The sequence below is a fragment of the Nycticebus coucang genome, chromosome 8, assembly GCF_027406575.1.
Source record: "Nycticebus coucang isolate mNycCou1 chromosome 8, mNycCou1.pri, whole genome shotgun sequence".
NCBI classification, from domain to species: Eukaryota; Metazoa; Chordata; class Mammalia; order Primates; family Lorisidae; genus Nycticebus; species Nycticebus coucang.
The window spans coordinates 45,805,814-45,877,902 of record NC_069787.1 but is presented as its reverse complement, the minus strand read 5'-3'; the positions used below and the strand labels follow the sequence as shown (position 1 = coordinate 45,877,902).

The window sequence follows — 72,089 nt, the reverse complement described above, 5'->3', positions numbered from 1 at the left end:
ACATGTATGTCCTGATAGGTGAGGGTGGTGGGGGAAGGAGACATATTGAGATTCAGCTTCGGTGTAGATGAAGAGCTGCAGCTGTTTTCTTGGTTTTACCAAAAGAATGAAAAATGTCATTAGTTCTTTCAAGACAAATGTAAGCAACTGGCTTTGTTGCTGTGTCTCCCTCCCTCCTTCCTCCCTTCCTCCACGGCTTTAGAGAAACGCTGCCTTAAGATTGTAGCAGGGATGGAATCACAGGGTCTGGCTACATTAGCAGAATCACAGACAGCACCAGGCTGATGTCTTCCCTCTCCAGCCCTAATTATTTATCCAGATCAAGCCTGACTGCTGGAAATTCAGCTCTCTCCAGGTGGTAACCGAGCTGAAAGGTTCTTTTCACTGAGAAATGATGGACTGGTGGCTGGCATAGAGCCTACAGACCAGTGAGGCCTTGTGGGCAGTGTCATGAAATAAATACCCAGGACCATACCATTTTCCTCAATTCTCCCCAGGAAGGTATTGGTCAGTTTTTAAAAATTAGGCAAGTAGAACATATCTGCCGTGCACAGAACATACAAAGATTGAACCCCTGGAAGACATTGATCTTAAAATTAATTTTGTGAAATGAGGAAAGGAGGCCTGCTGAGATTGTTGGTATTTTATAGCTGGAGCATCCGTTTAAAGTCCCTATAAGCAGACAAAGCAGGTTGCTTCATTGTTCCTACTTATGGGTGCTGTTTTCTCATGCGAGTCTCCTGAAAACAGAAAATATTCAGGAAGCATTTACGTTCTCATTTGCTCCAGTTCAAATAAAAACAGAAAGCCACCAGCACTCAGGCAGCTCCTTAGCTCCCCTAAAGCTCTAAGTCACTCCTCAAACTCCACAGAATAAAACATTTTAAAAATCAATTTAAATTGATCAATCCTGTTTATATTTGCCTATTTTTAAAAGCTTTGTTTGCGGCAATGCGTCATTTGAATGCTTTCCCCTTCCTTACTGCTTTCCTAGGACTGCAAAACTACTATCACAAACCTGCAAATTTTAAATTTATCAGGCCTGTGATAAGACAAATCACCTTCAGATTCCTTTATTTTTCTCCACTCACAAAAGAACATGGCAGTGAGCGAGGACATGTCGTGAATGTGTGGGCAAGGCACACCATAATGACAAGGTTCATCCAACAAAGAATACAGGATAGGTTTGGGGAGACAGTGTATGTACTTTTAGTTAGAATTTCAAATTATGCTGTGTTTAGTCTAATGTTAAAATCTATTTGTATTCTCCACATATACAGCCACCTCTTAACAGTACATTTGAGGATTCTTTTTCTATTTCCTGATCAGGACGGGAATTCAAAATCTGCCAAGGTGGATTAGCTTGCTCAGTTTTAAAAAACAAATTTCCCTTTTTAAAAATCCCTCTCTTGTGGCAACTGACATTCTAATTTAGAGTTTGAGAAGCTGTGGGATTTTATTTCAGTATTCACATCTGACCAAACCATTTCCTCAAGTGCAACTGGGATTTGTAACATATTTATCAAATTTCTCTAATAAAATGTTCATCCATATTACAGTGTCTACATTTAAGGGAAGGGGCTCAAATTATTTAGAGAGTAATTAATATGAGTTTACTCTATAGCTAGCTTCTTATTACATAGTAAATGCCACAGAAGCACATCAAGTATTCTATAGAACAAAGTAGTAATAGAAGAATTAATAGAATTTGGAGGTGGGTATAAATTTAATCAGGTGGGACTATGAGGTCATTCTTATACCCAGTATAAAAACCACTGCCTGGTGGGGTCTGGGTGTGTGCCACACCTCTTGGGGGCAAGACACAATTGTAAGAGGGACTTTACCTAACAAATGCAATCAGTGTAACCTGGTTTCTTGGACCCTCAATGAATCCCCAACAATTAAACAAAAAAACCCACTGCCCATCCATTTTGTGATGCCATTTCAAATATAGAAAAATTTCAACTTGGTGGGAGAAAAAAAGAAAAGAAGAAAACACACACTACATCTCATGTTAATAGGTTGTTTTTTAAAAAAATAGAAAATATTAAATTAGTATTCATCAGTAGACAATATATTAATTATAAAATATTAATGTTTTAAAAAAATTAAATAGAACGTAGAGGAATTTCCCATTTCCAAGGGAAAACAAAAATTTCACCATTCTTATAGCCATTATACAGATTATAGACAACACTGTTCAGATTTAGAAACTTTTTTATCCTCTTTAAGAAAATGTTTATTGTAGTGATTAAAATAAAACCCTCTTAGGATGTTAGGGACATTTCTACTGCCCACAGCACTTGCAGTTATTTAAACATTCTGAGCTTCTTTGTCTCAAATGCATCCAGTTCTACTCAGACCAAAATCACTGTTTTCTTCACTTGATTGCCCGACAAGATCCACTGTTCTTCTAGGGCAGCAGTTCTCAACCTGTGGGTCGCGACCCCTTTGTAACAATGAAAACACACTGCAGCATTAGGAAAGTTGAGAATCACTGTTCTAGGGGCTTGTTAAGGGTCCTCAAGCTGAAGTTCCCCTCTTTATTTATTTATTTTTTTTGTAGAGACAGAGTCTCACCTTACTGCCTTCAGTAGAGTGCCATGATGTACACAGGACTCACAGCAACCTCTAGCTCTTGGGCTTCCGCGATTCTCCTGCCTCAGCCTCCCAAGCAGCTGGGATTACAGGCGCCTGCCACAACGCCCGGCTATTTTTTGGTTGCAGTTCAGCCGGGACTGGGTTTGAACCCGCCACCCTCGGTACATGGGGCCGGCGCCTTACTCACTGAGCCACAGGCACCACCCCCCTCTTTATTTTTTTACCCAACAGTGTACTATATAAATTTATTGGAGCACTGGTCCATAATCCTAAAGTAAATAGCCTAGGACTGAAACACTCTACCCTGGGGAAGAGTTGGTTGATTAGCTCTATGCTAACTTGGCCAGAGACTTCAGGATGGAGAGCCAGGGCAATCCACTGCCTGGGGGTTCTCCTGGGGTAGAGTGGGCCACATGGGACCACCCAGCTCCTAGCCCAAGGTCCTGTGCTTTCTCCCCCTGCTCTAGATTTCCCTGCATGCTCACTGTGCGGCCTCGGTGCTGATCATTACTGGCTGTGTGATCCTCACGTTAGGGAGGCAGTCCAGGTGGACCATGAATGCTTTGTCTCCTACGAGGAGTCACAAGATAGACATTATAAAAATCAACACTATGCTGTAGAGTTACAGGGTCAGAGTGGTTTAAGTGATTAAAGTACCAGTATTTGAAAGGAAAACACAATAGACTTGAATGTGATTTGCATTTATACAAACTTGACATTTGTACCACTATCGCGAGCTATGGTAGATGGCAGTCTTATTTTGCTGAAGAGGCAAGGTGACAGGAACTACCCAGCATGTTAATTGCTCAGTCCGGGATCATGTCTACTGATTTCAGTGTGTTCTCCCTCAGAAGTCTGAAGCTCTGAACATCCGTCCAGCTAATACTGGGATGGGGCTGCCCTGTGCTTAGGTGGTGACTCTGCAGGTGGGGTGAATGGATGTGGACATGAGGAAGGAGCCAGGGATGACAGCGGGGTTGAAGCTTATGCAAATGGCTGGGGTTCTCAGTGGCTGGCAACTACAAAGGGGACTGTCACATCCTGGTTACCATGAGGCTAAGAATGTCCCACGAGAGAGCTGCTGAGGCAGGGTCCTTGAACCATACCCCTCATTGTATCTAATGGCCTGAACCCCTAGGCTACCACCTGAAGCCTGCCGCATGGAATTCAGATGTGGCAGAGGCGCCTGTGATAAACCTGACTCAGCCCCAACTACCCAGCCAGCCTGCAGAAGGGCTTAGTTTGCGAGTACAATAGGAACTTTCTTAAAAGGGACAAGAGTTGTGTTAGCAAGTGCCTTTCAAAAAGACAGGGATGTACACCAGGGCACAAGTAGACAAACCCAGCCCCACCGCACCCCTGCCACTCGGAGGGAATCAAAGGCAAACACGAAGGAGGAAAGTGCTCCGACAGGAGATAGGGCCGTCCCGCTCACAGAACAGGGGCCAACTCCTGTCCTAATCTCATTCACCAAGAAGCAACAGCACACGAGAGAAAGCAGACGGAAGACAGCTCAGACCCTGCGCGGAGCGCAGCATGGCATAAATAAAGTAAATAAACAATAAATCACATAGTCTCCCTGAATCCTATGACGTGGCTGGCAGGGCCCTTTTCGGATTTTAGACGTGCACCTCACTAGAGCTGTCAGCCATCTCTGCCTGCAGAAAAGAGGGATTGCAGCTATTATTGGCTGGGTGAAAAATATCCCCAGCCATTTGTTCTGAATGGTCCTTTCCAGAAAGTGGTTTTCTCTTGTCCATAACAACACTGAGCACCTACTATGCGCCAGGCACGTGTCTCAGGCTGCTGTATGCATGCATCATTCAGCCCTCAACACTACCCTATGAGGTAGTATCCTACTTTACAGACTCCCAAACTGATGCACAGAGAGGCCAAGTAACTTGCCCGAAGGTACACAGCAGCAAGGAAGTGACATACCAGCGTCTGAAGCCAGGACATCCCAATCCAAGCATTTGCTCCACTGCTCCCATAAACAGACTCAGGAGCTCAACTTAGTGTTGAGGGTGTCAGCCACTCATCCTGCTCCCTTGGCTCCCTTCCCGTGAAGCCTGTGCCTGTCTGCCATGGTTCCTCTTCTTTCTGACGTGGGTACACAGAGGTATCTGAGATGACAGGTATTGTGTACCTGTGAGCATGAACCTGTTCCCTATTCTCTCGGCATTTCTCCAGCTACAGTTTGGGTCTTCCTGAGACAGAACACTGATTATTATGTAGGGTAAAAAAATGCAGGGTAGCTATTCCACCAAAGCCAGTATCCAGGGTTGACAGCATATGGTTATATATTTTTCAGAGACAGAAGTCTAATAGTCAAACAAAAATAATTCTGAAAGTCTTTAAAAAATGATCTGCAGAGGCAGACACAAATCATTATGAAAGAAATTTTTTCTCCTAATAGGAAAAAAACCCCAAGGAAAAAAAAGAGTTAAGGAAATGACTTAGTGACATGTGCAGAGGCAAGTGAAAGTGGGCTCTGGGGAGGCACATTACGGATATGGATGTGTGGAGGCCCAGCTGGGAGGGGGCAGCTAGGAAATGGGGCCCCTGGAGCACCCGAGCCTCTGACTTCTTCCTTCCTTTTCTTCTTCCATGGCTTGTGACTCAGAAACACCAGGAACCAGGGACAAGGGCCCAGAAGCCTGGATTAAGGCAGCTGGGAGTCCAGACCTCTGAAACAACATGGCCTGGCGTGGCCTCTTTCTAGCTGTGTGACCTTGTGCCACTGGCCTGCTCTCTCTGAATCAAGTTTCTTCATTTACAAAATGGTAATACTAGTATGCACTGCATAGGTGTTTATAAAAATAAAATGAAAACATCCACATGGAGAGGCAGGAAATGCTACAAAGTGATATTTAGCACCAGCAGAAATAGTAAGTAGTAGGCTTGGAAGAGGCCAACGATTCTCTTTGTGTCTTGTTCGGGTCCAGTATGAGGGATGGAGAGTACCCACACCTGTACAGCCAATTCAAATGATATCCCTAGAGCCTGAGCCAGCGGCAGGACGTGAACTGAACTGAGAGGATCCTAGCCCCTGCCCAGCCCCTGCCGGCCCACCTGGCCCTTCCGGCAGAACAAGGATTGCGGACAGGGGAGGCTAAGAAGTGATCCGACCCGGGGAAAGGGGCTTGAGGGGTAGATGAGAGCGGGTGAATGAAGGTGCCTCCTGTAGGTGGGACTGTCTTTAAATCACACCAGGCCTCTGTGCAGACAGCTCTTTCCCCAGGGGGTTCAGAGGGTGTGGACGAACCTCCTGAGTTGATGCGGTGTTCATGTCAACATCACAGTTACAGATCACTATGGTCCCTTTCACATGGGGCTCTGGTATTCAATATCGTAATCTTAAATCATTAATGAACTCAAGCCTCTCTCAGATTGCATGGGTTAGTGAGAACAGCTCCCCATTGCCCAAACAGGCCACCGTGCCCTTCTGCAAAGGGTTCTCAGGCCTACCTGGACCCTCAGGCTTACCTGGCCCTCAGGCCTACCTGGGCCTGTCACAGGCCTGAGGCAATGCGGCAGCTTCCCCACCTCCCCCAACCCATACTCGACACAAAGGCTCTGCCAGCCACAGTGACCCTGCAGCCCATGTCAGCGTGCTGCCACCCCCTCCTCAAACACAGATCGAAGACTGGCTGTTGGCCTGGGCCCCCATGCTGCCTGGGGACAATGCACCCTCTCAGTGCACTTTATATCCAGTGACCAAAAGCTCTTCTCAAGGCAATGCTGCTCCACCGCTCTCAAGTATACACCTCGTAGAAATAAAGATACAAACGGTGCTGATGCGGACTACTGGGCCATTCTTGTGCACAGAAGGACCGCTCTGTGTGGGCCTGTGTGAACTGGCCTTTCTCAGTGGTTCGGTTGTCAGCTCAGAGACTGACAGCACAGCAGAGAAAAGCAGCTCCTCTACCGGCCGGTGCTGGCCACATTCACGGTGACGGGTCACAGAGGGGCCAGCCCGAGGCACCCGCCTCCTTCAGACTTCTGGGCCCTTGGGCTGCTGAGGGACGGGCTGGGGAAGGCGGTATGCCCCAGTCCAGGGGGAAGGGGGTGCTGCTGGTGCAGGGAGGGGCTGCAGCAAGGAGGAAGCCTGGGGGCTGATGGGGTGGGGCACTGGCCATGTTCTTCCTACCCAAAGTTGCCAAAAGGTCTCTTGGCCGCCAGACAGACAAGGCTAGACAAACTGCTGCTCCTCTTCACGGCCACAGCACGTAGGGGCTGACCTGCCGCTTCCCCTCTGGGGTTAGTTCCCCCTTCCTGCTGAGGCTGCAGGGGGATGGAGGCCTAGCAGTGTGTCAACTGCTGGCCCCAGTCCAGAGGATGAGGGTCTGTGCAGGGAGAATACTATTCTTGTTACTCATATTAACATTATTTCTTCTATTCATGAATAGATTGGTCCAGTAGATTTAATAGGAGGTGGTTAAGAAGGCTGGTATTAGAGACAGTAAACAGTGTTGAGCTTTAACGCTTTCTTTTTTTTTTTTTGTAGAGACAGAGTCTCACTGTACTGCCCTCAGTAGAGTGCTGTGGCATCACACTGCTCACAGCAACCTCTAACTCTTGGGCTTACGTGATTCTCTTGCCTCAGCCTCCCGAGCAGCTGGGACTACAGGCGCCCACCACAATGCCTGGCTATTTTTCTGTTGCGGTTTGGCCGGGGCTGGGTCTGAACCCGCCACCCTCGGCATATGGGGCCGGCACCCTACTCACTGAGCCACGGGCACCGCCAACTTTAACGCTTTCTTTTTTTTTTTAATTAAATCATAACTGTATACATTGATATGATCATGGGGTATCATACACTCGCTTCATAAACCATTTGACACATTTTTATCACAGTGGTTAACATAGCCTTTCCGGCGTTATCTCAGTTACTGTGCCAAAACATTTACGTTCTACCTTTACCAAGTTTCACAAATACCCCTGTAATATGCACCACAGGTGTGATCCCACCGATCCCCCTCCCTCTACCCACCCCCCCTCCCCACTTCCCCCTATTGTTAAGTGGTAGCTGGGTTATAGCTTTCATGTGAGAGTCCCAAATTAGTTTCATAGTAGGGCTGAGTACATTGGGTACTTTTCTTCCATTCTTGAGATACTTTACTAAGAAGAATATGTTCCAGCTCCATCCATGTAAACATGAAAGAGGTAAAGTCTCCATCTTTCTTTCTTAACGCTTTCTTAATTGATGGCTGCTTTTTGGCCAACTATGGGTGTGATGCTTTTAGGCCAACTATGGGTGTGATGCTCAGCAGTCCCCTCATCCAACTCTGACAGCCACAGAGGTGCCATGCCTTGGCCTAGCCAGCCCATGCGTCAGCATGGTGGCACCCAGAAGAGGAAGTTCCCAGACAGAGGGAGAATGAGGACAGAGGCTAAAGGCAGCCCACGGGGGATCGCAGCGTGCTGAGGAGAGACCGAGAGTCTGTGCAGGGCAAGGCAGGCCCGAGAACTGGCGCTCTGGTGTCTGCCTGCCCCACCTGCACTTCCATCGCACAAGAGATACTTGACACACTTGCAGCCCCTCTCGCCCTCCCTCAGGCTTTTGCAGCCACCACACAGGAATCTCCTCTGATGTAGTCTTCTCCCTGCCTCCTCCTTCCCTCCATCCAGACTGATCTCTGGAAGTAGCTCTGTCAAGGCCCACCAGATAAAGCCCTCAGCATTCTGGATCCACTCTTGCTAGACAATCCCCTCTCTTGACCAGCTGCTACTCTTTCTCCCCAGGGGACAGCAGTGCAGAGCTAGTGGCTTTCATCACCATGCACTTGTCCAGAGCAAGGGCTTGGTCCTCCAGGTTCCCCAAAACACCTTCTAGGGAGGAAGAGTGTGGCTCAGAGGGTGTGGCCCAGATGTTCAAGGCTATCCTCAAAGCAGCAGCCCCAGAAGATGGCTTCCAGGTTACAGCCAGGATGACTCAAAATGGAGATGCTGGACTGGCTGGCCTGTGCTTCATAAGCTATGCTGGAGACTAGGGCGATGGGGAGAGGACAGCACGGGGAAGGTCACTGGTATCCTTTCTCTCCCACTACTGGTATTCACCAGCTGTATCTCAAAGTTCTTGTTCTTTCACAGTAGAAGTGGGTGGGGGAAAGTGTTTTCCAAAAGTACCATCAAAGTGCTAGGAGGCCGTTGAGAACACACACGTGGATACTAGCGGGAGGCTGGGGCAGCAGGAAGGACAGTGCTCACCAGGGAGGGGTGTTTATGGACCGTGCTCACCATGCTGGGCGGGGGCAGTAAGAAGAGCAGAGGCAGCAGGGTGGGGGCCCTAGACGAAAGCCCAGCACATCCACACTCAGCGAAATTCAAAGGTCTCAATCACCAGCCAGAGCATCTGGTTAAGAATGCCCCAGACACAACAACACTGCAGGCAGCCTCCTGTGGCGGCATATGGTGCCAGCAGAGCCTATGCAAAGGCTCTTCCCCAGGGAGGGGAGGATCAACTGTGAGTCCTGCCTGCAGGGGCACTGTGCGGGGAGTGGCCCCTGAGGAAAGAGAGCCAAGGCCCAGAGGTACAGGAGGAAGCAGGGGCCTTGGGAATCCAGCTTTGGCCAAAGCCATCAGAGGAAGCCCACAAGGTATCATACAAACCAGACCTGAGGGAGGTACAGATCAGCAAATCAGAGAAGACAGGCAGATGAGCAGCTGGACCACACAGTGAGGCCCGGCCTGCAGGGCACAAAGGGCCTGCTTGAGGCCCTGTGCGGCAGGAGGGCAGGGCGCTGGAAAAACGTAGGTGTTTGCAGGAATATAAAAAGAGCATATACACAAAACAAAGAGGGTGTAGCCACCATGATGAAGAATAACACTGGCTATGACACTGGATATTCAAATCACTGGGGACAGAATTCATAGACTGCATACCTCCTCTGCTTGGGGGAAACAAAATCAAGCCCATTGGATACTGGGTTTGCATGTCCAATTGCTAAAAGCCAGTGTGATCAAAGCACAGACTGAATGGGGCCAAGGCCACGGCAAGGAGGAAGAAACTGAACCTGAAGATAGGATCAAATGTTTTCATCAGATTTATTTTTATTTATTTTTTGAGACAGAGTCTCACGTTGTCACCCTTGATAGAGTGCTGTGGCGTCACAGCTCACAGCAACCTCAAACTCTTGGGCTCAAGTGATTCTCTTTCCCCAGTCTCACAAGTAGCTGGGACTACAGGCACCTTCAACAACACCTAGCTATTTTTAGAGACGAGGTCTCACTCTGGCTCAGGCTGGTCTCAAACCTATGAGCTCAGGCAATCCACTCACCTTGTCCTCCCAGAGTGCTAGAATTATAGGAGTGAGCCACCGTGCCCGGCCCCAAATTGTTTGATTTTTAAAACAGGACTCTCACTCCTGAACCACCCCCACATGTACCCCAAAACCAAAACAAACCAAAAACCTTTCCAACAAATTCCTACATTATCATGGAGCATCTGCCTATCAATAAGAAAATAACTTTGCCACAACTTACATCTCAAACAAAAACTAAGCAGGGTAAATAGTCAAGCCTACTTTCTTTAATGTCGCAAGGAATTTGGACATGTCTAAGTATTAGGTTTCCACCTAAACAGGAATGATTTAGGCTCACTTGAAATGGCATATACATTTAAGTATAATAAGGACAACATTATAATACACTAGTAACAAGCATGTTATATACTTATATAATATTCATATATTTATATATCAATATGCAAAATAAAAAATAATATAATAATAGGTCCCCTGGCTGATTGTTACCCCAAGTTATTCCCTTCTTATACACAGGATACACACTCTTTTAACAGGCACTGGGAGGTGCACTAAAGGTTTTTTTCTGTTACAATATTTCCTTCAATGAAATTAACTTACATTAAGCTCAACAGTTACAGGGTATAAGCAAATTGACTTGTTGATTTTCTCTTAACAAGCCATTAAACCTGAAAATCAACTTTTTATTAAATGTAAAGTTAAAATGATTAAAAGTAATACATACCAAACTACTATTTCACTGGTAATTGAATTAGTATATCTGTTTTTCTTTACCTGGACATGTTTTTTATTAAAGTGAAAAAAACCCACAATTTTTTTTTTTTTTTTTTTTGTAGAGACAGAGTCTCACTGTACCGCCCTCGGGTAGAGTGCCGTGGCGTCACACGGCTCACAACAACCTCTAACTCTTGGGCTTACGCGATTCTCTTGCCTCAGCCTCCCAAGCAGCTGGGACTACAGGCGCCCACCACAACACTCGGCTATTTTTTTGTTGCAGTTTGGCCGGGGCTGAGTTTGAACCTGCCACCCTCGGCATATGGGGCCGGCACCCTACTCACTGAGCCACAGTTACCGCCCCCACAATTTTTTTTTTATGCTTAATCTATGACATCAACCTCGTTCTTATTTAAATCATTGTTGGAAGATAAAACAGTCCCACTGCTTTGCTTATTTTAAATATGCCACAGGTGCCGCCCCCACAATTTTTTTTTTATGCTTAATCTATGACATCAACCTAGTTCTTATTTAAATCATTGTTGGAAGATAAAACAGTCCCACTGCTTTGCTTATTTTAAATATGCTACATCTAAGGGAAAAGAGGCCTGACTCTTTGGTTTCTGAAAATGTGTGTGTATATATATATATATATATATATATACACACACACACATTGAGTTCTAGTTATTTCCTAATTTGGGTTTGACAGACATAAAAATTACACCCTAGGAATTACAATGTACACTTCTCTGAAACAACTGTAAGGTAAGTTCAACTCTATTTCAAAGTTTATGCTAAATATTTTTTTAAATGATGTAAAAGATTCATGAAGAACCTAGTGAGTATATTTATGTTGTTTTTAATTCTACTGATAAGATTTACAAAAAATATGTACTTAAACTTGTTCTATTTTTCTTTAAATACTTTCACTAAGATGTTAAGGACTGGTGAGGAAGTAATTTATTAAAAGTGTGTATTTGTATTACTACACTGAGTATTGTAATATTAAAAAATAATCTTTACTACTGTTTACTCTGAAAACAGTTCATGTAATTTCTTAGTTCATAATATTCTTTCTTCCTTCAGTTTATTAAAATAAATTAGTAAAACTATCCAAAATTTAAGGCAATGGCAAGGCCTATAAATGCAGGTTTCAATACTCAAATTTCTCTGCAAATTGTATTTCCAATTTTCTTTTCACTGGGATTTAATTTTTCCCACTTATTAATGACAACCAGTAAGTCTCAGCTTTAACATTTGCAAATATACATTTCTTCGTAGGTTAAAATGGATGATGCTTATTCAAATAGCTAATTCCTGAGTTTAAAGTTCTTGAAATAATCTCAACAGCATAATTTCACAAGCTTAAGCCATCAAATTTGATTGCTTCTCTTTGTGCAAAAAGCTGTATGCTACAAATAGTTTCTAACTGGTAGAAAACTGTTGGTACATATATAAGGGAATATAAGATATTACTTATAAACGATATTTCTAAAATACGTAGCTGTCCTATAATTATACAAGGTGTCCATAAAGTTCATGAGCAATTTACTATGTTAAACTATTTTAAATTGCACATCGACTTTATGTCTACCCCATATATTATTAAACTTTGGCAACTGGCTAGTTTTCCAAATAATCCCATCTTCTCAGCAAACTTTATGGTCCTTCTTACTGGTAATCAGAAATCTGAAGAAAACAAATCAGAAGCATGTCAGTAAAGTAAATGAAAACAGGCAAAAGTTCTTGCTATGGAAAAACAGTAGGCGTGATCAGGGCTTGACAACGTGTCTTTCATATCTTCACAGCCTCATTTACCCTATTTCGCATACTCTTTGTGGTAAGTAGATTCTTCTAGCTAACAGACATAACGTAAGGCTATGAAAGTGAAAACTCTGGCATAATGTACTTTAAAAAATCTTAAATATTGCACAGGAACTGGTAGAGACATTTGTCCAGAGTAAGATTTTTGTGTGTGTCTACAAAGGAAAAAAGCAAGTTAGAACCTGATTAGCAAAGAGCCCATTGACTTCATTCACTTAAAGGAGACAAAGAATTCCTGATGGTAGCTAGGCTGCTTCCCACCCAGCAGACTGGGAAAAACATAATGTTCCCTATACTGTCCTGGGGTGGGGGTGTGGGTGGGGAGGGAGGTAGTGTTTTGCCTCATAGGATAGATACCCCAGTTCCCAGACCCAGCCAGCAACAAAGTCACCTACCAAGTCAGTTACATAAAGTAACAAAACTATCACATTACCAGAAATAGCTACCATCATAAGTACTGCTCTGTCAGGAAAATTGATTTTAAAGAATTAAATATAAATCTCTAAATGTGAGATTCCTTCACTTATCATTCAATGGGAAACTTAAAATGGAAAAAAAGAGGATTCAGCTTTCTTAACGCACGGCTACTCCTCTGCTCGGTTGTTCTTAAAAATAATTTATGTAAAGTAGACTTTCCTCTAAATATACTGTGCTCTCCCATATACACACTGAAAATGATATTCGCATACAGTGAGTGTATGCACTGATACACACGTGGTAAAAATTTAAAAAATATGGACTGCATAAATTAGTAGCTGATTTTAAATACACACCAACTTAAACAGATTTGTTTGCAATTTCTGAATTTCTCAGGTAGAAAAGATCCTTCTTGCTGGCCGTGGTTCTAGAAGATGTTTGTATTCCATGGAGTGTACAAAATGGCTTCCCATACAAACAAAGAAAGGTTCCAAGATCTTGATATTCTAATCTTGCCTTCGCTATTAAACATCCACCCGATGAATCTGATGGAGACCAGAGAAATCACTCTGTCATGCTACAGTGAACATGATATTTTGTGTGCTGCCCATTTTTTCTCCTGAATATAAGTTGCCTGCCATTTATTATGCGATTTTTCCCGATTGACACCCCATTATGTATATTCAGTCAAGCTCAAGTGATCAATATACTGTTTGTACTGAAAGACTATTAGCAGCTCAAGCAATAAACTGCAGAGAAGCAAAAATGGAAGTGATATTTAGTGAAGAGGATTACGTGAAAAACCATGTTTGGGGCAAGGGAGCAGAGACAGGAAAGCAAAAAAGCAAGGGACAAGAGAAGGTAGAGAAGATGTTTTCCCTAGTAAAAATCAGCCTTCTAGAACCTGACCACTGATGAAATATGTAAAATATGAAATTGCAAAAATATCTTAAATTACATGTTGAGATTGCTAAAGAGGCAGGAAGGGGTCTAAACCAGCACTGGGTCCCTTTCGGAGCACAGGCAGTTCCCTCCTTAACCAAACATACTTGTAAGTACTTGATATTCATAAATGGAGCCCCAGGAAATCTGTAAAAATCCCTCACCATGCAATCTCTGCGTGTGAAACAGCAGTGGCCTTTTATATACTTTAACACTTTTCACTTTATAACTTATGTGTACCAGATCCTAACAGCGTGACCTCCATCAGTTGGGCTAAAGCATTTTAGTTAATGTATGTGATAGGAAAGGTAACTTGACAGCAGATGTAGGATTTCATATGGCCCCAAAGAGCTCAGCCCCTGAGTCTGGATGTATCTATAGATTGGCAATCATCCTCTTGAGCCAGGAGAAGATTAGAACAGGCAGAGCCACCCGGAAAGATACGACATCAATTCAGCATTACTCAGACACCAAAGGTTCATATTCTATTACCGTGAAAAATAACATGGCAGGGAGGAGAAGAACACCAGTCAGTGGCTATGATGACAGTCATGGTCATCCAGGCTAGGCATTCCCCTCGCTACCCCCCACCACCCAAGGGGATGACATCACCTCCTGCTAGACTCTTATTTATAAGCTAGAATCATGGGTAGAAGGAACAAAAAATGGTGAGAACTGCTTGGGAGAGATCTTCAGAATGATCATTATTAATTTGGTTTGCTGAACTTACATTTTGAACCACTCTCAGGCAGAAGAGCAGAGTCACTATCCACTGTATCAAAAGAACACCTGTAAGACCAAAAGGTTTAGATCATTAGCAGTCTTAACAGTTTCCAAATTCTGTAACAAAGATGTACAGTAATTTGACCAAAGGAGATGCATCCTGAGCTACATCTGAACAATAACTATCTCTCATGTTTTCAGTTCTAACACCTAGAAGTGGATTACTTTTAAATTAGCAACCTAACAGATGACACATTACAACAAATGTACTGATAAGAACAAATGTATTAGTTTGCTGCCTCATCTGATGGTTCTCCATACTAAGATACCTAAACACAGCAGATTCAGAGCCCAATCACTGCTAGAAATGAAATAAAAATCCTCTCTACTGGCCAAGTACTAAATAATCCTAAATAGCAATTCTAGTTTGTATAGGACACATGTGTATGTGGCAAAATGTGCACACCAAAGCACATTCTTCAATTTTGCAAAGACGTATGTACAAATATTTAACATCACATAATTTTAAAGAGGCAGCAATTTCCAAACGGTATTTTCAAAGGCTATTCTCTACTGTCTCAACCCAACACTCACATACCCCAAAACATATAAATATGTTAATTTTCAATTACTTAAAGCCAGTAATACTACTAATCCTACAACTGTGTGTAATAAGTAGATTGGCAAATTATTTTCTTCAAATTCCTTGTAAAATATACATAACCTGACACCGTCAAATGGAAAAAGGTAGAGTCTTGGAAGCCATCGCCAAAAGAAGTCAGACATCAGATGTCCGCCTGCATCCTGCAAGGTTCTCCAGTATCCTAAAAAAGCTTAGTGTACATTAACACCATCTCTTATGGTAAAAATGAGATTTATTGCCATTTGTAGGCTAACACAGCCCAGGTATTTATTCAGCCATCACATTTACTTTACTGGGAGGTGGATGTTTTGAAATGTTCCTCATACAATGCTGTGTGCATATTTACTGTCTAACTCAAGGAGGTACTATTCTGGAACCTTCTGACACTGCAATTAATTGTGGAAGTGGGCTGAGCTAACTTCCACAAAATCATCACTGCATATTTTAAGGAAAGACCGTCTTTGAAACCAGGCTGCCAGGGGGCCAGTGTCTGAGCAAAGCACCAGAAATGTCTTGCCAATTTGACTCTTGAAGCTGCCGCTGAAATTTATTTTAATTTCAAAATGACCCGCAATCACAGGCAATTTACCTGATTGTGTATTCCTGGTGACTCTCAACGCCTTCTAGGTGCTAGGATTTGCAGGTGTGGTTGGAAGATTTAAAAGAGAAGAAAGATGATATAAGTGGGGGGGGAGGGGAAAAAAGCAGAAGATATTTTCAGCAGTTTTGAGCTTACGTGATATGTTCAGAATAGAACAAGTGATTTTCACCTAGAGTATCACTTAAGGCTGGAAGAACTGCGGAGTTACTGCTAACTGGTCACTACATTCAGATTTGGAAATGCGTTAGTTCAATCTCGCCATCGGGGGAAAGTATCATTTTCTTTTCTTTAAATGACTTATTTAACTTAAAAATAGATGGTTAACTAGTAGGCATCCTTCTGAAATTTTTGTTTTTAAAATTTAAAAGGTGTTTTTCGTTCCCTTGGTCCGACTCACTATCTGCAGTAGATGATGTGGGTAAGGGTAGATATGATAATAATGAATTGTGAATGTATAATGCTTCTTTTTTTTTATTAATTCATAGCTGTGTACATTAGTATGATCATGGGGCACCACACACTTGGTTCATAGACCGTTTGACACATTTTCATAACATTAGTTAACATAGCTTTCCTGGCACCTCAAAATGTTTTCTTTCCCATAGGTTTGAAATAAGATTTGAAATCTTGCTTTATTGCAGAAATAGCCTTCCTCTAATCTGATGCGACATGACTGGTTTCTGTTTGAAGAACCAAGCAATAAAAGGTAAACTCATTCATCTGTTTCTTGCTCTAATTATGCCTCTCTGTTCTAACGGAGATGCCAGGTGCTAGTCATTCCCACAAGCTGGTTGATTCCATACATTGCCTAAAAATGAGCCTTCTCATTCTAAAATAACTTAGTTTTATAAAGCAATTTTATTAAGAATACCAAAGCAAAAATACACTTTTAGCTTCACTATTTGCTTTAATGTTTGTCCTTCCAATCATGTCTTTTCGCCTCAGGATCTTAAAATTTGGAAGCAGCTCTTCACTCATATCCCTTTTCTATCAAAATAAACCTCTGAAAGTTAAATGGGTATTTTAACAAGCTGACAGGTGAAACAAAATAACACTGTGCTCTTTAAGACCTACCTATGGATTAAAGCCTACCTTCCAAAATGTTAATAACTACTCAAATCAAGGTAACATCAAAGCCTAGAAACAGCCTCTCCCTGCACCACTGCAACTGTTGACTTCCTTTCTTGGTCTTTCAGGCAGATGCTCAGAAACAGGGTGGGGCTCCCTGGTCTTACATGCAATGTGAAGGGAGCTTTAATACTGTAAAGAAAACTCAATTAATCGTTCAGATTCCAGTTTTGCAGTAGACTTCTCAAATACCTTTGAAATAATCATAATGTTAAGAATGCCGCTGTTTCTAATCTTAAGATTTAGATTAAAACCTTTGTGTCACATCAAATGTGCTGTGCACAAGCATGGATGACAGGTATTGAAATGAAGGTGACAAGTCAAGGAATCAGGGGGAAAACCCTCCCTAAAGAAGACATGTGAAAAGGAGACTGGCTTGTCTGTTGATGAATGTCTCTGTTGATGCTTTAATTTTTTTTTTTTTTTCCACAAGCACAGTGCTTGGGCATCTACAAGTAACATCCAACCCTGCTAAGCCATGCTGGGTTCCCTAATGAGTCAGCAGGCCACTGAGCAGTTCAGACCATGCAGCCCAGAGTAAAGGAGCAAGGGCTACCTTTGGACACACCCATTTAACTAATCCTGACTCTGATTTTTAAAAATCATCTTTATGTTACTTGGTGCCCGACCTCAGAACTTGCATCAAAACTACACCCCTCCACCTCCACCAAAGAGGACTGTGGAAGCATTACCCTCAGCTCCTTTACTGAGTACGATCGAATTAGGGCTGATTTCTTCGTCAATGGGCAACTCTTGTTTCATTTTCTCTCCAGTATGCATGTTGTCAGTTTGACATTCCCTTCAGGGGCATATGACAAATCAAATTGGCCTTCATTGCATTCATCAGTTGATGTTTTCTATTTCTCAGGACTGCTTCCTCCAGTCCCTTTACAATCATGTACACACTCTCACACACACGTACGACTTGTTTTGGGAGGGGTTGTTGATCTGTTGGTGGGGGCGAGGAGACGGTAGTGAGGATGGTAAGAAGTAATGAAAGGGGGCGGCGCCTGTGCTCAGTGAGTAGGGCGCCGGCCCCATATGCCGAGGGTGGTGGGTTCAAACCCAGCCCCGGCCAAACTGCAACAAAAAAATAGCCGGGCGTTGTGGCAGGCGCCTGTAGTCCCAGCTGCTCGGGAGGCTGAGGCAAGAGAATCGCGTAAGCCCAAGAGTTAGAGGTTGCTGTGAGCCGTGTGACGCCACGGCACTCTACCCGAGGGCAGTACAGTGAGACTGTCTCTACAAAAAAAAAAAAAAAGAAGAAGTAATGAAAGGATACAACTCACCATACAGAAAGAAAGCAACCGAGAGCCATCAAACCAAGGGCCCAGTCTCAAAATATGATTTTAAATACCTTGTGCCTACACCTTAAAGCACTCATCCAAAAATGCATATATTATTAGCTTTGAAAACTTTCAAAAATATGAAGTAAATTATTTTCCGTGTCTTTTTCATGATTCAGCACTTTTAATGTTTAATTTCTGCCAAGAAGGTAAAAGATAAAAGGAGTATGAAATTTCTGGGTGCCTTAATATCTCACACACTCTTTACTGAAGCACCTGCACTCCTGCTATCATAGGGGTATATCAGAAATCCTGGGGGTCACTGGTTTGCTGCCATAACATTTAATGACCATCATAGAGAGGCTCAATTTCACTCTCCAGCGTCAAAGTGGCTTTGGGGAGCAGAATGACCCGCTGCAGCAGCTTAGCTCCATCTCGGGATAACCCTCACCCAGGAGCCACAGACACGCACGCACACGCTAAGGCATTTGTCTAACCCCATCAACTGCAGCTACACGCTCCCACCTGATGTGTCTTTTCAACCTTTGCCAAGTATCTCAAGACAAGAATTTCCTGAAGCCCTTTCCCCAAATCAAAGCTGTCGTCCAAGCCTCCAACCTGCCAGAGCGGTAAGAGGAGGCCAAAGAGGCCAGAGACCTCCGACTGCTCTGCAAACTTGACCTGGGCACCGCACAGATGCGCGTCCGCATCCGAGGACCACGCACTTTCCCTGCAGTATCCCACGCCTGCCGGGCACTCACCTACCGGGAAGGCGAACCCCACGCCTTGGCGGTCCAGACTTCGGTGGCAAAGCTCAGTGCTAGGTGCCCGTGAGCCTTCAGGAGTGGCCGGGACAGCGGGCTGCACCCGGGCAAGGCGATGAGACGCCGGGAGCCGCCTGGAGGAGCACGCCTGAGCAGGTCCGCGCGGAGCTCGAGCGAGCAGGCGAGCCGGACGGGAGGGGCCATTTGTAACCAAGCAGACGCTACCACCGCCCCTTACTCGCGGGAGGTGGGGGTGGGCCAGGTGACGGGGGCGGGCCAGGTGACGCTGGCCAACCCTCCGCAGCCGAGCCGGGTGGTTCCTGCCCGGGAAGAGCTCCCTGGCGCGCCCTGATTGGAACTCCCTCAGCAGTGGCGGGGGAGAAGGAACACGTGACCACCCGGCCCCGCGCCCCGGCGCTCCCCTTCGCAATGGGCACCCCATCTTCCTCCTGGAAAAGCCGGGGGACACACAGAAGGCGGGAGAGCACGGGGTGGGAGGGTGCAGGAGAGCCTACCAGCCCCTTTACCCGCAGTGCTGGTGATCCCGGCCGCTGAACTCGGAGAGGAAGGGCTTGCAAGCCGCCAGCCGGCCTTCACTGTCCTCCTGTCTTGCCCTTGGCCGCAGTACCCTCCCCTGGGCTGCAGTAACCGCTCCCCCCCTCGGACACACACACACACCGCTAGGCACAGGCATGCTCAGTGTGGACCACTGCCACTCCATAGATGCCAGTACCACTTAAGAATGGTGTTTCCTTTCCTCCTCTCTGCACGCCAGCACATTGTACTAGAGGAACTCACAGGGATGCATGGCAGACACCGCCCAGCTCCAAGGCAGGGGGAGGGTGTGTGGCACCGGGGTAGTCCTGCAGGGGGAGGGTGTGGGGCACCGGAGCTTTGGACTGTCATGGTCCCTGCCCTTGGGAAGGAGGGCGAGGGAGACACCTCGGTGTGGCTGCTGACGTGAGACAGGGACTCCGAAAGGTCCTGCTCCAGTTGCCTTGGTTGTGGATAGCTGTGGACAAGGGTGCTGGGGGAGGTCCAGGTGCGCGCACAGCGCCAGTCTCAGTAAAGGGCAGAGGTGTCAAGGGCAGTGAGACTGGACAAGGGCAGGTGGATTTTCGGATTCCGAGTTCATCTGTCTACTGGGTCATTCTCTGTTGACACTCCAGAGATGAAGAGAGTGACACTAACCAAGTGTCCACGCAGGACTGACCCGCTCACCAGGGGAGAGGGATCACGTGGCTTGTCCACATTGGTTCCTGCAAGTAGCACGGTAGTTTCGCCCGCGCCGGGCCCTGCTAGCCTTTGCCTTCAGCGTCCTCCGGTGGCATCCTCCGGGTTTTGCCTAGCAGAAGCCCAGGACTTGAACAACTCACTCCCTGTGGCTTTGGCATGACCATGCCTTAGAGCTGTGAAAAAATGCCTGGTGGTGCTTTGGGGGCGGACAGGTTAACAAAGTGCGGGATTTGTCTGGGTTTTTACCTAAAATGAAACTGGCGATACTGGGTGCTTAAATGACTTTCTGCTAAGACCTGGGAGTGGGGCTGGAATGGGGTGGGAGGGCGTGGGTGGTAGGCTTAGGACAACGTGGGATATGCCCAATTTCAGGAAGCTACCTCTCCAGGGCTTTCTGGAGCTCTAGGTGGAAGCTCCTAAGCGCAAACGCGCCGCATTATGACACTGGCGTTGCCCTCCAAACTCTAGATCCTGGCAGCCAAATCCCTATGCCCAGACTGGAACCAGCAAGAGTCTCTGCCTGCCATGGCCCTTTGACATGGACCCTTTTCCTTTCATCATTGGGGCAGATTTACGCCGACAGGGTCCCGCAGTGCGACTGGCAGTCACCTCACCGCCCTCTCGCGCCCGGTGCCAACTGCGGGGCTGCTGCGACAGCTGGGCCACAGCCTAATAGTGCCTTCTGCCCCCTCCCTGCGGCCCCACCTCAGTCATTCACCTCCTCCCCCGGCCCCAAACTCCGCCGCCTTCGCTCCCCCGCGAGCTCAGGGAGCCAGTCCTGCCCCGAGCGAGTGAAAGCTCAGGTCCGCGTGTAGGTGTGAGCTGCGATCTGCGACCCTACTGCTGCCCTCCTCTCGGGATCCACCCACGTGGAACCTGCCGGCCGGCGGGTTCCCAGCACCAGTCTCCCGAGTTCAGCTGCGGGGTGCAGTTCCTCCAAGCCCTGAGGCGCCCCTGGTGAACCTCAGTCTTTCTCACAGGCCTGGGTTTGGGCAGCTGGGAAGCCCATTTGTCCCCCGCCTGCACCCCTAGCCATCACTGGACAAAGCCGCCTGGCTTCCCGAAGCTCCTTTCCGGAGTGGGAAGGAGTCCACGGGGTCGCGGAAGACAGGAGCGTGGAAAGCGCCTCTCGGCGCGGGGACACTGTAAGTGTCCATGTCTCTCTCTCTGGCTTTGCCTACTGGGTGCAGGGCTGGAGCTGCAGAGACCGCCTGCACCAGGTAGGGACCCAACCCACTGTTCTTCCAGAGCTAGGACCCGGCAGCCGCAGCACAGTAGGGAGGAGTCCCCACGGCACGGGTTCCTACAAACCCACGTGCCCCTCGTGTGCGCGCCCCCGGCCTGCAGACGCTACTCGGCTGGCGCCGCCAGGATTTCCGGGCGGCCCCACTCCCCCGGGCCGCAGAGCTGCCGGCATTGGTAGTCTTCTTGGCGTCTCCGCTGCAGCATCTAAGACCAGGCGCCGCTTCTGCGAGCCGCGCAGCTCCGCACGCCCCTGGGCCGCTGCCCAGAGGCCGCGCCTGCAGCCACAGTCCCGCACTCACCTTTCCTTCTGGACCGTGGGGTTCAGTCGCTGCACCGGGGCTGTTAAGCCATCGCCCGTGTTCTCCTGGAGGGGAAGCGGGAGGGTTCCCGAGGCGCCAGCACCTTCCTCAAGCCGTCGCCGGGCTTTCTGCCCCGCACCTTCCTCGGCCCCCTCCCTGACAGTGGGGGAGGCATAGCTCTCGCTCTTCCTGCCCCTTGCCCTTGCTGGCTGTCACACCAACGCCCATCTCTACACCACCTAGACTCATACCTGAACACGGAGAAGCCAGGGCCACTCCCTCCCGAACACCTAATTCCAACACTATATAGTGCACATCACGTGGCCCACAGCCAGGTGAGGGGGTGGCATTTATGGGGTGGGAGGTTTATTTAAATTTAAGAAATAGCCTTCTGCTTCTTGGCCTTAGATGAAGGGCTGGCACTTACAGGCTAGGTGCCAGCCCTTAAATTTTTTCTTAAATTTTTAAGAAATAGCCTTCTGCCCCTTGGCATTTGCAGTCTTAAGAGTATTGTACTTTATTTTAAAACATATATAGCCCAGAAGCATTCATACATTTTTTAAAAATTAAAGTGTTTTGAGACAATCGTAGATTCACATGCAGAGATTCTGTGAGCCCTTTACCCAGTTTCACCCACTGGTAACAATTCCCAAAGCTACAGTAGAATATGGCAACCAGGCTGCATCCACCTACCTGACCTAGATTTCCCCAGTACTCAATCCACTCTGGCCCTCTCTCTCTTCCCCTTCCTGTCTCTGTGTAATTAGCTCTATACCGTTTTTCACATGTGAAACTTCATGTATCACCAGGACGGTCGACATACAGAACTGAACTTAGCAGAGCGTCCTTCTTATGGCCTTTTATAACCACACCTACCTGGGGAAGAGCCCCCATCCCTGATACTCACTGAGCTGTTTTTTCCAATTTTGTCATTTTAAGAATGTTCTATTGAAATTATACAATAATGCAGTCTTTGGGGATTGTTCTTATTGATTCAGCAAAATTTCCTGGAGATTCATTCAAGTTATTGTGTGTAATGAATAGTTTGTTCTTTTTTATTACTGGGTAGTATTCATGGTATGGAGGTAACACAACAGTAAACTGTTTACCATTCACTTGTTGAACTGCTTGTTGAAGGATTCTTTCCAGATTTTTGTTATTATAAATAAAGCTGCTATCCACATTCCTGTACAGGTTCTTGTGGGAACATAATTTTTCTCTGGAATAAATGCTCAAGAGGGCAATTGCTGGGGCATATGGTAAATACAGTTAGTATCGTGACAACAGCCATACTGTTTTCCAGAATGCCTATACCATTTTGCATTTCCAACAGCAATGTAATTTTTTCCTCATATTTGGCAGCATTTGGTGTTGTCACTATTTTTTATATTAGCTATTCTACTAGTGTAGTAATATTTAATTGTGGCTTTAATTTCTATTTCCCTGATGGCTAATGATATTGAACATCTTTTTTATATGCTGATTTGCCATCTCTATACCCTTTTTCTTTTTTCTCTTTTTGGTGAAATGTTTGTTCCTTTGCCCATGTACTCTTTCGAGGTTTGTTTTGTTTTAACTATTGTGTTTTAAGAGTTCTTCATATATTCTAGAAAATATCCTTTGTAAGATACATGATTTGCAAATATTTTGTCCCAATCTCTGGATTGTCTTTTCATCTTCCTGGCATGAACTGTTGCAGAACAAACCTTCCTAATTTTGATGAGGCTCACTTTATCATTCTTTCATCTTATGGATCTTGCTTTTGGTGTCAAGTCTCACAATGTTTATTTATCCCTAAATGTTGAAGATTTTCTCCAAATTTAAAAGTATTTCTTATGGTTCTACATTTTACATTTAAGTCTGCAATTTAATTTTTCTATAAAATGTAAGTTTAACTTGATGTCAATTTTTTTTTTTTTACTGTGGACACCCAGTTTTTATAGCATCATTTGTTGAAAAGGTTATAATTCCTCCATTGAATTGCTTTTGTGCACCTATAAAAAAATCATCTGGCATGTTTGTGTGAGTTTATGTTCTAGTTGATCTTGTATCCTGTGGCCAGGCTGAATTTACCTATCATGTCTAGGAGTTTTCTACGTAAATAATCACGTTTTCTGCAAATAGCACAAATTTTATTTCTTCCATCCTCATCTACATACCATCTATTTTTTTTCGTATCATATTTCAATGGCTAGAACTTTCAGTACTATGTTGGTAAGAGTAGTGAGAACAGATTTCCTTGCCATATTTCTGATCTTAGAGGAAAATATTCAGTCTTTTATCTTAAGTGTATTGGCTGAAGAGTTTTTGTAGATGCTATTTTTAGAGACAAAGTCTCTCTGGCTCTGTTGCACAGGCTGAAGTGCAGTAGTGTCATCAACCTCACTGCAGGCTTGAACTCATGGGCTCAACTGATCCTCCTGCCTCAGCCTCCCAAGTTGCTAGGAGTATAGGCCTTTCCACCATGCCTTGTTAATTAAAAAAAAAATTGAGATAAAATCTCACTATATTATCCAGATTGGAGTACAGAGGTGAGATCATAGCTCACTGAAACCTAGACTTCCTGGCCTCAACCAATCCTCCTGTCTCAGCCTCCTGAGCTCCTTAAATTACAGGTGAGAGCCACCATAATGAACATAGATGCCTTTTATCCCATTGAAGTAATTCTCTTTTATTCTTAACTTGCTTTGAGTTTTTATAATGAATGGGTGTTATATTTTATAAAATGCCAATGACGTGATCCTATAATACAGTGAAGTGATATCATTGATTGATTTTCAAATGTTGAACCAGCCTTGCCTCCTTAGAATAAATCACACTTGGTCGTGATGTATAATTTTTCTTATACCTACTTGCATTCAATTTTGTTGTGGTTTTTGCATTGAAGTTTATAAGAGATATTGGCATGAACTTTACCTTTTCCTTTTTACTGTGTTTCATTTGTTATCAGGCCCTCATAAAATGAATTAAGGATGTTCCTTCATCTTCTGTTTATGGGAAAACAGATTATATAAAATAGTTGTTAATTCTTCTTTAAATGTTTGATAGAATTATTTAGTGAAATCATTTGACCCTGAATGTATTTTTAATGGGCTTTTAAATTATAAACTTAGGGTGGCGCCTGTGGCTCAGTCAGTAAGGCGCCAGTCCCATATACCGAGGGTGGTGGGTTCAAACCTGGCCCCGGCTGAACTGCAACCAGAAAAAAAAAATAAAAAAATTATAAATTTAATTTCTTCAATGGTTGGTAACAGGACTAGTCAGATCATCTCCCATTCTGATTGAGTTCTGATGGTTTATAGTTTTAAAAAATTATTCATTTTTCTAAATTTTTGAATCCCTTCTAAGAAGTAAAACATGAAATTATTTGTAGTAGTTCTTTATTGTTTTCCTTTTAATGACTGCAAGATCTATAATAACATCCCCATTTTCATTCCTGATATTGGTAATTCATGTATTCTCTGTTTTATTTTCATCAGTCTTGTTAAGGGTTATCAATTTTATTGATTTTGTTTACAAAAAAGCTTTTGGTTTAATTGATTTTCCTCTATTGTGTTCCTACTTTCAATTTTCTCATTTTTATCTTTATTTTTTCCTTCCTCTTCTTGCTTTGGGTATAGTTTGCTGTACTTTTCTAGCTGCTTGAGCTAAGAACATACATTGCTAGTTTGAGACTTTTCTTCTTTTCTAAATGGAAGAACTTAGTGCTATGCATTTCCCTCTTGGCACTGTTTAAACCAGGAGTCCTCAAACTTTTTAAACAGGGGGCCAGTTTACTGTCCCTCAGACTATTGGAAGGCTGGACTATAGTTTAAAAAAAAAAAAAAAACTATGAACAAATTCCTCTGCACACTGCACATATCTTATTTTGAAGTAAAAAAAACAAAATGAGAACAAATACAATTACACTGCATCATGTGGCCCGCAGGCCACAGTTTGAGGACCCGTGGTTTAAACTATGTCTCACAAATTTTGACATGTATTTTTTATATTTATTCAGTTCTATTATATTTAAAATTTCTCCTGAGACTTCCTCTTTGAACCATGATTTATTTAGAAGTGTGTTATTTAAGTTCCAACTATTTGGAGATTTTGTTATTTAACTTTCTTGATTCTGTTATAATCAGAGAATATACTCTGTATGATTCAAATAGTTTGAGTTTGTAGAAGTTTGTTTTATGAGCCAAGATGTGGTCTGTCTTGTGAATGTCTTACTGGCTTTTGAAACAAAAGAAAACAAAACAAAACGTATATTCTGCTGTTGTTGGGTGGAGTGTTCCACATATGTTGATTAGATCCTATTGGTTGATGATTGTGTTGAGTTCTTCAATGGCTTTACCAATTTTCTGTCTAGTAGTTCTATTAGTTGATAAAAGGGGAGTGTGGTAATTCCCAAATATTAATATAATTTTGAATTTATCTATTTACCCTTTTAGCACTCTCAGGGTTTTTTTTTTCCTCACGTATTTGGAAACTTTGTGGTTTAGAGCATACACAATTTAGATTGCTGTGTCTTCTGGGGAGGCCGATCCTTGTATCACTATGTAACATTCATCCTTGTCTCTAGTAATTTCCTTTGCTCTAAAGTCTACTTATCTCAGTATGGCCACTTCTGCTTTTTAAAAATTAATACTTGAATGGTATATCTTTTTTTATCCCTTTAATTTCAATCTAACTATATTGTAGAATTTGAGTATTAATGAATATGTTAAAGTTTTATTTGTTGGAAATTGATGACATTCTAAAACTCACTTTGTTCAATACAAAGCTTTTGGTTCTGTGACACTGGATTTGGCAATGATTCTTTGCTTATAATACCAAAAGCACAGGTAATAAAAGAAAAAATAAATTAGAATTCATCAAAATTAAAAATTTTTGTGCCTTATAGGATACTATCAAAGGAGTGAAAAGAGTGGGAGAACACACTGTTAATCATATATGTGATAAGGAATGAATAGCTAGAGTATATATAAACAACTCCTACAAATTAATAAGAATAGTGGCAAATTCAAAAAATGGCCACACAGGCTTGGCCCAGGCAGGAAGTTGTCACTGCAGTGAATTTCTGCAGAGCAAAGGAGTTAGACCTGCTTGCACTAGAAGTATAAACAGCAGTCTCAGAGTTCATATCAAGTTACTGTCCAGGCAGGGATATACCCACCACGACCACCACTGTGCACTTTTATGGAGCATAGCATGTGGACCTATCTGTCTGGAGCTATATCTCTGCCTACCCTGAAAGCCCAGTCTGCATCATAACCCAATTGCAGAACTCCAATAGTATTATATAGCTTAGAAATGCACCCTGTGACCCTTCTCATCAGATAGAATTTCAGTGCCCAGCCAGCAATTCTGTCTGATTTCAGAGTGCAGTTAGTGGGCTTGCTGGACAGTGAAGCCTAGCCAGCAGCCCCACTCAACCTCGGATCAAAGATAATGGCCCAACCACTAGAGAACTTGGGAACAAGGTCTGCCTGCCTGGAATTGTTAGCAGCCAGCCCATCCAAAATCACAGGATAGACAAAATAGTGAAGGTTTACTCAAAGAATACATGTAAAGGCCAAATAGGCTGTCTTGTCAAATATACATACACCAATTTATGGACACAGAGATTACAAAGAATCAAAGAGTTACATCACCATCAAAAGAAACATTTCCAATAATTTTAAAAATTTCCAATAATAGACCCTGATGAAATAACAATCCGTAAAATGATAGACAAAGAGTTCGCAATAATTATCTTAAGGAAGTTCAGCAAACTACAAAATTACATAGTTCAAAAATTAAATAAAATCTGGAAAGCAATGCACAAATAAAATGAAAAGTTGGACCAAAGAACAACAACAATAGCAACAACAACAATAAAACCCCAAATAAACAAATGGAAATCCTAGTGATGAAGAATATAATGACTGATTTGGAAATTTTAATAGAAAGCTTCAACAGCAAACTCAGTCAAATAGAAGAATCAGTGAGCTTGATAGATCATATGAAATTATATAGTAAGAGGAGCTAAATGAAAAAAAGAACATGGAAAGGGATGAAGAAAGCTTATAAAACTTATCGAACATCATCAAGAGAACTAATATTTGAATAATAGAAGTTAAAAATGAGAAGAAAGAGAAAAATGGTCAGAAAACAAATTTAAAGAAACAATGACTACAAACTTCACAAATCTGGGGAAAAATGCCAACATCCAGGTACAGGAAGCACAAAGGTCTCCAATAAAACAAAACTCAAAGAGGAGCTTATGAAATATAATAAATTACCAAAAATCAAAGACAAAGAAAAAATTCTGAGAGCAGCAAAATTTAAAAAATTATTTATCATGAACTATTTATCTTTCTATTTAGCAGAAATTATTTATATTATTTAGCAGAAATTATTATATAAATTTATATTATATAAATATAAATATATAATATATAATTTTATATTATTAATTTAATTATTTTATTTTATTATTAATTATAAATTTATATTTAGCAGAAATTATTATATAAATTTATATTATATAAATATAAATATATAAATATCAATATATAAATTTATATTATTTAGCAGAAATTATTATATAAATAATTTAACAAATTATTTATCATGAAATTATTTATCTTTCTATTTAGCAGAAATCCTGTAAGACAGAAAAGAATAGGGTGATATATTCAAAATGCTGAAGGAAAAAACTGCCATTAAAGAATACTATACTCAGGAAATCTATCCTTTAGAAATGAGGAAAAAGGAAAAGCTTTCCTAGATAAACAAAAGCTAAAGGAATTTATCATCACTAGACCTGCATTACAGAATTTACTAAAGGGAAAGTTTTTTTTTTTTTTTTAAGCTGATAGGAAAAGTTGCTAATTAGTAACATAAAACTTATCAAATCACAAAACTCAAAGTTATAAGTAATATATAGTCATGTTTAGAATACTATATTACTGCAATGGTATAAAACAATTTTATCTTTAGTATGAGCATTAAAAGACAAAACTATTTGAAACAACTATAGCAAAAATAAATCATTAAGGGACACAAACTGCAAAATGATGTAAATATTGACATCAAAAGCATAAAATGCTCATAAAACATCAACTAAAAAAATAAGACGGGGAGTAAAAATGTAGAATTGTTGTATGGAATCAAAGTTAAATTGTTATCAAAATTAACTGTTGAAAAGTAGCCTATTGAAAGATTTTTTTGTTTGTTTGTTTTTTGGGTGATTTTTTGAGACAGAGTCTCACTGTGTCACCCTTGGTAGAGTGCCATAGCATCACAGCTCGCAGCAACCTACAACTCTTGGGCTTAAGTGATTCTCTTTCCTTAGCCTCCCAAATAGCTGGGACTACAGACGCCCGCCACAATGCCCAGCTATATGTTGTTGTTATTTTTGTTGTAATTGTCATTGTTGTTTAGCAGACCCTGAGCGTGTTTGAACTGGCCAGCCACAGTGTATGTGGCCAGCACCCTAACCACTGAGATACAGATGCGAAGCCTTAAAAGATGTTTTTTGAGAGCCTCATGGTAACCACAAAGGAAAAATCTGTAGTAGATGAACAAATAAAAAAATAGAAAGGATTCAAAGCATAGGACCACAGAAAACCAACAGACCACAAAGGAAGATATCCAGAAAGGGAGAAAGAAAAAAAATATCTACGAAAGAAAGAGAAAGAAAGAAAAAAGAAAGAAATTTGCAAAATGGCAGTATAAGTCCTTACCTATATATAATTACTTTATTTTTCCCACTAATTACTTTCAATGTAAACAGATTAAATTCTCCATAAAAAGACATAATGTTGCTGAATTGATAAACAAATAAGACCCAACTATATACAGCCTAGAAAGACTTGCCACACTTTTAAGGATATACATAGTCTGAAAATGAAGGGATGAAAAAGATAGTCCATGCAAATGGAAACAAAAGGCAGCTGAGGTAGCTGTATTTATATTAGGCAAAACTGTAAAAAGAGACAAGGAGGCCATTATATAATGACAAAGAGGTAATTCATGAAGGGGTACAACAGTTGTAAATATATATGTACCAAACATCAGAGCACCTAAATACATAAAGCAAATATTAAAGGATCTAAAAGGAGAGATAGACTGAAATACGATAAGAGTAGGGGACTTAAATATGACATGTTCAACCATGGACATATCATCCAGACAGAGAATTAATAAGGAAACACTAGACTTGTAATACACTTAAAACCAAATGGACCTTATAAGCACATACAGAACATTCATCCAATGGCAACAGATATACATTCGTCTAAGCTGCATACCAAATATTCTCCAGGATAGATCAGCTATTAGGACACAGAACAAATCTGAGCAAATTTAAGAGGATCGAAAACATATGAATTAGTTTCTGATCACAATGACATGAAATTAGAAGTCAGTAATAAGAGAAATCTTGGAAAATTCACAAACATGTGGACGTTAAACAACAACTTATGAACAACTAATGAGTCATAGATGAAATAAAAAAGAGAACCAAAAATATCTTGAGGAAAACAAAATGGAAATACAACATACCAAAACTTATGTGATGCAACAAATTAGTTCTAAGAGGGAAATTGATAGCAATAAATCAGAAAAGAAGAAAGTTCTCAAACAACCTAATGTTACACCTCAAGGAACTAGAAAAAGAACAAGCTATGCCAAAATTAATGGAAAGAAAGAGATAACAAAGATCACAAAGAAATAAATAAAATGGAGACCAGAAAACAATAGAAAAAAATCATAAAAACTAAATAAGAGTTTTTTTCCTGAAAAGATTAAAAAACAACAACAACAACAACAACAACAAACTCTTAGTTAAATCCACTAAGAAAAACAGAGAAGAAACTCAAAATCAGACAGGAAAGGGGAGACATAACAAATGATATTGCAGAAAAACAAAGGAATGTAAAAGATCACTGTGAACAATTATATTATAATAAATTGAGTAACATAGAAGAAATGTATAAATTACTAGACACATAAAACCTACACAGATTTAATTATGAAAAAATTAAAAATATCACAGACCAATAATGATAAGGAGATTGAATCATTTGAAAGACATTGTCCATCAAAAAAATGCCCATGACCTGGGCCTTCACAGGTGAAGTCCACAAAACATTTAAAGAATTAATTTCAATCCTTCTCAAACTCTTACAAAAAATTGAAGAAGGAATACTTCCAAACCCAATTTACAAGACCACTATCACCCTGTTAACAAAGCAAGGATGTTACAAGAAAAGAAAAATATAGGCTAATATCCCTGATGTGCATAGATACATCCTAAATACACATACTAGCAAGCCAAATTCAACAGCACACTGATAGGATCATTCACTGTGATCATGCTGGCTATATCCCTGGGATGCAAAGATGACTTGATATATGCAAATCAATAAATGTGATACATCACATTAAGAGAATGAAGGACAATAACCATGTGATTATCTTATTAGATGCAGAGAAAACACTTGACAACATTCAACATGATTTCGGAATAAAGACCCACGACAAAGTAGTTACAGAATGAATGTGCCTCAACATAATAAAAGTCATATATGACAAGCCCATAGCTAACATTATACTCATGAATGAAAAGTTGAAAGCTTTTCTTCTAAGATCAAGAACAAGACCAGGAGTCCCATTGTCTTAGTCCATTTTGTATTGTTATAACAGAATACCTGAGGCTGGGTAGTTCATAAAGAAAAGGGGTTTATTTAGCTCATTGTTATGCAGGCCGGGAAGTACAGGAAGCATGGTGCCAGCATCTTCTTGGCTTCTGATGAGGGCCTCATGCTGCTACCTGTCAAGGCTAAAAGTGGAAGGCAAGTATGCACATACAAAGGCATGGGAGGAAGCAAGAGAGAGAAACAGAGGAAGCCAAACCCTTTTACTAACTTTCTTTGGCAGGGAACTAATCTATTCCTGAAAGAGCGAGAACTTATTCTTCCTTAAGAGAGGATATTAATATATTCACAAGAGATTCACCCCCTATGATCCAAACATTTCCCATTAGACCCGACCTCCTGACACTGCTACATTGGGGATTAAATATTAACATGAATTTTGGTAGAGACAAACCACATCCAAACTATAGCACTTAGTCTTGGCACTTCTATTCAGCATAATACTGGAAGTCCTTGCCAGAGCAATTTAGCAAGAGAAAGAAATTAAAGGCATACAAATAGGAAAGGAAGATTTCAAATTGTCTCTGTTTGCTGATAACATGATCTTATATATCAAAAACTCTAAAAGCACTACCAAAAACCTATAAGATCTAATAAGTGAGTATAGTAAACTTACAGGATACAAAATCAGCACATGAAAATCAGTAGCATTTCTGTACACTAATAATGAGTTATCTGACAAAGAAATTAAGAAAGCAATCCATTTAAAATAGCTACAGAAAACACTTAGGAACAAATCTAACTGAAGGGGTGAGAGATCTGTACACTGAAAAATGATTAAACTTTAATGAATGAAATTGAAGAAGACACACAAAAATGGAAATACATGGTATCCCAAAGGTCACCATGGTTATATACACAGGGAAAATGGGAAATTGTAGGTAAACATACCTTTCTTTACAAGATGCTCGTTACAAAATTTGACAAAATATTTATAAAATATTTCTCTGAATAATATGTACATATACAATATTAAAATATAATATAAAATATGAGTTTGTTCATTTTTCCTATGTATGGAAACCTTTGGGACACCCTGTATATTCCATGTTCCTGGATTGGAAGAACTAATATTGTTAAATATCTGTATTAGCCAAAGCAATCTATAAATTCAATACAACCCCTATCAAAATTCCAATGTTATTTTTCACAGAAATTCAAAAAATAATCCTAAAACTTATATGGGACCACAAACCCTAAATATCCAAGACCATCTTGAGCAAAAAGAGCAAAGCTGGAGGCATCACAGTATTTTCTTACAAACTATATTACAAAGCTATAGTAAGTAAAATGGAATGGTATTGACTAAAATAGACACATCGGCGGCAGCCAGGGGGCGGTGGCGCGGCGTCGCCTCCCGGCCGACCCCTCCCCCGGCTCCTCCGCTGTCACGGCCCGGCCGCCCCGCCGGCGGCGCTCTGGAAATATGAAGAGACGCTGCAGCTGCGGCGGCGGTGGCGGCCACTGCAGCTCGGAGCGGCGCGCGCGGCGGCCAGAGCGGGACGCGGGGCGGGACTCGGCGAGGCGGGGACGCAGACGGGGACCGGGCGCCCACAGCTGCCCGACGGCGCCCAGGGAGCGCGCGCCCGGCAGCCCCGCGCTGCGCCCGCCGGGCATGGGGCGCGCTGCGGCCGCCTGAAGCTGGGCCTGGCCCGGCCGCACGCGAGCTGTGGCCGAGCGCTCACCGGGACCTGGACGGGGCTGAAGGGCAGAGCGCCGTCGCAGCGCCGCCGAGCTTCCCGGCCGGCGAGCGAAGGGCTCCGAGGAGCACTGGAGATGTCCTGTCCGCGCCTCTTCCTGCTCAGATACCTGTTCCCGGCCCTCCTGCTTCATGGGCTGGGAGAGGGTTCTGCCCTCCTTCATCCAGACAGCCGATCACATCCTAGGTCCTTAGAGAAAAGTGCCTGGAGGGCTTACAAGGAGTCGCAGTGCTATCACATGCTCAAACATCTCCACAATGGTGCACGGATCACTATGTAGATGCCGCCTACAATCGAGGGCCACTGGGTCTCCACTGGCTGTGAAGTAAGGTCAGGCCCAGAGTTCATCACAAGATCTTACAGATTCTACCACAATAACACATTCAAGGCCTACCAGTTTTACTATGGCAGCAACCGGTGCACAGACCCCACCTACACGCTCATCATCCGGGGCAAGATCCGCCTCCTCCAGGCCTCCTGGATCATCCGAGGGGACACTGAAGCTGACTACCAGCTGCACAATGTCCAGGTCATCGGCCACACGGAGGCAGCAGCCGAGAAACTCAGCCATCTGGTGAACCGCACCTGCCCGGGCTTCCTGGGAGCCTGGGGCCCCTGGGTGCAGGACGTGGCCTATGACCTGTGGCGGGAGGAGAACGGCTGTGAGTGCACCACAGCCGTGAGCTTTGCCATGCATGAGCTGCAGCTCATCTGGGTGGAGAAGCAGCACCCACAGCACAGCCCAGACCACCTGGTGGAGGAGCTCTTCCTCGGCGACATCCACACCCATGCCTCCCAGAGGACGTTCTGCCGGCCGTCCAGCTACCAGCCCCCGCTGCAGAATGCCAAGGCAGGACGCAGAAGAGTGTCTGGCTGAGATTCGCTTCCCTGAGCTTCGGCAGCCAACTCCACATGCGGGAACCAGCAGTGAACCTTTCTCGAGGCGCAGGCCCTTTCCTGGGTGTCTGTAACTGGCTGTGGGTTGCTGTGCGGTGTCTCCCCAAGGCTCTCAGAGTCCCTCCGAGTGCCCTGTGCTCTGCTCACCTCCTGGCAGGGTGGCTGACTGCACCGAACCCACATTCTGTAGCTCGGCACCGTGCTACTTGCTGGGAGCTGGTGTTGCAGTCCATGCAGGGTGGTGTCACGAAGCACCATAGACGTTGGGACTCAGAAACAACAGGTGCTTATTTCTTATGCTCACAGAGGCCGGAAACCCAGCTCAGGGCACCAGTGTGGTGCATTGCTCAGGGCCTCTTCTAGACTGTAGACTCTGATTCCATTGTGTCCCCTTGTGGTGGAGAGGGAGCCACGGAGCACTCAGATCTCTTTGATAAGGGCACTAATCCCACTTGTGAGGGCTCCACCTTCATGCCTAGTCACCTCCCAAAGGCCCAGCCTCCTAATTCCCTCCCATAAGGGTTTAGGACTTCACAAACATTCAGTCCATTCCCACAGGACAGACAGCCAGCCAGACAGCCAGCATGGGCAGCCTGTACCTAAAGCTACAGTTAAAGGGACATAGTGTGGGTGGCCACAGCAGTTCCCCCTCACGCTTTCTGAAAGTGGAGTCACCCAAGTTCCCTTGAAGGGACCAAAATGAGCCGAGTCCATAAGCTCCTAGAATGCAAGAGCAGAGAAGCACTGTGCCGTCCCTCCCCAGTATGTGAACACTGGTCACGTGTGACGGATGCTGGCTCCTCTGGTGTGCAGTTACAGCTTTCTGTAGTCTGCATGTCCATGAGGACCTCGTCACATTGGCCGCATGCTCAGCTCTCCCTGGACTCTGTGGTCTTGGCGTCAGAGAACCTGCCAGCCGTGGGTAGGCCCTGAGAAGGCTGTGCCTACAGGATTATCCACAGCAGAGACGCGATCAAACTCGTGGAAAACTGTACTTTCCAAGAAAGCTTTTGACCAGGGCCATTAGCCACAGTAAGTCTCTTTCCAGAAACCTTCATGGTGTTTTGTTTCCATCATCTATTCCCAGTTCTCCTCCTCCTTGAACAAAACCTGTTAGCCCTAGAAATGCTGCTTCTGAAGATGTGTGTTGTATCCAGCCTGCTGTGAATGAGGATCCCGTCAAGTCCTTTCTTCCATTCTGGGAAGACGGCGAAAACAAGTGGATACTGTCAGCAAATGTTGTTGATGAACCAGCTCTCCAGAAATAAATATTGGCAGGGAACAGGAGAAAGCCTGGAGAATCCCCATCAGTCTCGCGAGGGAGAAGACCTTTTCCTGGGGTGGAGTCCTTGATAGGGGACTGTTTGTTCTTTACAGGACCCCCGCCCTCCACCCCCCAAGGGGCAGCCCAGGGCAGGAAGTAGCACTCAGTAGCCCGGAGGCCAAATCGGGGTCCTGATTCTACCTTTGTTTGTAAGTTCTCTTAGCTGAGTGATTTCCTCTCCTCACATCTTGGTTGCATCTGTAAAATGTCCCCGTGGTGTCTTGGGGGACAAAGTAAAGCTTCAGGAGACAATGGACTACAGTCCCAGACTCCAGCGTCCTGCAAGTGCAGCCGCAGTTATTGACCTTGCTACCAGAGAGATGGGCAGGAATCAGAGGGCAGAGCAGGAAAAACCCCACTTCTTGCCCAAAACACTGCTCACTTATACTATGTAAGGGGTTTTGTTTGTTTATAGGATAAGTTTGATTGTTTTTTTCTTTTCTGAGTCTAATTGTACAGGGATCTTTATTCGCCCCCTACTTCTGAATTAAAGCTTTTTATAGTGAGTATAAAGAATAGCAACAAGGAAACATTCTCTGGTCCCTCTGCTTTAACCTTCAAGCTATCTGTGTACAGAAACTTTTGACTTTAAATAGCCCTTTCTGAGATTCAGGGAAAGGGTGCCAAGTTGGTGAGCCAGGGGGAGGATGAGTCTCAAGAGAGAATCATGTATCAGAGCACAGATCTGAAGAGAGAGCGATTTTATAAAGCAAGTGATACGGTGGAGTCCAAATCACTCTGTCTTTTAATAAGACTATCTATCTTATTCTATGTTCTTCCCACTTATTCATCTTGGAAGGATACTAGTTAAGAAGAGCATCTTAGAAAAGAGAAGGCATTTTAAAAATACAACATAGAGCCTTTAATTTCTACTTCCCTCTTTGTACTTATAATTTTGATTCAAGCCAAAGAGTTTGAGAATTAGGAGCACAAATGATTTTTTTAAAAAACCTGTCTACAAAATAGGTGTCTCCTCATACAACCCTGGCTAAACCTGGTAGCTTGTTGACAGTATCCACAAAGGCCAAAATACTACCCCCGCATGCCGGGGCTGGGTTTGAACCCGCCACCTCTGGCATATGGGACCCGGCGCCCTACTCCCTGAGCCACAGGCGCCGCCCCTGTTTTTAGCTTTAATGACAGCTGAAGAGTTGTTTCAAAAAGTAACTAGTCAACAACAGAAGCAAAATGATTTGAAAGATCCCAGGCGAAGGGCTTGGATTTTCAAATGATCAGCAGGAACATGAAAAGTTGTTCAGCATCATTAATCATTGGAAAATCAAAACCACAGTGGGATGCCAAGTTACCTGTTAGGATGGCTATTACAAAAAAGAAAAGAAAACAATAAAAACCAGAAAACAAACCAGGTGTTGGTGAGGATGTGGAAAAATCGGAATCCCTGTGCACTGCTGGTAGGAATGTAAAATTCCGCAGCCACTGCAGACACTGGTGGTCCCTCAAAATATTAAACGTAAGATTCTTATATGACACAGCTGTTCCATTTCTGGATATATACCCAAAAGAATTAAAAGCAGGGACTGGAACAGATAGGCGTATACCCCTGGTGATAGCAGCATTATCCACAGTAGTGGAAAGATGGAAGCAACGTAAGTGTCTATTGAGAAAACCTGTAAACAGAATGTGACGTGTGCGCACAACACAATATTGTTCAGCCTTTGAAAGGATGGAAATGCTGACATGCGTGACGCTTGAGGAGCTTATGCTGAGTGAAATAAGGGCTAACGGTACACGACGCCTGCTCTTCCACTCCTCAGAGGTCATCCAGGAAGACAGTAGGATGGCGCCTGCCGGGGGCTGGGCCTGGGGGCTGTACAGAGTTACAGTGGAGGAATATGAAGGGGTCCTGGGGCAGCGGGTGGTGGTGGTGATGGTTCCACAGCAGTGGGAAGCCACTTAAAACTGGTTGAGATGGCAAACTCCGTGTTCTGTATTTCTTACCAGAATAAAACAAAAGTAACTAGTAAAAAAAAAAAAATAATAAATAAATAAAATACACACATCAACCAATGGAGTCCAGAAATGAACTCATATGTTTATTATCAAGTGATTTTTTTCAGTGAAGGTGCCAAGAACACACAATGGGAAGTAGACAGTCTCTCTTTAACAGACGGTGTTGAGAAAACTGGATATCCACACACACACAAGAATGAAGTTAGACCCTTATCTCAGACTATATACAAAAATCAACATAAAATTGGTTAAAGACTTAAACATAAGACCTAAAACTGTAAACTAGAAGAAAATACAGAAGGAAAACTATTCAACATTTGTCTAGGCAATGACTTTTTAGATTTGAGCCCCAAAGCATAGGTGACAAAGTAACAATAGGTAAATGAATGGCCTCTGCACAGCAAAAGAAACAATCAACAGTATGAAGAGACAACCTACAGACTGAGAGAAAATATTTTCAGGCCATAAATCTGATAATAGGTTAATATCCAGAATACATAAGGATCTCAAACAACTCAATTCACAAGAAAACAAACACTCAATTAAAAAGTGAGCACAGGACCTGAATACACATTTCTCAATAGAAGGCATACAAAGGGCCATCCGATATAGGAAAAAATGCTCAACATCACCAATTATTAGGGAAACGCAAATTAAAGCATCAGTGAGATATCATCTCCCACCTGTCAGAATGACTGTTAGCTGAGAGACAGAAGTGTTGGCAAGAATGTAGACACTTATGAATTGGGCTGCAATAAACATTCTGGTACAAATATCTTTGTTATGTTGTGATTTTTGCTCTTCTGGGTATATGCCCAGCAGAGGAATTACAGGATTGAATGGCAGATCTATTTTTAGATCTCTGAGTGTTCTCCATATATCTTTCCAAAAGGAATGTATTAATTTGCATTCCCACCAGCAGTGCAGAAGTGTTCCCTTTTCTCCGCATCCACGCCAACATCTCTGGTCTTGAGATTTTGTGATATAGGCTAGTCTCATTGGAGTTAGATGATATCTCAAAGTAGTTTTGATTTGCATTTCTCTGATGATTAAAGATGATGAGCACTTTTTCATATGTATGAAGGCCGTGCGCCTGTCTTCTTCAGAGAAGTTTCTCTTCAAATCCCTTGCCCAGCCTGCGATGGGATCCCTTGTTTTTTTCTTGCTGATGCGTTTGAGTTCTCTGTGGATTCTGGTTATTAAACCTTTGTCAGAGATATACCCTGCAAATATCTTCTCCCATTCTGAGGGCTGTCTGCTTGCTCTGCTTACTGTGTTCTTAGCTGTGCAGAAGCTTTTTAGTTTGATCAAGTCCCAGTAGTGTATTTTTGAAGCTGCTTCAATTGCCTGGGGGGTTCTCCTCATGAAATACTCACCCAGACCAATTTCTTCAAGGATTTTCCCTGCATTCTCCTCTAGTATTTTTATGGTTGGAAAAAGCCCAAGTGCCCATCGATCCACGAATGGATTAATAAATTGTGGTATATGTATACCATGGAATACTATGCAGCCTTAAAGAAAGATGGAGACGTTACCTCTTTCATGTTTACATGGATGGAGCTGGAACATATTCTTCTTAGTAAAGTATCCCAAGAATGGAAGAAAAAGTACCCAATGTACACAGCCCTACTATGAAACTAATTTGGGACTCTCACATGAAAGATATAACCCAGCTACAACTTAACAATAGGGGGAAGTGGGAAAGGAGGGGGTGGATAGAGGGAGGGGGATCGGTGGGATCACACCTGTGGTGCATATTACAGGGGTATTTGCGAAACTTGGTAAATGTAGAATGTAAATGTTTTGGCACAGTAACTGAGATAACGCCGGAAAGGCAATGTTAACCACTGTGATAAAAATGTGTCAAATGGTTTATGAAGCGAGTGTATGATGCTCCATGATCATATCAATGTATACAGTTATGATTTAATAAAAAAAAAAAAGAGAATGTAGACACTAAACTTGATCTTAGCCAAAAGGCCGAGACGTGATTGGCATGAATGTGGAGAAAAGGGAACCCTTGTACACTGTTGTTGGGAATGTAAATTAGTACAGCTATTATGAAAAACTATATGAAGGGTCCTGAAAAAAAATAGAATTACTGTATTATCCAGCAATTCTACTTCTGGGCGCACATCCAAAGTATTTGAAATTCATATGTCAAAGATATATCTGCATTCTCATGTTCATTTCAGCACAATTCATGATAGCTAAGTTATGGAATAAACAGAAGTATTTATCAATGGTTGAATGAATAAATAAAATATATGTATGTATAATGAAATATTATTCAGCCTTAAAAAGGAATTCTGTCATTTGCTACAACAGGAATAAACCTAGAAGTTATTGTGCTGAGTGAAATAAGCCAGGCACAGAAGGGCAGAGATCATGTTATCTCACTTAATTGAGATAACGCCGGAAAGGCTATGTTAACCACTGTGATAAAAATGTGTCAAATGGTCTATGAAGCGAGTGTATGATGCCCCATGATCATATCAATGTATACAGTTATGATTTAATAAAAAAAAAAAGAAACAAACTCAGAGAATAGGATGGTGGTTATCAGAAGCCTGGAAATAAGGGGAATTGAGAGATGTTAGTCAAGGATACAAAGTTTCCATTAGACAGGCGGCATAAATTTTTTGAGATCCATTGCACAGCATGGTGACTATAGTTAATAATAATTTAATGCATATTCAAAGTTGCTAAGAGTAAATTTCAAATGTTTATACCATAAAAAAAATTAAAGTAATGGAAATATTAATTAGCGTGGCTTAATTATTCCATATTGTATAGATTATAACAATACTTCATACCTTATACATTTACATAATTAAAAAATGGCCAAAAGACTTGAATAAACATTTCATTAAAGACATACAAATGTCCAATAAGCACATGAAAAGATGTTCAGCATCAACAGTCATTATAGAAATGTAAATCTAAATCAAAGTGAGATACCACTTCATACTCATTAGGATGACTATTAAAAGCAAACAAACAAACAAAAAAACCCAACCCCTCCTAAACAGAAAACAACAAGTGATGGCAAGATGTGGAGAAATTGGAACTCTTGTGTTTTGTTGGTAGGAATGTAAAATGGTGCAGCTACTATGGAAAACAGTACTATATGGTGGTTCCTCAAAAAAATTAAACATAGAATTATTATATGACCAATTTACAATCAATCACACTTTCATATGAAGAATAGATCACAATTATGGCCCAAGATGAAGGAGGGAGGAGGGAGATGGGAAATGAGGGAGGAGGTCAGATAGAGGGAGGGTGAATGGTGGGATCACACCAATGGTGCATGAGGCAAGGGTATATGTCGGATCTATTAGTATAGAGTATAAATGTCTTAACACAATAACTAATATACGAGATAAGGTATATATTAACCAGTGTGATGTAAGCATTCCTAATTCTATATGAAATCAGCACACTGTATTCTATAGATGTATTAATGTATATATGATCTATGTGTTTATGATTTAATAAAAAAGCTTAAAAAAAAGAATTACTATATGATCAGCAATTCCCCTACTGTGCATATACTCAAAAATTAAAAGCAAATAGAAATTTTTATATAAGTTCATAGAAGCATTATTCATAACAATCAAATGTCCCTTAAGAGAGAAATAAATAAATAAAATGTGGTGTATACATAAGTGGAACATTTTTCAGCCTTAAAAAACAATGAAATTCCGATATTACATGCGACTACATGGATGGTCCTTGAAAATATTATGCTAAGTGAGTTAAATCAGACACAAAGGGACAGATATTGTAGGATTCCACTTATGTAAGATACTAGAATGGGCAATTCATAGAGACAGAAAGTACAATAGGGTTTGCCATGGGCTGGGGAGAGGAGGAGTTGGGGGCAATTTTTTAATGGGCACAGAGGTTCACTTTGGGAAGATGAAAAAGTCCTGGAAACAGATAGTGGTGATGGGTTGATAGGGTTGTGAATGTACTTAATGCCAGTGAACTGTGAACTGTATATTTAACAATGGTTAAAATGATCAATTTTATGCCATGTGTATTTTACCACAATAAAAAGTTATAAAAAAAAAAAACAACTCATGATTCTATTTGTCAGAAATATTTATGCAACACGACCACAGCGTGCCCACGTAGCTCATGACGGCTCACCGACAGTTCTTTCCTCATCACCACTTCATGCCAATTTTATTTTTACTTTCAACAACTTTAAGCTATTTCACTCAGGTTTCCTGTTGCATCAATTAGAAGGTACTTTTTCCACCGTACAGTGATAGGAATGAAAATAGCCAAGGCATATCACTGCTCTGGCTCCGGGAGGACCTTCTCCTCATCTCCCCACTTAATCTGGTTGCTGAGGACAAAGAGACCTCAGTGAATAATCATGTTGCCTGTCCCACTGAGCGACCTCCTCATAGACAAATATGTGAGCTGAGGACAACTGATCCGTTTTTCCTTCAAGGTTTTTTCTTTTTCTTTTTGGCTCTTTGTAGATTAGCCTTCATTAATATGCCTGTACCACTGCAAAGATAAACATGCAATTATTGAAATCTTTTTTTTTTTTTTGAGACCAAAGTCTCACTATGTCACCTTCAGTAGAGTGCTGTGATATCACAAGCTCACAGCAACCTCAAACTCTTGGGCTTAAGTGATTTTCTTGCCTCAGCCTCCCAAGTAGCTGGGACTACAGGCGCCGGCCACAACGCCCAGCTATTTTTTGGTTGCAGTTGTCATTGTTGTTTAGCAGGCCCCGGCTGGATTTGAACCCGCCTGCCTGGGTGTATGTGGCCGGCACCCTATCTACTGAGCTACGGGCTATGCCTTTGTTTGTTTTACAATCTCTATACCACCAGAGACGGGGAACCTATCATTTCGAGGCCACATGCAACCCTCCAGATCCCCAAGTGCAGTCCCTCAGTTGAATCAAAACTTCACAGGACAAATCCCTCTGTTAAAAGGATTTGTTTTATAAAATTTAGATTCACTCAAAAGACCACACTCCAGGACTTAGAAGGCCACCTTCAGCCCTAGACCACTCTGTGAAGACAGATACCATGTTCCCTGACCTGCCACTTTCTGATTCTGAGACCCTGATGCAGTCTAAGCAGCAGGGGGACCCAGGAGCCCTGCGACCTGCCTCCAGCCAGGTCAAGGGGGCAGGAGCTTGTTGAGCTACTTCTGGATGTTCCCTGTCTGTAACCTGAGCAGGTGGGACTCCCGGACCCGAAAGTTTCTTTTACATTCAAAATGGGAAGATCAACGGTCCTAGAATGTTACCCTGTCCCTGACAAATATTCACTCTCCTCCCTTAACACAGAGAAGATATCATATTTTGTAAAAATAGGTATTCTTTATATGACATTGAAAATTTTACCCACTTAAGTATCATTCATATCAAAAGCCTTAATCTTTTTTTTTTTTTCATGATTGGTCTCTAACCACCAGGATGGGCTACATCAATTATAGATTTCCCAGTGTAAAAAGAAAACTTGGAACCTCTTGTTTAAAAATTAAGAGTTTCAAAGTGGAGAAATAAGAGCATTAAAACAAGCATGGATTCCCAACTCCTCAAGCACAACTGCACAGGTTGCATGCTCAGGAAGCAGGCCCTGTCTGTCCACATGTGAGAAGTCACCCTCCACACCCCTGGAAAACATTCAAGATTCCTGAACACACAGACCACATAGAGAAGTTATGTGTGTGGGTTGCATTTCAGGCACAAATAACACCAATAGGAGGCCGACCTTCCGATCTGCTACACAGGTAGTCCCTTGCAAGCAGTTTGTGTTAATGAGCAGTTCCTGATTAGTAGGGAGGCAGCGCAATGAAGTGAAAAGTCTACAAAACTGGCTGGGAAAAAAACCCTCCAGATTCTTCATTTAGAAAATATTTATCGGGGCGGCGCCTGTGGCTCAGTCGGTAAAGCGCCGGCCCCACCATATACCGAGGGTGGCGGGTTCAAACCCGGCTCCGGCCAAACTGCAACCAAAAATAGCCGGGCGTTGTGGTGGGCGCCTGTAGTCCCAGCTACTCGGGAGGCTGAGGCAAGAGAATTACTTAAGCCCAGGAGTTGGAGGTTGCTGTGAGCTGTGTGATGCCATGGCACTCTACCGAGGGCCATAAAGTGAGACTCTGTCTCTACAAAAAAAAAAAAAGAAAAGAAAAAGAAAATATTTAGTGAGCATCAAGTTAAGTGCCAGACCCTAGGCTAAGGATTTTACTGCGGTCAGATAAATCTGTCACCCTGGGCAATTCATCAGAAACAATTCATCAGTCTTTAATACCTTCATTGGGTTATTGAGTGGGAACAAGAGTGTGGCCCACCTGAACACCTTTAGAAAGGAAGATGGCTCTAGAAGTTCAAGTTAAATTAGTACTTACAGCTCTTGTTTTGCAAAACTTTAATGAGGATATTTGTTTAAAAATGACATTATCAAAAATAGAGACTGAGTATAGATTGCAAGGTCTCACAGTAGCTTCTAGTTTTCCTTGCAATTTCTTTCATCTGAACAACTCAGTGGGAGAGTCCATGTCCAGAAACCATACCAGGTCCTCCACTATCTTGCATGAATTCACAGAATTTCATCCTTGAAACTTCAAAAAACATAAAAACCTGTAAAGAGGAACTATCGGCATACTTGTTTTATAGGTTTAATACAATCACTGTATTCTGCAAAATAAAAAGTCAACTGAATTGTTGGAAATGGAATCAGATTTGAAATGTACTAGAAAAGTTGGATATTAAAAGGAAAATTGCATTGAATGCTTTTGTACACCAAAGAATAATTTTTATAAAGAAAAAAAGTACCCCTAATTTGCTTTATGTGAACACTCAGGCTTAAGCACATAGTTTTGTGAGTGCACAAATGGGAGCCAGTTTAGACTACTCAATGTTCCTCCTCTTCCTTTCAAGACCTGAGGCTGTGCAGGTGGAAGTTGAGGTAGAAAGGGTGGGAGCATGTCAGCATATGTTCAAAATCTACTTCCTACTCAACTGAGGAGGATTTTTCTAAGCAAAGGAAGACAATAGGACCCAGAGCCTTCCCAGTGATCAATGTGTGAGAATGGGAGAAGTTTTTAAGAAGCACAGTGTGAAAAGTAACATCAATTAAACTCACAGAATTTTAGCTGCTGTGGTGAGGTGGTGTAGTGTGGAATCTTCAATGCCAAACTCTCAAGTAAGTGTGCGATTGAAATGATGACATTTTGAGAGATGCAGCTTACCAGCTTCAGGTGCTCTGTAAAAGCAATATTTACAGGTACTCTTGTATGGGGGTGGGGAGAATCCAAGAGAAAATTCCCTAGTAAGATTTATTGCTAGGTCTAAATAATGAGAGATTGTAAAAAAAAAAAAAAAAAAAAAAGATTATCCAAAGCTAGACTTCTGGCTGGTATCAATAAAAGAGGTAAACCAAAGGATGAAAATGAGGATTGGAAACTGAAACAATGCCAAGGTTATTGTCTTCTTAGAGTGAGGATACAGTGAATCTTTTTAAAAATAAGTAGACAAATACAAATTAAATTGTATGTGCTACAGTTTAAGAATACTCCCCAGAAATATAAACCTATTTCTTCCAGACCATTCTAGGAGAAAAGATGGAAAAAACAAATACAATCAAGTCAATACAATAATAAGAAACAGAAACAATAAAAATTATGGCAAAGAGAATAAAGTAAGATGAAATGAATCCAAACATTAGTAATCAAAATAATTGTGAATGGCTTAAATTCATCTTCTTAAGATTGATTGGCTTTAAAACTTCAAAGCTAGATAGATACTATTAGAGATAGAGCAAGGCATGAGAATTTTTTCCCCAGTACATATAAACATATATTTATAAAAGTTTATATGTTTACAGTGTGCTGTTATTTATATGTTTACGGTGTGCTGTAGTCTAGTATGTGTCCAATAGCATTAGATCTAAAACACAAGATGCATACCTTAATTAAAAAACACTTTGATTCTAAAAAATGATAGCAATCATCTGAGCCTTTGGCGACTCATAATCTGTTTGCTGGTGCAAAGTCTTGCCTCATACATGTTGATGGCCACAGATGGATGGTGGTATTATTGGTTGGGGTACCTGCAGGAATTTAAAAAAATAAGACAACAGTGACATTTCTTGCATCCAATGACTCTTCTTTTCATGAAAGATTTCTCTATAGTTTGTGCAGCTATGGCATTTTACCCACACTTGAACTTCTTTCAAAATTGGAGTCAGTCCTCTCATACCCTACTGCTGCTTTACCAACTAAGTTTACGTAATATTCTAATTTTTTTTTGTTGTCATTTCAACAATGTTTACAGCATCTTCGCCAGGAACAGATACCATCTCAAGAAACCACTTTTCTTTGCTCATCCATAGGAAGCAATTCATCCGTTCAAGTTTTATCACAAAATTGTATTATAGCAATTCAGTCACATCTTCATGCTCCACTTCTAATCCTAGTTCTATCTTGCTATTTCCACCAAATTTGCAGGTACTTTCTCCACTGAGGTCTTGAGCTCCTCAAAATCATCCATGAAACTTTGAATCAACTTCTTCTAAACTCTTGTTAATGTTGAGACTTTGACCTCCTCCCATGAATCACAAATGTTTATGGTGTCTAGAATGGTGAATCCTTCCTTGCTTTGCCCATATCTGTCAGAGGAATCACCATATACGGCAGCTATAGTCTTACAAAATGTAATTTCTGAAATAATAAGACTTGAAAGTCAAAATTAACTCCTTGATTCACAGGCTGCAGAATGGATGTTCTGTTAGCAGGCATAAAAACAACGTCCATCTCTTTGTACATCTCCCTTATAGCTTTTGGGTGACCAGGTACATTGTCACTGAACACTAAATCTTTGAAAAGAATCTTTTTTTCTGAGCAGTAGGTCTAAACATTGGTCTTGAAATATTTAGGAAATCATCCTTTCTCAACCTTCCTAATGCCGCGACCCTTTAATATAATTCCTGTGGGTCATGACCCCCAGGTTGAGAACCGCTGCTGTAGACAGATGTGCTGTCATCTAGGCATTGTTGTTCCATTTATAGAGCTCAGACAGAGTAGATTTAGCATAATTCTGAAGGGCCCTAGGATTTTTTTAAATGGTAAAGGAGCACTGGCTTCAACTTAAAGTCACCAACTTTAGCATTAGCCTCCAAGAGGACAGTTAAAAAAACTTCAAAGTTTTGGAGCCATTTACTTCTCTTTTCTACCTATGAATGTCCTCCATGGCATCTTCTTCCAAGATGAGGTTGTTTTGTCTACATCAAAAATCTGCTGTTTGGTGTAGCTACCTTCATTAGTGATCTTACTAGGACTTCTTGGACAACTTGTGTCAGTGTTTACATTAGTACTTGCTGCTTCACCTTGCACTTTTTTTGTTTGTTTGTTATGGAGACAATTTCCTTCTCTACACTTCAGAAACCAGCCTCTGCTAGTTTTAGACTTTCCTTCTGCAGCTTCCTCACCTCTCTCAGCCTTTTCAAAATTGAAGAGAATTGGGGCCTTGCTCTGGATCAGGCTTTGACTGAGAAAGGCATGGGGAAAACTTTCTGGGGTGATGTTAATGTTTTAGCATTTGGTAGAGTTTAGTGTGACACAGGCATACAATTCGTCAAAACTCCATGAATGTTCTGAGCACTTTACTGCACATAAGCCTTACATAAAATACTAAAATTCTAAAAAATATTTGACTCTAATGATTTACATGCATGTTGAAGTAATTAGGGAGAGGTGAACTGATTTCTCAAAATTTAATTGGAAATAAATTATACATTAGACAAATTAATGAATTCATAGAGAAATGGATGTATGATAAAGCCAGTATACAAAAATGATAATGATAGGATCTAAGTAGTGAGATACTGATATTCACTTCAATTTATTTCACCTTTGCTGTTTTAATGTGTTGGGGGAAAAAATAGACGTACTCTTTTATTTTATTTTATTTTTTGCAGTTTTTGGCTGGGGCCAGGTTTGAACCCACCACCTCCAGTATATGGGGCCAGAGCCCTACTCCTTTGAGCCACAGGCACCGCCCAAATAGACATACTCTTTAATGCATCCTATTACATCTACTTATTTATCCTAAAGAAATGCACTGTAAATGTGTACCAAGAGGAATATAAAAGGGTAGTTATTGCGATATTGTTTGCAGTGGCAGAAATAAAAAAATAAAAGCAGTGGGGCAAGTGAAAGCACATGGTTAAATATACTATGTTATATAGAACAGAAAATTGTAAAAGTTACCAAAAAAAATGAGTTAGGTCTATTTGTGCTGACATGGAAAGATCAAGGTATATTTTAAAGTAGCAAAGAACATTATAAGTAGTAGTATATATTCCTCTTTATTAAAATAAGAAGTAGTATATATTCCTCTTTATTAAAATTTAAAAATATTAATATTAGTATGACATATGTATAAATATAGATGTATATGAATACTTAGAAAAAGATCTACAATAAGAATCAGCACATTTTTATATGAATGGCCAGACAGCAAACATTTTAGGTCTTCTAGGCCTTATCAATTCTGTTGCAGCTACTGAACTTAGACATTGTAGTGTGAAAGCAGCCACAGATAATACATAAATGAAGTATGTATTACTTCACAGCTGAGTTACAATTAAACTTGATTCACGGAATCAGATGAGGGGCCAGCTTCTGCCTGTGGTCCATAACTTGTCAACCTCTGATCCAGCAATATGATTAATTGCAATAGTAGACCCAATTCCTCACCTTCTGATATGTATCCATGCAGAAAAAGACACTTTGTATGTGTCTTTGTTTAGCCCTTTCCTGTAGACTTTGAGGTTAGCCATGTGATTTTCTTTGAATCAATAGAATGTGTGCTTCAATTTGCTGAGTGTGCTGCAAGCAGAGGCTCAAAAGACACTGATGCAATGGCACCTACCCATTCTTGTGCTTCTTCTGTTACTCTGAGAACATGCGTGGGATAGGCTGCTGGAGGAAGAGAGACAGGGAAGAGAGTCTAGCCTCCACAGTTGTCTCAGCTGAGGCTACCCTAGATTGGCTCACAGATGACTGTCAGACATGCAGGCAAACCCAGTCAGAATGAGTAAAGCCACCAAACTGACCACACCAGACATGTAAACAATGCATGGCACTGAATTTTTATTATGCAGCATCAGCTAGCTGATACAGAAACAAAACACGCCCCAACAATAATATTGATTACTCTTGAGACAGGGAGAAGAACTGAGATAGCTTTTGTAATTAAAAAGAAAAGAATACATTTAACAAAGAAAAATTGAGTAGGTATGTTCTTTGGAAGGTCAGGAAGAATCACAGCAGAAGTAGAGGACAAAAATCTATTTGCTATTTCTTTTCTTCTACTTTTACCATCTTTCTATTTTTCCTTTATCCTCTGCCTATAAATATGTCCAAGTCTTTTGCATTCTCAGAAAAAAAAAAAACCTTCTCTTGCTCTTGTAACCTTGTTTAGCTTTTAATCTAGTTCTTTTTTTAAAAAAATCTTAATTTTATAAATAACAAAGGAATAATGCATGTGCATGCCAATAAAAATTTAAACAGCGTAGAAGACCTAGAGTAAAAAATAAAACTTTTTTTTCCTGCCCACCCACCTCTTCACTAGTGCTGCTCCCTGGAGCTTTAAAATGAGTCTGTTATTTTCTGGTGGTCATCTACATTTTTCTAAATAACATAACTTATAATTCTATTCCTTGACTTATGTATTTTGGCTTTTCTATATGAACAATATAACATTTAGCTAAATATTCTACCTCTTTCCCTCACTCTATTTAAAATAAATCATACATTTTAAATTTTTTAGTTCTGTTTTTATGCTGTTACAGTTTTAAATAGCATTCTAAAATATCTATTTCCTTTCTTTACACTGGTTTTACATTTAAAAAATTTCAGATTAATATGAGGGTACAATTAGATTACATTGTTAGGTAGAGTCCAAGTTGTAGTTATGCCCCTCACCCAGGAGGTGTGCCGTGTACTGTTACATTGTGCCTGGTAGGTGAGAGCACATGGTTTTACATTTTTATCAGTCTTGTGGACATCCAAGAGCAATAACCCAGTCCTTCAGCTATGTAGTTCTCACCTTAACTCCTTTTCAGAGGCAGCCACCTCTAACCGCCAGCTGTGCAACCTGGGCCCCTGGGCTGCTACTGAAATGCAAACCCTGAGGAGTAGGTTTGCGATGGGGCTGCACTTCTAACAAGTGCCAGGTGATGCTGATGCTGCTAGATCGGGGATCACATTTTGAATAGAGACATATTGGGGCTGTCAAGGGGTCTCTAGTCACATGGGCATGGGTTCTGAGGTAGAATTTAGACAAGTCCTGCTGTAAGGGCTGGGCCAGCAGGATAAGGAGGCTGACTGGGGCAGCCTCTTTTCCTCCCAAGCCTGCTTCTTCATCTTAATCAATAGTCTCAAAGTCATCTTCATCTGAATGCATGCTGGAAAATCTTTATTACAAAAAACTTCCCAGTGGCCTAGTTTGACTTACTGCAGTTCCTGAGACGCAGAGTAAGTTCCAAGGTGAAGCTTGGAATGGAAGGAAAACACAGAAGTGCTGCTTGCAGCGGTTCCCAACCTGCGGGTCGTGACCCACAGCAACTGTCTTAAAGGGCCGCTGCATTAGGATGCTTGAGAAGCACTGGGTTAGCGGAAGGGACTGTCCTCCTGCATCCACTAAGGCTCTTTCCTCTCTTTGGACCTAGCTCCCAGCTCTGTCCTGAGGTCATGGTCCGTCATCACAGCGCATCCAGAAGGCTGACATCTGGCACTGTCTCTCACGGTTTTCATCTGCATCCGGCAAAGTTAGTGAGGACTCTGACTAACCATGAGAGGAGTCATATACTTGTCTTCGTTCAAGTTCCCTCAAAAACCAACCCTGAGATAAGGTACCAAGTACAAATAGTTTATTTGGGAGTTGAACCTAGGAAATCCCAAGAGGAGGGGTAGGGAAAGGAAGACAGCCAGTAAGGAATATGGAGTAAAGCAGGTTACCACTGTCCCTGGAATTTAATTCCTTCGAACAACGCTAGGAATTCGAGTAAAGTACACACCTCAGATGTGTCCCCTGGAGGGCAAGGGGACGGGGGAATTCACATAACCGCTTGAATATGGGTTGCTCCTAGGTGGGTGCTTTCCCTGGTACCCAGGGCCTCTTGCTGCAAGAGAGAGCCCCGAGGTAGAACAATGGGGCACAGGTAACCGAAGTCCTGCCCTAGCCTCCAGTCTTTGCCAACAGCTCACACAGGAGGAGGGAGGGAGTCTGCCCAGCAGCTGAAGCTTTGAGGAGTTTGATGAGTGTGCACCTGGCAGGGGGACCAGCTGTCTCACCAGGGAGGGTATTTGTGATCCAAGTGTCCTGAGCCCAGAGGTGGGACAAGTGTGAGGACCTCTGGCCTGGCACCCCTATGGGTTTACACTGGGGAACAATCGGGTCTGTTCCTCCCTCCACAGAATCTGCCCTGCACCCTGCTCATTGGCTTGACTTCCCTGGGAATGTGTGTCAAGGAGATAGATCTGCAGAGAAAAGCCCCCCGGAGGGGCTATTTTCAAAGGGACTATTTTAAGGCTGTCCTTCCATCCCGCCACATCCTGAGATTTAATATATTTAGCAACAACCATAGACAGGGCTAATGTATTACTAGTTGCAAATCATTATGATTCAAAGCACTGCAGTCTTTATTTTCTTTTTTATTGCAACTAAGTCACGTACACACACACGGATGCACACACACACATTAATAACTACCCTGTGTTTATACACAGAAAATGCTTCTAACCAATGCAGTTTCTGTAGTTAAACGTACAAGCCTTTGCTCCTGAACCCTCTCTATGTGGAGGAAGGGGTAGTGTGGCAGGTTAGCATGTGTTGCCTTCACACTGTGCGTGAAATGCACATGTATTTGGTCAAAGAAAATAACGCACACAAGGTGTTTTGAATTGACAGCCCGAGACAGGAGCCATTTAACGTGCCATTCTTTGCCTCCTGCTCCTGAATTGCAGAGCACTGCTGATTTGCCTTGCTGAATACAAATGTATATTGTCCCTTCCTCTAATACAGTTTCTTTTCATCCCATGAATTAATCTCCTTTTGCCAGCACAGTAAAGCCTGTAGAGCAGCAAGTTCCAATGTCAGGAATCAAAGCCTCAGTAGGCTCAGGCTCTCTGATGGCAGGCTCATTCCGATGCAGCTCCACGAGCTGTATTAATTAGCTACAGATAAAATAGGAATCACACCATCAAAAGCAGTGTCCTCATGTCCTCACTTCTGCCCTGTGGTCATCATGCCAAAATTTCCCACTTCTTCCCATGATTGGGCCAGTTTCGGGGTCTTGGTCTCTCCATTCTGAGAAACTATCCAAGCACTCCACTCTCTGCTGTTTTTAAAATGGGCTGCCTGGTGTCATGATTTGAGCCTGGACTCCACCCTAGACTAGAACCACATTCTTCAGATTACACATTTGGTCTCATGGGTATGGCATCCTTACAGAATACTGCATAATGCCTGACATGGTGCAAACTCAGAAAATACAGGGTGGAGTGCAGAGATAGCACGTGTAAGTATACTCCACAGTGTAGTGGAATACACGGAGGGTGTGCAAGTATATTCAGCAGTGCAGAGGAGTGCACAGAGAGTATATGAGAGTGTGCTGAGGAATACAGTGCTTGGACACTCCAGAGAGTATATGTGAGTATGGTCCATAGTGGAGAGGAGTGCAAAGAATGTATACGTGAGTATACTCAGGAGTGCAGTGGCGTGCACAGAGTATATGCAAGTATGCTCCAGAGTGCTGTGGAGTGCACAAAGAGTGTATGTGAGTATGCCCCAGAGTGCCATGGAGTACACAGAGAGTGTATGTGAGTACGCTCAGGAATGCCCTAGAGTATACAGAGAGTGTATGTGAGTATGCCCCAGAGTGCTGTGGAGTACACAGAGAGTGTATGTGAGTATGCTCAGGAGTGCCCTGGAGTGCACAGAGAGTGTATGTGAGTACGCTCAGGAGTGCCCTGGAGTGCACAGGGCGTGTATATGAGTATGCCCCAGAGTGCCAGGAAGAACACAGAGAGTGTATTTGAGTGTGATCAGGAGTGCCCTGGAGTGCACAGAGAGTGTATGTGAGTATGCTCAGGAGTGCCCTGGAGTGCACAGAGTTTATGTGAGTACGCTCAGGAGTGCCCTGGAATGCATAGAGAGTATGTGAGTACGCTCAGGAGTGCCTTGGAGTGCACAGAGAGTGTATGTGAGTATGCTCTAGAGAGATGTGGATTACACAGAGAGTGTATGTGAGTACGCTCAGGAGTGCCCTGGAGTACACAGAGAGTGTATGTGAGTATGCTCTAGAGTGCTGTGGAGTACACAGGGAGTATATGTGAGTATGCTCCAGAGTGCCTTGGAGTGCACAGAGTGTGTATGCAAGTATGCTCCAGAGTGCAAAGGAATACACAGAGAATACATGTGAGTTTGCTCAGGAGCTGTGAGAGAAGTGCAAAGAGTATATATGCAAGTACACTCAGGAGTGCAACAAATACACAGAGAGTATAGGGGAGTATGCTCAGGAGTGCCATGGATAGCACAGAGAGTATATGTGGGTATAGGCAGGAGTGCAGTGGAGTGCACAGAGAGTATATGCAAGTATGCTCAGGACTGCAGTGGTTGTACACCCCAGAGAGTATGTTAGTACATTTCATAATACAGTGGAGTGCACACAGAGTATATGTTAGTATGCTCCAGAGTGCAGAGTGGTGTGCAGAGAGTGTATGTGAGTCTGCTCAGCAGTGCAGTCACTGGACACTCTAGAGAGTGTATGTGAGTATGCTCCAGATATGGAGCATATCTGCCTCTAGATATGGATAATGGGCAAACTTCTGGTCAGTGAGATGTAGAGAGAAATTTTTCTAAGCTCCTGGCAAAACTAGGTGAGCTGAAACGTGAGCTCTTTCCCTTTGAGATTATGTGGAAAGCAGATGTGACAGCTGGAGCTCCAGCAAGCATTTTAGACCCTGAGTACCCTAAAGGATGTGAGCCCCTTAATAGCACGATGACACAGAAAGACAGAAGTCTGGATCCCTTATGAATAAGGAGCAGCCAAACTACCCTGTATGAAATGTCACATGTGACAGAGAAATAAACTTCTTTATTGGTTAAGGCTCTGTCATTTTGGGTTTTATTCCCAGTAAATGGACTTAACATCCTTATATTTGTCCAATTAGGAAGCCACCATGGGAAGGGACACATCTACCTTTTTCTGACCCTTTCATCCCAGATAGCAACAGTGAGCTCAAGCTTGGCCTCTTCTGCTCTGGCCAAGCAGCCAGGCAGGGCCCTGAAGATCCCCCTCCCCAGGGTCTTGCTGAAAAGCTCCATCTCTCTGAAGGTGTGTAGGGTTTGCCAAAAATGCCTACTGTCTTAGCTGAAATTTCTATCAAAATTTGTGGCCTATCTGCCTCCCCCACCCATCACTCTCACTGCTTGAGGGTCAGGTCATGGGACAAAGCTTTCTGTGTTTTCAGCTCTGGGACATCTCCTGGCCTAGTGCAGGAGGGGGCATAACACGTGGGGCATAACTGGATGGCTGGGCAGGAGGGGCAGGGAGGAGCCTCTGCTCACAGGAGACACCTGAAAGGGGCTGCTGAGTTTGCTCTGGGGATCAGGAGGCCTTGGTTTCATCCCTGCTGGGTGACCCTGGACACACTGCCTCACTCATTCACCCTAAACAAAACCACCCATGGTCGGTCTCTGGTCTGTATGAGGCACTGGGCCCATGTATACAGGTGCAGAGATGAAAGGTCCTAAGGTCACTGAGCTGGCCTCTAATGGGACAGAGGGAGAAACAAACATCCCACACCGTGGGGACCAGCACTGCTTGACTCTGGGTGGCAGGAAATGTGAGGACTGTCTGGCCCAGCGGGGAGTTTGGGGGCTCCCCCAGGAGCAGTAACTCCCACCAGCTCAGCCCTCTGGGCCTCTTGTGGACAAGGCAAGGTTCAGGCACGGGAAGAACCAGTCCATTCACCAGCCTGCTGTGTGGCCGCCCTCGGGAAAATCTCCCACAACCACCTTTGGGAGGAGGCCCAGGTCTTTGTGATCGTGTGTTACTGACTGACCCTCACTGAGCACTCACTACCTCCCTGGCCTTTCTACACGCACTCCATATATTAGTTCAGTAATCCTCACCACAGCCTATGAGGTAGCTGGGGTCTCAGCCCCATTTGCGGATGGGGGGAGGGGGCTGTGAAGCCCAGAGAAGTTAAATGAGGCACAGCACAGAGCTACTGTGTATCAGACCCGGATGCAGCCTCCGCTGGTGTGGAGCGGAGCCCGTGTGCTCCAAACCGGACACGCCATGGCCACCTTCCTCCTCAGGTGGAGGAGGGATTCACAGACATCAGGCAAGGGGCAGAATCCTCCCAGACCCAGGTTTGTAGAGAGCTCCGAATCTAAGACATCAAAGGCCACTGTCCAGTTCTGGAACTGTGTGAGGATTCTGAAGGTGACTGGAGTAGAACAGAAGGGGCCCTCTCTCCCGACCCCTGTTGGGGTCAGATAGGCAGCAGATAGGAACATACAGGAAGCTATAGTGATCCCGGCACTCAGGTGGCCATGGCCGTGCTGTAGCTCACCAGGAACATGTTGCTGTGTGTCAGACCCGGATGCAGCTCAGGGCTGGTATGGAGCTGAGCCCGTGTTCTCCAAACTGCACACCCCATGGCCACTTCCCTCCTCAGATGAGAAGAGGGGTGCACAGCCATCAGGCAAGGGACAGAATCCACCCAGAGCCAGGTTTGCAGAGGCCTTAGAATCCAAGACACCAAAGGCCACTGTCCAGTTCTGGAACTGTGTGAGGATTCTGAAGGTGACTGGAGTGGACCAGAAGGGGCCCTCTGTCCTGACCCCTGTTGGGAACATTTCAAAGTCTTTAAAACCCACACTCCTGCCTTGATCTAGACAACCTGGCAGGTTAGCACCCTGCCAAGCCTGCCAAGCACTGTCTGTCCTATGTGAACACATGGATGTCAAATATTATCCCCTGTGGGGGAGTTCTGCTCCTTTATATGAGTTCCTGCATTCAGCCAGAAAGTCACAAGCAGAGGGAGGCACGGCCGAGCAAATGAATAATTCACACCAGGGAAGGAGTGGGCAGGGTGGTGGGGAAGGGCCAGGCCCCCGGCTCACCTTGAGGGGCAGATAGGCAGCTATGGTGATCCTGGCACTCAGGTGGCCATGGCCGTGCTGTAGCTCACCAGGAACATGTTGGATCCCTGGGCCTCAGCTCTCACCCTGAGGTCACTGCAGTGCTCAGAGCCCAGTGGCAGCCTCCCTGCACCATGGGGAGAACCACCTGGTCACCATGAACTTGTCCTTCATGAACAAGGCATGACAGGCTGAGGGTCCCTCTTTCATCCTAGGCTTAATAGGCAGTCTGACGATTTAAACAAAATTTTTTAATGTAAGTCTACTTCACATGAATAAACAACTTACATTTTTTTGGCCACATATTCTACACACCCTGTATCCCAGCTCTCAGATCAGGAAACAGATTATCAGCACACCAAAGTCACCTGGAGACACATCTGATGGCTAGCCTCTCCTTCAAAGAAACCCCTACCCTGACTTCTACCAGCACAAGCCTAATTTTGCTTGATGCTGCCGCTAAACTCTTCCTTATCTGGCTTCCTCAGCTTCATCTCGTTCCTGAGCTTCCTCGTCTGTCACGCATTGCACGTCCCCATGCACATTTCCATACTTTATGCCATTGTGTGGATACAGGGCAATAGACTAACCCTGCTACTGTGCACATTTCCGTTCCTTGCAGGTCTGGGGCTCTGATCCACAGGGCTGCTAAGAACATCTGGGCACCTTCCCTTCTGGGGGCCCACTTAGGAGTTTCTCTTGGGTGTGTTCTGAAAAGTGAGACTCCTAGGCCATGGGGCACACATTGTTCTTGCCAAATAACTTTCTCCAAGTGGTCCCATCAATGAAAACTGCTGCCAACAGTTGCCCTACATCCCTGCCTTTATTTTCCATCAATATTTTGATTAGATTTTGAAACCTAATTCATTTGTATTCTGATAAAATAACACCCTTTAAGTGTACAGTTCAGTGGTGTGACATACATTCACACTGTGGTGCAACTGTCACCACTATTTATCTACAGAAATCATTTTGTAAAACTGAAACTGTCCTCAATAAACATCAACCCCCCAATCCCAACCCCTCCTTCCCTCACAACCACCTTTCTTCTTCCTGTGTCCATGAAATTGACTCCCTCTGGACACCTCATATAAGAGCAATTACACAATCTGTACCTTTGAGACTGGCTTAGACAGCGTCCCCGAGGTTCATCCATGTGGTAGCATGCGTCAGAATCTCTCTCCCTGCTAAGGTTGAATGACATTCCATTGTGTATACGGACCACATTTGTTTTATCGCTCATCTTTGATGAACACTTGGGTTGCTTCCACCTGTCAGCGACTGTGAATAACGCTGGTAGGAACATGGGGGGACTAATACCACTTTGAGACTATGCTTTCACGTGAAATCCTGTTGAACTTTTTGAGGATCCACCATACTGTGGTTATGTGTTAAGGATTTCTGAGCTAATAAATGAAATGGGTGTGCCATCCTAAGGAGTGTAAGGGAGTTTTCCTTGAGGTTTTGCTTTGCGGTTCTCTGATGATGAGCGCTGTTGAGCATCTTTTCATGAGCATGTTGGGCATTTGCATATCACCTCTGGAGAAATATCTCTTCGGGTCCTTTGGCTATTGTTTAATTGGGTTATTTGTTTTATTGTTGTCAATGTATAGGCGTTCTCTACAAATCCCAGATGTGAACCCCTTATCACATATATGAAGTGCAGGTATTTTCTCCCATTTCATAGGTTGCCTTTCATCTTTTGCACCCTTTGATATACAGATATTTTAGAGTCTTTTTATTCTTTTTCTTTTTCAGACAGAGTCTCACTTTGTAACCTTGGGTACAGCGCCAGGGCATCCATAATTCAAAGGAACCTCTAACTCCTGGGCTCAAGTGACCCTCTTCCCTCAGTTCCCAAGTAGCTGGGACTACAGACAAGAACCTCAATGCCCAGCTTCTCTTAGAGACAGGGTCTTTCTCTCACTTAGGCTGGTCTTGAACTCCTGTTCTCAAGCAATCCACCTACTTCAGCCCCCCAAAGTGCCAGATAGACGGGTGAGCTTCTGCGCCCAGTCCAGCAGGCTTTTGATGTGGTCCTGTTTACCTAGTGTAAATATGTAACCTGTGCTTCTGGTATTATAGGCAAAAAAATCAAAGCCAAATCCAATGCCCTCAAGCTGTCCTCCTATCGTTTCTTCTTGGACATTCATAGTTATAGCCCTTAACATTTCAGTCCTCAATTCACTTTGAGTTAATTCTTGTGTATGGTTTCATGTCAGGATCCATCTTTAGTCTCCTATATGTGGATGTCCAGTCATCCCAGTACCATTGATGAAGAGACTGTCCTTTCCCCACTGGGTGCACATTGCACTCCTGTAAAATCATTTAACCATCCAGAAGCAGGTTTATTTCTGGGCTTAGTGTTCACTTCCATTGCTCTCTAAGTCTGCCCGGGCCAGTTCCGCCCCATTTGAACTCAAGAGCTTGTAATGAGTTTTGAGAACAGGAAATATAAGACCTCCAAGTTTGTAGTTTTCAAGAGTGTTTTATTTGGGGTCCCTTGAGATTCCATATACCTGAACCTTTCCTATGTTTGCTTTGGTTTTTACAGTATGTTCATGGAATCTTCAGTGTTTTCTACGTATGAGATCGTGTCATTTGAAAACTGATCACTTTCCACCTTCTTTTTCAAGAAATTCAAGTACCTTTTATTTCTTTCTCTTATGTAATTGCTCTTTCAGTTATTGGTGTCTCCAGATTACATGTGTCCTAAACATCCAATCACAATAGCCTTAAACCAAGTACAAGACAAAAATAGTACTAGGCTTTATAAGTGTCCATGTATTTGCCTTTACCAGACATCTTTATTTCTTCATCTAGCTTTGAGTTCCTGTCTAGTGTCCTTTATTTTCAACCAGTAGGACTCCTTCCATTGTAGGGCAGGGCTGCTGGTGCTCACCTCCCGGACGCCTGACAAATGTCTTAATTACTTCCTGATTTTTGAAGCACAGTTTCTTGGATATTGGACTCTTGGTAAACAGACCTTATTTTTTCCCCATGACTTTGAATATTTCACTCCATCGATGTCTGTACACCAAGGTTTTTGATGACAAATCTTATGTCAATCAGGTATAAAAACTATGATTAGAGTCATCTTCCTAGCAGCTCACTAGATGTGAATAAGGGATATTTATTGTGTATAACATACCCACGAACATTTCAGTATAGTATCATGATGGCAGCTATTTGTAGCATCTTTCCAACAGTAATTCAAATTTAAAGAAAAATAAATTGAATACTTCCCATACAGACATGATGAGGTCTCTACAAACCTAAAGTTATTATGTTTTCCAACTATAAGTGAGAAGGCCATGGAAACATTGTACAGGTTTTAATTTCTAATAAACCATATATCAATTTCTATACCCCATGTAAACGAGAAGTACATGCTTATCTTTCGAGAGTAAAACATTTTTGCACCCATATAAAGAAAAGAAACCCCACCCAGTGTTATCCTCAGCCCTGACTGGTCCATTTCCCCCTGCCTCTGACCTCATAGAGAGCCATTGAGGCCAAAACCTCAAACCTCAATGTTTTTGCACCCATATAATGAAAAAATCCCACCCAGTTTTATCCCCAGTCCTGATTGGTCCATTTCCCCCTGCCTCTGACCTCATAGAGAGCCATTGAGGCCAAAACCTCAATGTTTTTGCACCCATATGAGGAAAAAAACCCCACCCAGTGTTATCCCCAGTCCTGATTTGTCCATTTCCCCCTGCCTCTGACCTCATAGAGAGCCATTGAGGCCAAAACCTATATAAGTGCCTGTCTGAGCCTGGGTCTTTGGTCGTTACAGCCCAGGAAGCTCTTTCGGTGACCTGCGGACTTGACCTCAGATAGTATGTTTCCTTGATCGTAGTGCTTGCAGTTATCCCAGTGAGTAGTTTAGCATAGTGTACATAGTCTTCTTGGAGTAGTGTTATTTGTTTTCTTAGTATAAGTTCACATATATTTTTTCCTAGTTAGCTTTCATTAGTAGTGTTAGCATATTTAGTGCCCCAGTTATTATATTCTGTTAGTGTTTGTAGTATAGTGTTAGTTGTTGTTGTTGATTGTTTAGTTTAGCTTATCTAGCATAGTTAGTGTAGTCAGGCTTCCCATGGTGCCTGGGGTGTCCTCCGTGTCCCTGGACAAGGAGGTCCTCCGGGACTATGAGCTCTTACAGACCATTGGTGAGGGCAGCTTTGCTGAGGTGAAGCTGGCCCGTCACCGTTGAACTGGCACTTTGGTGGCGGTGAAGATCATCAACAAACGCCGTATTGCTGGCCTCATGCCTGTGTCTGCAGAGCCTGACATCATGAAGACACTACACCATCCCCACATCATCCAGCTTCTAGAGGTAATAGAGGGTGCGGAAAATATGTACTTAGTCATGGAACTTGCAACTCGTGGTGACCTGGGTGAGAGAATAGACACATATGGCCAGATGGAGGAGGGGGAGGCCCGAGCCATATTCTTGCAGCTACTGAAAGCCATGGAGTACCTTCACCAAAACGGCATCGTGCACAGGGACCTGAAGCTTGACAATGTTTTGTTCGATTCCCAAAACAATGTCAAACTAGCTGACTTTGGCATGGCCTCAAACTTCAGTGAAGGTAAGACCTTCAGAAACTTTTGTGGGACCCCCCCTTACTTGGCCCCTGAACTGTTCCTGGGGCAGAACTACAAGGGGCCAGAGGCCGATATCTGGAGCCTTGGCATCATCCTCTATGCAATGGCGGCCGGGCGCTTCCCATTCAAGGGCCAGGACCTCAATGAACTAATAGCATCCATCTTAAGAGGCACCTATGCAATACCTGCTTTCATTACCCCCAAATTAAGCCTTTATCCAGAGAATCCTCAACACTGACCCCAGCAAGAGGCCCACCATCCGGCAGATGTTGGAAGACTCCTGGATCCAGTCTGGCCAAGTAGGCATGAGGCCACATACGGCGACGGACATCGCACCAGAGGCCGCCACCTCACCTGAGGCCACCACCCCACTGGAGGCCTCTACCCACCTGGAGTCTGTCACCCCAACTGTGGCCGTCACCCCACAGGAGACTGCCACCCCACCTGTGGCCGTCACCCCACAGGAGACTGCCACCCCACCTGTGGCCGTCACCCCACAGGAGACTGCCACCCCACTGGTGTGTGCCACCCCACCTGTGGCCACTGCCCCACTTGTGGCCACCACCCCACAGAAGACTGCCACCTCCCTGGTGGCCGCCACCCCACTGGTGGGCACCACACCACTGGAGGCTGCCAGCCCACCGGAGGCCACCACACCACTGGAGGCTGCCAGCCCACCCATGGGGGACGCCCCCCCAGAGACCAACACCCTCGCAGAGATCAACACCCCAGCAGAGACTGACAGCCCACCAGAGACCAACATCCTACCAATTTCCAGGCCCAGTTGTGCCCCCCACGCTGGCCCCGTGTCCTCCCCCTCCAGCACCAGCCACCTCAGTAGAGGCCCAGCAGGGGACAGAGCTGAGGGAAGTCCCAGAGTAGAACACTCCCTTCCAGCTGGGCAGGTAGTGGAGGAGTGTGGAGGGCTGCTTACCAAATGGCGGAAGGAAGGCTGAGTGACGGCGCAGCAACAGAGCGCTAACCTGAGTCTGTGTTTATTACCCAGCTACTGATGACGCGGTGGTAGGCTGAGAGTCGAGGAGCAACCTCGTGGGGAACTACTTCCCTAGCAACTGCTGAGCTTTTAGCCCCCAAGACGCCCATAGGTTGGAAGGCCTGGAAAGTCCCTGAGTGTAAACACCGGATGCATGGGGGAGGGTGTGGATAGGATATATAATCAGAGAGCTTGCTGTGCAGAGGGGCTAGCTGTGCCCTGAGGAAGAGGGACCTCGAACAAATTGGGAGCAATATACTGCACCTCTTCACTACAACCGTTGGTGTCTTCATTCTCTGATGGTCAGGGGTGCGACACCGACAAGTGGTGCCGAAACCCGGGAATCTTCTTCCTCTCCTCTTCACCTAGACGTCTAAAGGTAAGTGCCTGCGACAAAAGCAGGGGGCGGCCCCATAACTAAGACAGGGGGCCCGAGTCTGCGACCAAAGCCGGGACCGCATTCAAAAGCGGGGGTGTGCACACATCATTTGCCAGGACAATAGTGGCGGGATCATTTGCTGTGATCACAGCAGCGGGATAGGTTAAGTGTCTTGTCTTCTATTGTGTGTTTTTCGTTTTGTCTCGTGATAATTATCGGAAATGGGTAATGAAACGTATCGAGTGCGGCTCCAAGTCCCTCTAATGCTACATTACAATTTGGGCCCACACCTGTATGCGTGGCGCCCCCCTACTTCTTCTTCTTGTTGATAAATGCCAGTACTGTATTCAACCATAGCGCAACAATTCAGTGTACTAACCAAACTTGTTTTTTGAGTGCCTGCTGGAATGCTACCCGGTTTCCCCTTGCTGCAGTAGTCCGGTTCCTACCCAAATACCCATTCCGGTCACGGTGGCAGAAGAATCACTCCCGGTGCTGCTGCGCCAGAAGCGAGACTTTGGAGTGACTGAAGCAGTAGTTGCAGCGATCGCGGTGTCCGCAGAGGCCACCGCGGCCGCCACAGCAGCTTTGGCCACGGCGATACCGACCGCGCAAGCTGTGTCGAAAGCAGCCGAGACTACAGCGGCTGCTCTGGAAGTCCAGGCACTGGTTAATCAACACCTGCGCTCGGGACTGCTACTTCTCAACCGAAGAGTGGACTTACTCCAAGAACAAGTGGACATTTTAGCCAGTAATCTGTCCTTCGGGTGTCTGGCCCGTCTCCCCGGTGTCTGTATAACCCCCATTGAGTATCAGAATGTGTCCCTTGCAGCAAATTTGTCACGACAGTTAGGCCTGCAGTTGCTGGGTGAGTGGGATGCTCAATTTGATAACCTGACTCAGCAACTCCACCACAGCATTACGGCCGTCAATGCCACTCGTGTGCCAGTGGCCACAGCTCAGGGTATTTTACACTTGCTAAGCGCTTTCGCTGTTCATGCCTGTAACTGGGCCGGCACTGCAGCGTTAGGAATTCTGTTCCTCATTGCCGCCGCCATCAGCCTCAAATGCCTCCTAGCCATCCGTCGCCAAACGTGTGATTGTCCAGCAAGCCCTCCTCACCCTCCAAGAGGGAGGTTCCCCCCAGATCTGGATTAGTATGCTGGACCAGTAGTCAAAGACAGGTAAGATCCCCCCGACATAGATCAACCTAAGACAGAGGACGGGCCTGTGCTGCCCGTTTCCTCCATGACGGGTAAGACTATGCTGGAGGACAGGGACAACCTAAGACAGGCATGGTCCCAGATGAATAAATAATAAAAAAGGGGGAGATGTGGAGGGCTGCTTACCAAATGGCGGGAGGAAGGCTGAGTGACGGGGCAGCAACAGAGCGCTAACCTGAGTCTGTGTTTATTACCCAGCTACTGATGACGCGGTGGTAGGCTGAGAGTCGAGGAGCAACCTCGTGGGGAACTACTTCCCTAGCAACTGCTGAGCTTTTAGCCCCCAAGACGCCCATAGGTGGAAGGCCTGGAAAGTCCCTGAGTGTAAACACCGGATGCATGGGGGAGGGTGTGGATGGGATATATAATCAGAGAGCTTGCTGTGCAGAGAGGCCAGCTGTGCCGGGAGGAAGAGGGACCTCGAACAAATTGGGCGCAATATACTGCACCTCTTCCCTACAACCGTTGGTGTCTTCATTCCCTGCTGGTCAGCGGTGCGACACCGACAGAGGAGGAAACTACTGAAGTAGGCCAGGGCCGGCGGGGGTGCGCTGGGAGGATCATGAACTTCTTTCGGAAACTGTTCTGCCTCCCGCCGGCCCAGAAGAACCGCCACCACAGGAACAAGGTGGTGCCTGTGACCACCCAGGGGACTTGAGTCTGAGACCAGGAGGCGAGTGTGGGGCGGCCAAGCCACACTTTCTCCTCTTATTTCTTATTGGTTTTTCAATAAAGAGATTGGTTGATTGATATTGTATGTTTTTCTGTGTGTACATGTATGTGGCACAAGGTGAAGTTCCAGTGTGAGTGGAAAGCTAAGACCCCCATCCCTGCGGGCAGAGGCAGTGTGCTGTCACTGATGTGTTGCCTCTGAAGAGCTGACCTCATAGAAATCATTTGTGACACAGCAGTGGGTGGCACAGGGCAGGATTGGAGGGGGGTCGTTGGTCGCAGGGAATAGTTTCAGTCAGGATGAAGATACCCTGAAATCAGTTGCATGGCAGGATGACCAGGTTAAGGAGATTGAAGGACACATTTCAAAATATCAGAGAGTCCACTTCAAATGTATCCTCGGAGAGCAAAAAGGCCCTGAGCTCCCGGGATCCTGTCACAGGGTGTGGGAGGTCATCCAGGTGTGGACTCCCAGCTGGGTGGGGAGTCAGAGCAGCATCCTGAGGCCTGCAGAGGCCTCCTAGCCACAGTGGACCGAGCTGAAGCATGACCTGAACTCCCCCCAATCAACCAGCTGGGACAATCATGGAGCCTGGACTGTGACTCTTGGGCACTTGTGCCCTCCCTGCCCTTCTCTGCCTTTTCTTCCATGGTCATGGGTGGCAGAGGGAGAGGGTTCTTAGTCATCTCACTCCCTGTGGGATTCCTGGATGACATGGTAGTCCTGTGTAACTCTGTGTAACTCTTTGTGGAACCACCATACTGTTTCACACAATGGTGATACCATTGCTTAGGGTTTTCATGCTCCATATCCTAGGAGTCTCACTTTTAGGGACACACACAAGTGAGGAATCTCACTTTTAGGGACACACCCACCACAGCCCTAAGGGTCCACCCAGAAAGGAAGGTGCCTGGATGTTCATAGCAGCCCTGTGGATCGGTGCCACAGTAGAAGTAACAGTAGCAGGGTCAGTCTACTGTCCTGTGTCCACACATCAGCGTAATATATGGAAATGTGCAATAGAAAGTGCAATGTGTGACAGATGAGGTAGCTCAGGAACTATATAGAGCTGAGGAAGCCAGATATGTAAGAATTTAGGTGTAGTATCAAGCAAAAATAGGCTTGTGCTGGTAGAAGTCAGGGTAGAGGTTTCCCTTGGGGGAGAGGCTAGACATCAGATGGGTCTCCAAGAGGCTTTGGGATGCTGACAACCTGTTTCCTGATTTGGGTGTTGGATACAGGGTGTGTTTACTGTGTGGCAAAATGAATGTACATTGTATAATCATGTGAAGTATACTTAAATTAAAAATGTATAGTTTGTGTGATGTATACTTCAATTAAAATCATCAGACTGTCTATCAAGCCTAGGATGAAGAAGGGACCCTCAGCCTGTCATGCCTTGTTCATAAGAGACGAGTTGTCAGTGACCATGTGGTTCTCCCCTTGGCACAGGGAGGCTGCCACCAGGCTCTAAGCAGTGCGGTTCCAGCAGGGTGAGACCGAGCCCAGGGCTCCAGCAGGCTTCTGAAGAGCTACAACACGGCCACACCACCCGAGTGCCGGGATCACCGTCACAGCCTACCTGCGCTTCAGGGTGAGTTGGGGCCCTGCCCCTCCCCACCTGCCCTGTCCAGTCCTTCCCTGAGGTGAGTTATTCTTTTCCTCAGATGAATTTGTAAGAAAACCCCAATTGTTGAGAATATATTTTGGTACGCCTCCCTCTGCCTGTGACTTTCTGGCTGGAGGCAGGAACTGATGTAGAAGAGCAGAGCCTCCCCCGCAGGGGACTGTGGGTGCTGACATCCAGGTGTTCACATGGGACAGTGCTTGGCAGGCTTGGCAGGGCGCTGACCTGCCTGGCTGTCCTGACCAAGTCAGGAGTGTGGGCTCCAAAGGCTTCTTCTGGTCTACTACAGTGCCTTCAGAACCCCCATAGACACCCATAACTGGGACAGAGGGCTTTGGTGTGTTAGATTCTAGAAGTTTGCCCACTATCCATACCTAGAGCAAGAGAAGCTGGGAATGTTTTCCCTTTGTGATTTACTATCCTAAAAAAGTGGAGGTGTCTTTCTTAATGAAGAGGGGAGTGTGGAAACTTGGAGGGCAGCTAACAGCCATTGCTGCCACCTGTATTTGCTGGTCCATGTGTCCGTTCACTCTGCAGCCAGTCCTGACCACTGCTCATGGTGAGCTCACTGCTCTCTTTCAACCGTGACATTTGTGAGGTCAGAAGTAGAGGCCTAGGCAGGAAAGGCTCCAGTGGCAGGGTGGGTAGCTAATCTGTCTGGCTCTGGAACCTGTGCTTCTTTGTTCCAAGGCACTTCCCTGAACCTCCTACAAGCAAAAGTTGAGTCTGTGCCCCCCACCCATCTCTGTTCCTCATAGAACCTTGTTCAGGGCCTGTTAAATCTCATAGTTCACATGGTTACAGCAGACTCAATTTTTGGTTTTATTTCCATTTAATATCCAGGTACAATTAAGTTACAATGTTTGCATTTGTTAGGTAAAGTCCCTGTCGTAGTTGTGTCCTACCCGCAGGAGGTGTGCCATGTACCCTCACATTGTGCCCGTTCATTGCAAACACATCAATCCCCCCCTCCTCTCTCTTCCCCCTAACTTGAGTTTTCCTCTTGTGTGGCCGTGTATTAGCTCATCTACTGCTTCACATCAGTATTGAGAACACTGCATCCTTGCTTTTCCATTCCTGCCATACTCTACTAAGAAGACTGCATTTCACCTCCATCCAGGGTAATACCAAAGATGTAAGTTTTCCATCTTTTTATGGTTGAATAGTATTCCATGATACACATATGCCAGACTTCAGAATCCATTCATGTGTTGATGAGAGTTTAGGTTGTTTCTGCATCTTGGCAGTTGTTAACTGAGCTATGGTAAAACATCTAGTGAAAATATCCTTATGTTAAATATATATATATATATATATTTTTTTTTTTTTTTATTTTTTACTATGGATATATGCCAAACAATGGAATTGCAGTATCAAATGAAAGGTCTAGTTTGAGTTCTTTGGGGGACTCTCCATACTTCTTTCCAAAGACGCTGTATTAGTTTGCAGTGCCACCAACAGTGTAAAAGTGTTCCCTTCCCTCCCCATCTGACTCAGTGTCTGAAGCTTTGGAACTTTGTGAGTTGGACTATTCTCACTGGATCCTGACATTTTCATATCATACACAAAAATTAACTCGCAGTGAATTGAAGACTTAAATGATAAGAGCTAACAGGACAAAACTCCTGGGATTAAACATAAGCAGAAAGCTTCAGGACAACGTGAGCCATAACACTTCCTGCTGGTGGAGCCTGAGGGATAAAACCCAATATTGTGGGTTGGTGCCTGTGGCTCAGAGGAATAGGGTGCCGGCCCCATGTGTGGGAGGTGCTGGCTTCAAACCCAGCCCCAGCCCAAAACTGCAACCCCCCCCCAAAAAAAAAAAAAAAACAATGTTGTGAATCTTGTGTGTAAAAGTGTTGGCTTAAGGGTACCGGGAGAGATCGGAATCCCTCTTTGACTTTGAACAGGCCTGAGACTTTGAGGGAGGGATCCAGACTGTGGCTGTTGCCTCAGCCCCAGAGGAGGCTCAGCCCCATGAGCATAGGATCCCACCCCTTCTCTTTAGCCCCCTTTCTGGATCCTAACTTCCTGTCTGTATGTCCTTTTCAGGAGGTATCAGGACCCACAGGACAGCCTGTGAGGGTTCATGTTTCATTTTCAATGGATAATCTCAAAATGTTAAGGAAACATTAGGGAATTTCTCTGCTGACCCTGGGAAATTCACAGAGGAATGTGAATACCTGGCTATTGTTTTTGATTTGATCTGGAATGATGTGTGTCTTACTCTTAAATCGATGTTTGTAGATGAGAGAAACAGGATTTGGGCAGGTTGGGCAGGTCTAAGGGGACCAACTCCATGCCCTAGTCAAAGCTGCTACCTAGAAATAAAACAGTACAAGGGGGTCCAGGGTGGAATAACCATCTGTGTCAAAGAGGATCCCATCTCTGCGACCACATGCTAGTGTCCTTTATAAGGACATGGAAGCTATTCAGGTGAAACCACTCCACTTTTCCAAATTAACAGAGGTGGTTCAGGGAAAGGAGGAAAGCCCAGCAATATTTAGAGAACAAATCACTGAAGCTGTCAGAAGGTGGAAAACATGGACCCAGATCAGCCGAGGCAGAAATAGTGATTAACACAAGATTGACACCTCTGACTATGAAAACCCATAGGAAACTCCAGAAGTTGGCCTTGGGCCCCCAGACATGTCCCAGCTACTGTCAGTGGCCTCCACTGTCCCCAACAACCAGGATATGTAACACAGGGGAGCGCCAAAAGGCTAGATTATTGGGGGTGTCTTTTGTAGCAATGTCCTCCCCAGACACTCACTCCAAGGTGCCCTGGGGATGGTGGAAAGACCTGCCACCTTTAAGGAAAACCTGAACACCTTTAGAGAGTGTTACACTAGCCCCAGAAGGACCAAAGTTGAGGAGGGAAAAGCCGTGAAGCACTGGTGGCCCTGTCCCCAATGGGGACAGCCAGGTTATTTGTCACAGAGTTTTCCTCGATCACAGCAGGCCAAGGCGGGAGTCCAGACCCTGGTGGCCATGGTCATAAATGACCAGGCCTAAAGTGTCAGGGTTCCACACTGGCTGCCACTCATCCCCTCCACATCACATATGAAGAACCCTGGGTAACCCTGGATGTGGCTGTTAAGCAAATTTTTTCTAATTGTTTGAGGAGCCACCTACTTCATCATAAAAACCTTTGGTGACCCCTGTCGTCCTCTTGTGTAGCTGTGGCATTGATGGGTGCCCCACCAGGAGGTATTACTCCCCCATGTAATTATGTAGTTGGGAAGGAATATTAGTAATTTCCACCAATTTCTGCTTGTCCCAGAGGTTCCAATGTCATTGTTGCAAAGTCTTTTTAGTCAAATTTGGCCTCAAATGCAATAGCAACACCAGACCATTATGAGCAGCCCTTTAGACAGCTGGGGGAACAACAATGACCTGCAGGTGTAGAGGGCCTAGGCCTTGGGACCTGGGCAGAGGGAAGCCGGGGAAGACTGAGAGGGTTCCTCCAGTACAGGTGACTCTCATATCAGACCACCTTTTTTCTGGTTGTTGAAGGAGGCTGAACAGCCTTGTCTTCATGGCATCCTGATTCCCCATTTCAGTGTGTTCGATCCCTAAACTGGCAGAACCTCTCTCTCTCCTCCCTTCCCTACCCCTGCGGGTTTATCAGCCACGGGTTACAGGAATATACATAGGACTTGAGTCCACAGATAACCCCAAGTGGAAGGTCAATTACAAGCCTCTGTGGATTCCACAGCTTCTCTGATTAAGTTCAGCTCACTCTTTCTCTGGTGCTTCCCAGCTGCCCTGACCCCCTAACTGCAAAAGCCGTCCTCTGGATATTGCAACATTTGTATCACTGTGTTGGGTCTCTCCTGGGCAAGCCTCTGTGTTTGTTTTCCAGAGGCACTAATTCTGCCTTGGCTGGGTTTGGCCATTATTGCTTTGCTAACTTGGAGGGGGAAGGGAAGGTGGAAACACAGTAGTTCTCAGCCAGGTTTAGGGGCTTCCCTACCCCAATGTCTGACAAAATGTCAGTTCAGGATGGGGTGGGGGAGCATCCCAGGGGACTCCCCACTGGACTGCCTCCTCAGCAACTGGAATGGCTGGGAAGGGTTGAGGAAAAATGACTCATTGTTATGTCCCCTGGGTGGAAGTTGGGGTAAAACACTGGATTTGTCTTGGTGTGATCTGTGATAAGGAGGACTATTTCTGGTATCATTGGTTGGGTGAGAGCAGCTGGGTCATCTGAGTTGTATGTATTGACAAAGATGCTCATGTGTTGAATTTTGTAGGTCTTTCTAGTGTGAATGCCTGATTTCTTAGGTCACAGAATAATAAAGTGGATCAATATAAATAAAACGGATACCATGTCTGCACATTTCTCTGGACACTGCTAGTGAGGGCCATATGGTATGCTATCCTAGGAAAACACAGAGGTGGCCCTTCTCCTAACCATCTCTCTAGCCACTCTGAATTGTCTTCTATTGAGTGAAGACACCGAATTCTCAAAAAATTCTATTTTCATCTTTTATATCACTTAACAAACTTGTAAAAAAAAGTTTGTGTAATTATTCATTGAATGCCCTTGTTTAAAAGTAAACAGAAAGCCTTATGAAGTTAACAGAAAGCCTTACGAAGACCATGTCTGTTTCATTCACTGCTGTGTTCCTAGGATTGCACATTCCTGAGTCCAAGCATATAATAGGTGCTCAGTAAATATTTGTTGAACATACTGATTTATCAACCATAGGGTTACAGGAATATACATAGAGCTTGAGTCCACAGATAACCCCAAATAATTTCAAGTTTGTGCATTTCCCCCAGCAGTTTATTTGATACCTAGATCCTCTGTAATATTAAAATCTTGCCCTCAGCTCATTAGCCTTATTTGTGCTAAGTCAGCATATTAGGTTCAAACAACTTGGTTAATGGAAGACAGAAGTGATTAGCATTATCTTCATTTTCAAAGAAAGCAAAGGGTCATACATAAGCTTCCAAGAACATCCTTGATTTTGGAAACGTATTTTTCCCACCAAATATATTTTTATGGAGGCTAATATCTCTTGGGCCTAGGCTAATTTTTTAAGCTATTTTATTACAAATCTATGCTAATTCACATAGCTATTTTTGTAAAGAACAAATTGGAATTTCCTTTCTTAGTATTTTCATTGCACTTTAAAGTTACTGGTGCTGTACAGTCTAGAAGTCTGGCAGCACATGGTTCTGCATATGGGGTGAACCAGGGAGGAGGATGTGTTGTGAGAAAGGCATGAAATGTGCCCCTAGTGAGGGAATATATGTGTAAGGCCTCTAAGTTAGAGATTGCCTCAAAGTTGGTTCAATGTATGGATTTGAAAAAAAAAAAAAGAAAGAAAGAAAAAGGTAAAAAAGGCTATGAACGTGGAAATGTGTTTTTACAAAGAAAGGACTGAACACAGAGAAGTGGTTTTGTGTGGGGACCAAAGGGCCACACCTGGCTCAGGCCTCTTAGAGGGACGCACCTGTGCTACTGTTAGGAAAAGGAGAAAAGATCACAGAGGCAAGTTCAAGTGCTCCAGTATTCAGTCAGAAAACACAGCAGGACAATTGGTGCCTTAGGGTACTTTGGGGAGCACGGCCAGGTCACTCTCTGATTCGCTATATATTTTGGTTCAGAGGACATTGTTATCCTACTTGGGATAATCAACACAGGCCAGCAGGACTTCAAGTCCCCATTGTTCCTTGTGAAGATGTCAGTGTGGGGTGCCCATGCACAGGTGTGTGCGTCTCTGCCCTGCATACACCCCCAGGCACTGCTGTGTTGCTGTTGGGTGACCTTGGTAGTTCCCTCATGACCTCTTTCCATTGAGTGTTTCTCATTAACTCCAAATGCTACTGTATTCCAGGCTGCCTGCACCCGGTGTGCACAGCCCCAGCTGTGCATGGAGGACCCAAAACAGCAAAATACCCAGGACTCAGCTTTCTTGAGTGAGACGTAGTTATACTGATTTGAAAGAAACATGAATGACTGAGAACCCTCTCGCCCCATCACCCACAACCATGGAAAAAAAGGCAGAGAAGGGCAGTGAGGAGACAAGTGACCAGGAGTCACAATCCAGGCTCAATGGTTGTCCCAGCTGGAAGGAGTCCAGGCTGTGCTTCAGCTCAGTCAACTGTCCTAGGAGGCCTCTTCAGACTGCAGGCTGCTTGTCTGGCTCCCCAGAAAGCTGGGAGTCCACACATGGCCAACCTTGCACACCGCGTTTCAGCATCCGCGGAGCTCAGGGCCTTCTTGCTCTCCAAGAAGACATTTGAAGTGGACTCTCAGCTATTTTGAAATGTGCCCTCACTATCCCCACCTGTATAATGGGGCTGAGACTGCAGCTACCTAAAGGCTGTGGTGAGGATTACTGAGCTAATAAATGGAGTGGGTGTGGAAAGCAGCCTGGGAGGTAGTGAGCACTCAGGGAGGGTCATTCAGTAAAACATGAGGACAAAGAACTGGGCCTCCCACTAAGGGTGGTTGTGGAGGCTTCGCACAAGGGCTGCCGCACAGCAGGCTGGTGAATGGACCTGCTCTTCCTGTGTCTGAACCCTGCCTGGTCCACAAGAGGCCCAGGGGGGTGAGTTGGTGGGAGTTCCAGCTCCTGGCAGATCCCCCATGATCCAAGCTGGGCCAGGCAGCCCTCACATTTCCCGCCACCCTGGGTCAGGCAGTGCTGGTCCCCACGGTGTGTGATGTTTGTTTCTCCCTGTCCCATTATAGGCCAGCTCAGTGACCTTAGGACCTTTCATCTCTGCCCCTGTATACATGGGCCCAGGGCCTGATACAGAGCAGAGACTAACCAAGGGTGGTTTTGTTTAGGGTGAATGAGTGAGGAAATGTGCCCAGGGTCACCCAGCAGGGATGCAACCAAGGCCTCCTGATCCCCAGAGCAAACTCAGCAGCCCCTTGCAGGTGTCTGCCCCTCCCTGCTCCTCCAGTCCAGCCATCCAGTTATGCAGCACGTGTCTGTGACACCTTCCTGTCCTTGCTCCAAGTCAGGGGATGCCCCAGAGCAGAAAACACAAAGAAACATTTGTCCCATGACCTGACACTCAAGCAGAGAGAGAGAGAGGGACGGAGGGAGACAGGCCATAAACTCGTAAGAGAAATCCCAGCTAATCC

General features: G+C 44.1%; 2 pseudogenes; one reads left to right on the top strand and one right to left on the bottom strand.

Annotated features, from left to right (window-relative positions):
- The first annotated feature begins 32,803 nt into the window (after nt 1-32,803).
- Nucleotides 32,804-33,954, top strand: LOC128591320 (protein APCDD1-like; annotated as a pseudogene).
- Nucleotides 33,955-39,129: 5,175 nt separating this feature from the next.
- LOC128593100 (uncharacterized) lies at nt 39,130-39,261 on the bottom strand (annotated as a pseudogene).
- Nucleotides 39,262-72,089: the final 32,828 nt, after the last annotated feature.